A 71,300-nucleotide genomic window follows, 5' to 3' on the forward strand; every position below is an offset into this window, starting at 1 on the left:
CATGTAGTCTACATGCGTCCAGAGTCGTAGGTCTCCACGTCGTTTACTACCATTGGTATTTTTCTACTCTACATGTCTTAATGCGTTCAATTCATACGAGGAAACCTCCGATTTCTTTTTTATGGAACAAAATCGGTATATTTCTAGCTAGACTTGTCGCCCTCAATCTCGTTATCGTGTTGGAACCAGCAAACATCACGCGCACTTGAACCACCGCTGCGATCCATAGTTCACCGTTATCTGGGCGCCTGCTTTCACGTCTTTTGTCATCGTCACTAACGCCTTTACGTGTGATCTGTTCTGCATTTCGACGAAGGCAGTATTGGGCTCACGCACGTGACTTATAAACCTGGTTATCGAACCATATTGTAGTGCCTCCACGTACACGTATTTGCCGGTAGATGACAGGTTGTTGTACAACATGGTGTAGCCACCGTTTGGTTTCAGCGCTTAATTTGGTTGCCCTTTTCTTAGGCCTTCGTATTCGTACAGCATGCCAACGTACTCACCAACTACATCCACAACGTCTAGCTCGGTGGTCGTGAACACACCAAGGCCTACACGGCCAGTGTCGTACAATTTCAGGGTGCATCGAGTTTTAGGTGAGTTGCTACAAATTGTGTTCAACTTGCACGAATCAGGTGTACAGTACACTGCCGCGAATACATTTGTGCAACTGTCCATGAAGTAATCCCCCATACAACCACAGAGGCCGCAATCGCATATATCCTTGAACGTTATCCCTGTTGGGCTCAAACATTCGTTGATTTTTCCAACTCCCTCGGGCCATTGGACTTCTGACGGGGTGTGGGAGTCGTCTTCAGTAGCCTCGACGTAAATTGGTCGACGAACATGCAAATTGCGCAGCCTAGATTTAACCCCAGGAAGCCGCAACACGGCCTTCGCTTTCTGAGCCTTAAAAGAGTGGGTATGGTAGATCTGGGATCCACTGCGTGTGATTGCGCACTTCGTTTGGTGTCTTCTTTTGCGTGAGCGAGGCACAGACCACGTACCGCTTCTTTTCTTTGCTGGATGGCGGGTCTTCTCACGCATCCAACGTGTAGGAACGAAACTGATGTAGGTATCGGCTGCAAGAAGTTCGGCATCGGCTAAATCCCCGTCAACACTATCTTTAACGCTTTCCGCGTTCTCGATTATTCTCTCACCCGTCTTCTCCAACTCCAGACCTTCTTTACACGTGGTGTGCGAAGCAGGGGAAACCGCTGCATCATCACCGCCGAAGATTTCATCGATTTGGCTATACGTCGGGTCAACCAAGTCCAGCTTGAAATTCCTCGCATACAGTGTGCTCTTCACTACCTTTTGCAGCTGCTCCACATTTCGTTTGCGTATTGATGACAGTTTCCAGAGAGCTGGGGCTGTTTCATGATTAGATAATCGGTTACTACGTGCTAAATTGATTTCGCCGCCTCGTAGGGAGTGTCGATAAGATGTTTCCGCAGACTCGGATCGCAGATCTTCACGCACTGCATCGACTGCAGCACTTAAAGCTTTTCTGAGTGCGCTGGCTTGGGTAGGGTGCCGGACCTTTCTTGGCTTTAGCTTGTACGTTCTCAATTTCCGCCACTTGACTTCCTCGATGCTGAGATCGTTGCCTGCACTGTCCCGTCGACGACGCATAAAGTTTGAAAGGGGCAACGCCTCCCCGGTATCCAGACTCACGGGTAGAAGGTTGTCTGGGCTGTCGTCGACAGCCAAGACGACAGACTCGAGAAGGCCACGAGAATCGCCGCACACAAAACGACAACTGTAGTACTCGATCAGGTCTCCTGCGCATAACTCTTCTGAAGGGGGTTCCTCCAGACTCAAGCCGGGCATCGCGCATCAGCGACTTCTGGACTGCAGAGACGGAGTCCTCGGTGCTGACACCGTTGGAGGATACGAGGAGTAGATATGCAGGTCGTTTGCAAAAAGTAGTACGATCCTAACGTTACTTTAATTATAAGTTTCATTACAGTTCATTTACTCCACTCTTACTTTTTACGATTACTTATGTGGTACTTTTGTGCCGTCCAAGGTACAGTATGCGCCGCGATGAGCCCTGTGGTACAAGCGCTGAGCTACTAAAAAGGCCGTTGATTTCTGTCTTTTTGTGGTCTAATCTTCCCGGCATTGTTGTGTTGGTCGTGTGTTTACTGTATAATGTTTTCTCTTACATTATTTAAGGCCTTCGCCGGGTAATACCTCCCGGCTGCTCTTACAAATGCCAAGTCAAAACAAAGCTGAGGTGCGATCCTGCAAAACAAGGTGTTTTGGATGCGTTGTCATCACAGACCCCCCACCCCATATGGGTTATGCGATTGGACAGTACCAGTGCAGAGCCAGCCCCATTGTAACATGTATTAAGTAAGCTGGTGTTCACAAAAGGATATCAAATAGTATACATGTATTACTGCAATCTACGCAGCATTCCGCTTCATTCATTGTCTACCCCCCCCCCTCCTCCCAGTGCGGCATCGTCTCACACAGGTGCATGGCGAACCGCAAATATGCACTGCTACTGCTGTGCTACAGCCAAGCGAAGCGCGGCTGGTAACGACCTCTTACATAAAATAATGCCTTTCCACAGGAGAGCCGGACAATACCTCCCGGAAATACCAAGTCAAAGCAAAGCTGAGGTGCGATCTTTTTTTTGGATGCGTTGTCATCGCAGATTCCCCAAACTTATTCACAGATCGCCCCCATATGGGTTATGGGATGGGACAGTACAAGTGCAGAGCCAGCCCCATTGTAACATGTATTTTTATAATATTAAGTAAGCTGGTGTTCACAAAAGGATATCCTGTACATTTATCCATATACTGCAAGCTCCACAGCATTCCGCTTCATTCATTATCTACCCCCCCCCTCCCAGTGCGGCATCATCCCACACAGGTGCATGGCGAACTGCAAATATGCACTGCCACTGCTCCTGAAACGCATGCACAACTTCACTTTGAGCAGGAAATAGCTGCGTTTGAAATGAAGCATCTACGACACTAATCCACGAATTGGCTGTCTTAGCCACATTTAAAACTCAGTGTAGCAAGAAAAGTTAAGTAGGATTGATTGCTAACAGCTGATGTGGATTCATAAGACTCACGTTTACTCGCGCGAGTTAAGTTGAGTCGAGGGCTGATTCAGATTTACGCGCGCGAGTTAAGTTGGATCGAGGGTCAATTCGGCTTAACTCGCGCGATTTCGATACCTGGCTCTATCCAGTTGATCTAAAGATTTGCAGTCTCTATACCAAATACCGGTATGGCAAATACATCATGTCTTATACATGTAACAAATTACCGTATTCCATCTGTGATGCACTCTTGATGTGAATGCTGTCTATCGCTAAACAAAAAACATACAATCGAAAATTGATCAGGTGTAATCTTGCACTTACTATGCTGTCAGCAAGCACATGACATGTCCTGATTGGCTATTTCTATTGTCATTAATGAGTAGGCAAAATCCGACAATTAAGAGCTACATAATAGCATGTATTTTGCGATTTCCGGGCTACTAGCTCGCCGAAACATGCAACTTTATTCGGCGACGCTGTTAGCTATAATGGCAGCCCTCCTGTCTTCCGTCGAAAATGCCGCGGTGTGTGGCTTGTCGAAAACAACGACTGCTAATTCACCAGCGAAATTCCGAATGTTGCCTGGTAATCAAGTTGGTATCTCGTCCAGTAGGCTACTAAGAGTCTCTGTTGCAAATGACAAAAGAAGTGAAGACAGAATGATGAATGCTGTTATTGAAAAGCTGAAGAGTGTGGTGATGGCGGGGGCATCAAAGGTCCATGGGGATGTGGACTGGAAGTCCTTACTTGCAGGGGAGCAATCGGCCGACGAAATTCTAAGTGTGTTTCAGCTAAAGGATGGCATAAAATCAGCTCTGTTCAGCCCTAGATTGAAGAGTTTGGAGCGCTACGTGAGAGAAGTGAACACGAGGAACCAAAACAGCCAAATGTCAGTGATTGGAGTATTCACACGACACTACGGAGATGACGAAGTGGCAAAAGCACTCGTGACTGCACAAAAGGATGCTCAGACAAAGGGTGCATTCAATACGATTCGTCAATTACGAAAAGACCAGCTATCGAATTGGTTGGCCAGCGAGAAATCTGTTGATGATGTTTTCACGCTGCTAAGACTTCGCGAGGATGGGTACCAAGCTCTTGCGAGTCCGAAGATGGAGGTACTGGATGACTACTTGAAACTTGTTATCCGCACTTATTCAGGCAAGGAAACGGTACTCCAGACTTTAACGAAGGGTTTTGGTGGAGAAGATAAACTGGCCAAGATACTGCTGATCGCAAAAGACGATGCCAGTACAAGCGAACTGGCGGCAGCGTTGCAAAATGCGCTACTCAACAAGTGGATGGCAAGCAAAATGCAGCCTGAAAGCGTGCTGAAGAGACTTAGTGTGGACAGCAGTTTGGAAGATACCCTATTCGGCCAAACCCTACCCACATTAGCCGCGTTCATCTTGAAGTACAACTCAAGGAACCCAAGTAGCAAGGCATCATTGATTGGGACGATTTCCGCCCATTACGGGGACGATGTGGTGGCGAAGACACTCTTTAAATTTAGGTCTAATGATGCCACGAAAGACCTGGCTTCGAGTATGCAGATTCAGCAGTTCAACCAGTGGCTCACGAGCAAAAAATCAGCCGACGATGTTTTGAAGTTGCTAAAGATTAACTCCAATGAGTTTTTAGAACAACTTAGCCCAAAGTTGGAGGTCTTGAGCGAATACATCACGGCTCTCAAGACTGTGAACCCCCGAGAGAACACTGATGTGTTCACGGTGGTCAGCAACAGCTTCGGTGGAGAAGGCGGACTGGCACGAACGATCGTTGCGATGATGGAGAAGCTCGAAATGTACAATGTGGACACTGCCACCTATCTTGGCACTGTGTATCAAAAGGCGCTGTTTAAGCGCTGGTTCAGAAACGATATCGAGCCAGAAAGCATTTACACGAAGTTCCTCAAGGTGGACGCAGCGTCTGCTGGCGCTCTAGACATTGCTGTTGTTACCCGATACACGTCATACTACAACAAGAAGATGGCTCCTCCTCCTGTCTTCACCTTCAATGATCCGAGGCGCTAGGTCTCCCAGCCGACGGTCTGTCTTATCTGCTACATACTAGTAGTAAGTAATGAAGTCCACAAGAATTACAACTACTTTAGTTTGATGCTTATCCTTAACGGGGATTTTACCAGTAAAAAAAGTCACTAGTTGCTCCGCAAGCGTAGGGTGGTGGTGGGGGGGGGGCATGCAATTGTGTACAGTACGGAGTAGTTTATGAAGGCGTTGAAAAATAAGGTACCTTCAGCTACAAGCTTGACGTGTTTTTATTGTGCTGTACATTGTTAATACCAGTAAAGATGCATTTCCGCAAGGAGAAAAATTTATGTTCTTTAAAAAAACCTTAACGCTAGGCTCAATATTCATCGCATGATCATTTATCGACTCGTCCACTGCAAATGTAGAGCTCGTTGCGAGATAAGGCCCAAATCTCAGGTGTATTCTCGTAGCGAGTTCCGTAGTGGCCAGACTTCAGTTGCACCTGTTGCAACATAGTCGAGCGCTTCTGCAGTAGTGGGGGATCCTTCACCTCAAGTGACGATACACAACGCCCGTCTTGGAGATTAAAGCTGTTGACTGCCAATGGCCGACGTGCATCACCTCCAGCCACCACAACGGACTCGTATTTGTCAATAGCACAGCGAAGATTTGGCAGATATCGTTTCGCTGCACCTGGCATGAGCTCCACCACCGGCTTCGACGTCCGTAGATCCACAACCCGAAGCTCTCCATTTGATCGCTGCACTACAGCTCTACGACAGTCGCTCAGCATGTGAATGTCGAGGACGGCGCCTGCAGGTCGGTCTGGCGTAGCTTCTCCTTCCCATTCGAGCGCTCGGCTAGGTGCACGAAGATCCCAACCCCATAGACCTCCGCTCTTCGTCCCATTCAACACAACATTGCCCTGCATAGTTCAAAAATTAGCAAACTAGTAATTATAAACAGCACAAGCAGATTAAAGCAGCATAACACGAACCGTAGAATAGAAACTCTGAGCGTGCACATCGCTAGTTATAGCCCCAGTCGGCGCACGTTGAAGAATACGGGCTTCGGCTGCTATATCCACGTAGGCAGCCTTCGACGACCTGAAAATCCACAAACTCAGTGAGTATACTCTAGATTTTAAATATTTTCGTTAGTGCTCGTACCCGCCATATCCGACGCTGAACTTGCTAGGGTCGGTGGGATTCCTAGTGACCACAAGTAGCACACAAATGGTTAGAGCAAGTTCAACATAGGACTTTAAGCAGGCTAGCACTCATAACCCCAACCATTTCGCTGTCCATGGATCAGCAAAATCGATTTCCTAGTTATCATAAAAAATAATGTTATAAAATAATAGTAAACACAAGATCCCACTTCGAACTTTACCTTTTTGTGTGCTATTGACACCAATGCGACTCCTCGAGGTTGCTGGGCCCCCATGCGTATAAAGCACACGCTACCAGACGGCGACTGTGTCGTGCTTCTACGATCAGGTCCGAGATGGCACACGAGAATACCGATTTCCTGGACTGGACGCCATTGCAATGACGTAATAACTGCTGGAACATGGAAATTGCAGATGGTAAGAGCACGCTGAGCTGGTGTTGATGTCATCCTCTGCACACCCAAGATCTTCAACGACCCATTGCTCGCTTTACAGTAGAACAGCAAAACCGGGCAAGTTATTTACTATTTTAAACGACCCCAACTCTCCCAAACGTACCTCCAACTGCTCCAAGATCGCTGGCTCGAGGATGGAGTGCCAACGCTGTGAGTCGACCGTTTTGGTTCATGCATTGGGACTCCACCACCTGCGAAGACTGGTAATCCACGTCACAACAATTACTTTTCGGCTAATTTTCAAATAAAAAATAAATATACACCCAAAATACCAGGAACCCTGAAAGCATTTTGGGTATCAATTCCCGACTGTCACGACGCTGGGCACTCCACGCATAGTCCGCTTGTCGCCTGGCCATGTAGTCCACCCAAGAGTGGCCACGAACTCCAAGCCCACGACGTGTTTTCACTGTAACTGTGGGATTCTGCTGTGCGTGTTGCTGATTTTGCAGTCGCTGCAGCTCCATTTCATCGCGGCGTTGGCGCTCAGATGCTGGAGATGCTCGAAAATAGCGCCGTTTGTCCTCGTCGTAATAAAAACCAGGTAGTGAAGGTGCTGGGGTTGGTACACCCCGAGTTTCAGCGGATTTATTGGTCTCTTGGCTCCGAGCATTGGCTCGCTGCGCTTCTAGAGCTTCGAGGAACCTGAGGCGAGCTGCTTCTTCGTCTTGTGGCGTCGGCGCAGTCACGCGACGCTTCTTGCGGCGACCATGGCCGGCCATGGATAGATCTTTTTCACGCAAAGGAAATAATTTTGAAAACCAAATAATTGCTTTTCAGCTCTTTTAAAAAAGATTCTCTTAAAAACAAAGCAAAATATCTGATTATAAAATAAAAATACTACGCGGAAATGAAACAGAATAAAATGTACCATAAATTGGTTTTCGCGTAGTGTTAGTAAACCCAGTTAAGAAACTGGAATCAGATTGCTTCTGTGAGTCGACTTTAGTATTGCTGTAGCTCGTATCGATGACCCAAATAATACTCTCACGATGTCGATGATGCCAACATGCATCGTGCGTGTGGCGTATGAAGAGCTGCATCTAATAGTCGATCAGCAATGAGTCTTATGCCGGATTGGTCGTTTTCTGCTGAGAATTCAGTCCGATGAAAGGGGTGTAACGTGAACATGAGTGTGTCTCGAATCGAGAGCCACGCGTTGTTTGGTTGCAACGGCATAAGTGCATTATCCTTGGTAAAAATACATGTAAAACCTTTTAAAAAAAATAGACAACCTCATTACATCGGCGTACCATAATCCAACGGAATCCTTATTACTAGTATGATTATTGTTGATATTCTGGTGAATGACGAAAGATAGGCAAATGAGTGCACGCCATCTACCGGTATCCCCTTTTTGCTAGCTTGGCATCATCAGCCAAATGTTGATGGCAAGTGCAACCAGTTGTAAATCATTGTCCAAAGTAATCATCGCTGGCTCGCCAATCGCGTACAAGAATAGCACAAGGATTACTATCTGATCATGGACACGTTATACGCTCGTACTTAGTTCTTTTCTCACTGCCTGATTGTTCTCGTCGTCTATGTGTCTCCCTCCAGCCTGGCACATAATGTACGCTGTTGTTGCCTCGTTTTTATGTTAAAAATCATCTCGAATAGCTCATTCTCGAAGTTCCTTGCTTCCGACCAAGACTCGATCAAGATGGCGGAATGCAAGAAACTTGGGTACGACTCAGCAGATGCACTGATGGCTGAAGGCCCTCAAGTCTTGCACGAACATGTTGCTGAGAAAATCGAGAAGGCCCTTGGTCATCAGATGCCGTAAATGGACGTTCGTTTCCACAATTTGTCAGTGTCCGCGGACATTGTCGTGGTGGACAATTCTGGAGCCAAGTACGAACTGCCAACGATCCCCAATACGATAAAGAAGGCCTTTGTCGGGCCCAAGAAACGCGTCGTACGCAAAGAAATCCTCAAGAACATTAGCGGTGTCTTCGCTCCGGGCGAGATCACGCTGCTGCTGGGTCAGCCTGGTTCCGGCAAGTCGTCTCTCATGAAAATACTGAGTGGCAGATTTCCAATTGAGAAAAACATCACGGTGGAAGGCGGCGTGACTTTCAACAACGTTCAACGAGAACAGATCATCCAACCTTTGCCTCAATTCGTTTCGTACGTGAACCAGCGTGACAAGCACTTCCCCATGTTGACAGTGAAGGAGACACTGGAGTTCGCCCACCAATTCTGTGGAAGTACGTTGTTGAAACACAACGCAGACTTGCTCTCGCAAGGCTCTGTCCAGGAAAACCAGGAAGCGATTGAGGCGGCTAAGGCCATGTTTCCACACTACCCGGACGTCATCCTTCAGCAACTTGGACTGAAAAACTGCCAAGACACGATCGTTGGTGACGCCATGACTCGAGGTATCTCTGGCGGAGAGCGCAAGCGCGTTACGACGGGTGAGATGAAATTTGGCATGAAGTATGTGTCGCTCATGGACGAGATCAGTACGGGTCTCGACAGTGCGGCTACGTACGATATCATCAGCACGCAACGTAGTATCGCGCACAAGCTGCACAAGAACATTGTGATAGCACTGCTTCAGCCTTCCCCCGAGGTGTTCTCATTGTTCGACGATGTGATGATTTTGAACGAGGGTGAGCTTATGTACCATGGTCCCTGCAGCCAAGTCGAGGGGTACTTCGAAGGACTGGGCTTCAAATGTCCTCCAGGACGCGATATTGCCAACTATCTCCTGGATCTGGGTACGTAGGAGCAGTATCGCTACCAAGTTCATCAACCTAAGAAGCAACCTCGTGCGGCTGGTGAGTTTGCGGAAGCCTTTCGCTTGACGGCTATTCACCAGGAGATGCTTCGTTTTTTGGAAGCTCCATATGATCAGGAGCTGCTGCGATGTGCTAATGAGAGCATGAAAGCGATGCCGATGTTCAGCCAATCGTTCGTCGAAAGCACCTTGACGTTGCTGAGACGCCAGGCTATGGTTTTGTACCGGAACAAGCCCTTCATTCTTGGACGAGTGCTCATGATCACAGTCATGGGCTTGTTGTACTGCACCATCTTCTACGACTTTGATCCCACGCAGGTCTCTGTGGTGCTGGGTGCTGTGTTATCCTCTGTTATGTTTGTGTCCATGGGCCATTCATCCCAGATCGCAACGTATATGGCTGACCGTGAGATCTTTTACAAACAGCGAGGAGCCAGCTTCTTCCGCACGGCGTCGTACGTTCTTGCCAACTCAGCGAGTCAAATTCCACTAGTTCTATGCGAGACGGTCATCTTCGGAGTGCTCGTCTACTTTCTGTGCGGCTTTGAAGCCGATGCGTCTCTGTTCCTCATCTTTGAGATCGTTCTCTTCTTCACAAACCTGGCAATGGGAATGTGGTTCTTCTTCCTGAGCTCAGTGGGTCCCAACGCGAACATCGTCACGCCTTTGAACATGTGCTCCATCCTCGTGTTCGTGATTTTCGCTGGCTTCATTGTGACGACGGACCAGATCCCGGACTATTTGATCTGGGCCCACTGGATTAGTCCCATGAGCTGGAGTATCAAGGCGTTGTCCATCAACCAATACCGGTCGAGTGGCATGGATGTATGCGTCTACGATGGCGTGGACTACTGTGCGAAGTATGGGATGACAATGGGCAAGTACTACTTGGACTTGTTTGGTCTGGACACGGAGAAATCCTGGGTCACTTACGGTATTATCTACATAACTGCTATCTACGTGGTGTTCATGATCTTGTCGGGTCTTGCACTTGAATTCCTCCGCTACGAGACCCCCGAGAATGTCGACGTGTCCGAGAAGCCCATCGAGGACGAAACCTACACGAGGATGGAGACGCCCAAGAACAACATATCAGCGGCGACGGAGGACTGCGTTGTGGACGTTCAGTCGACCGCTCAGGAGAAGATCTTCGTGCCAGTGACCATGGCTTTCCAAGACCTTCACTACTTCGTGCCGGATCCCCACAACCCCAAGGAATCTCTCGAGCTGCTAAAGGGGATCAACGGGTTTGCTGTGCCCGGGTCCATCACAGCTCTCATGGGCTCGTCGGGTGCAGGCAAGACGACGCTGATGGACGTGATCGCAGGACGTAAGACTGGCGGGAAGATCACCGGCAGAATCCTGTTGAACGGCTACGAAGCGAACGACCTCGCCATCCGTCGGTGCACGGGCTACTGTGAGCAGATGGACGTGCACTCGGAGGCTGCTACGATCCGCGAGGCGTTGACGTTCAGCTCGTTCCTCCGTCAGGATGCCTCGATCTCGGACGACAAGAAGTACGACTCGGTCAACGAGTGTATTGAGCTCTTGGGCTTGGAGGACATCGCGGACCAGATCATCCGCGGCAGCTCAGTCGAACAGATGAAGCGCTTGACTATCGGCGTGGAGCTCGCTGCTCAGCCGAGTGTCATCTTCCTGGACGAACCTTCCAGTGGACTGGACGCTCGCTCGGCGAAGCTCATTATGGACGGTGTTCGGACTCGGGACGTACCATCATTTGCACGATCCACCAGCCGTCAGCCGAAGTGTTCTTCTTGTTCGATAGTCTGCTGCTGCTGAAGCGTGGAGGCGAGACGGTGTTCTACGGAGACTTGGGCCGCGATTGCTGTAACTTGATCGAGTACTTCGAAGGTATCCTGGGGGTGTCTTCCCTCCCTCTTGGCTACACAATCCCGCGACGTGGATGCTGGAATGTATTGGCGCCGGTGTGAACAACGCGGCGGGTAACCAGACGGACTTCGTGAACTACTTCAACGGCAGCGCGCTGAGTGAGGCTCTGCACAACAACCTCGCCAAGGAAGGCATCACCGCGCCCTCCCCGGACCTACCAGAGATGATCTTCGCCGACAAATGTGCAGCCAACTCGGCGACGCAGATGAAGTTCGTCGTGACCCGATTCATCCAGATGTACTGGCGAACTCCGAGCTACAGCCTCACGCGCATGAGCCTCGCTGTGTTCCTCGCACTGGTCATCGGTCTCGTGTTTATCGACGCTGACTACGCGTCGTACACGGGTCTAAACTCGGGTGTCGGAATGGTCTACATGGGTGCTCTCTTCCAAGCGATGATGACGTTCCAGAGTATTCTGCCGCTTGCCTGCTCCGAGCGAGCGTCGTACTACCGGGAACGCGCGTCGCAGACGTACAATGCGCTGTGGTACTTTGTGGGCTCGACCGTGGCTGAGATCCCCTACTGCTTCTGCAGTGGCTTGCTCTTCACGGTTGTGTTCTACCCCATGGTGGGCTTCACGGGCTTCTGGACTGGCGTCGTGTTCTGGCTGACGATCTCGCTGCTGGCTCTCATGCAAGTGTACCAAGGAATGATGTTCGCTTTCTTGTTGCCGTCCGAGGAAACCGCGTCCATCTTCGGACTTCTCTTCAATCCCGTCACGATGATGGGGATGGGCTACAGTCCTCCGTCCTACTCGATCCCGTCCGGTTACACGTGGCTGTACCGAATTTCCCCCTTGCGATTCCCTCTCTCGATTCTGGAGGCGCTGGTGTTTGCGGACTGTGACGACCTTCCAACGTGGAACGAGACGACGCAGTCGTATGAGAACGGGGGCTCCAAGATCGGATGCCAGCCCATGGCCGACTCCCCCGTGACGGTGGGCCACATCACCGTCAAGGAGTACACGGAACAGTACTTTGGCTACGAGCACGAGAGTATCACGCACTTCTTCTTCATCCTGATCGGCTGCATCATTCTCTACAGCGTCGTCGGACTCATTGCGCTGCGCTACATCAACCACCAGAAGCGGTAGATGAGTACGAACTTAAGGCGCAGGAGGCCATTTTTTCATAACCTCAAATGAACGTGCATGTACATTTCTCACTACTTGTGCAAGTTGTTGATCTTGGCTCTCAAAGCGGTCGGTGCTTGGGCTCTTCGTTGAATGCTGCACGGGTGTCGGTGCTGCTTGCTCTGGACGGCGTCGTCGTGGTATGTTTTAGCTCTTAGGCGGAATGACACTGCCAAGTGAGCGGCAAATAAAACACGTGGACACCACCGTCTCCAACCACAGCCACGTAAAGTGTGGTCTCCGTTCGGTTCCCAGCCGAAATGTTGGCTATGCTTGTGTGAGTGTTCCATGCATCAGCTGGTAGAGCTGGAAAGTTGCGTTCTTGACGGCGTACACAGCCTGCTACGAAAAATCTAATCTTATTTTAAGATTGTTTGTCGAAGCCAGTTTGGCTTTAGTACAAACTTTCTTTTCTTTGAAAGATGCTTTGTACACGTTGGCCGCATATCCTGTTGTCTTTGCTTCATTTTAAGCTCCGTGACCACAAAATCCGTTTACGGAATCAAGCTGTTCAGACTATCCATAGCATAAAATCTCCGACCTCCGACAACCTCCGACCGTTACATAAAACGTGGTTTAAACAAAAATACTACATGTACTTGTTAAAATTTATGCATTTATTTTTTAAAATTGCACTTTTCCTAAGTTAAAAAAAGAGGGAGAAAGAGGGAGAGATCGTTCGGACGGCGAGCGAGTGGAGTGGCGACAATGGTGGCGACGGCGGCGAGCTAGAGTGGAAGAGGCGTGAGGGAGCAGAGTGAATGAGGTGGTGAGCAAGGGTGGCGACGTCCGCGAAAGGGCGGCGTGCGGGTGGCGGACACAGCAGCAACGGTAACAGCGGGGCGGCGGCAGCGGGTGGATGATGTGGAGAGCCGGGAAGGTGAGGAAGGCACTGCTGGCGATGGTCGAGCTGGACGTGGACGGCGCGTTGTTTGACAGCGCTGCCGTGTGGTCGGCGTTCTGGTCCGTGGACGCGGAAACTCACGGACGCGCCATTGAGCGGGCCGATGTTCGACATGCGTGAGGGCCAACGTGCAGGTGTGCTGGCAGTAGCGTGGCGAGTGGGATATGGCGCTGATGGTCCGGATTACGGATCTGCAGCACGGTGGGGTTGTTCGGGTGTATTCGTGGTGGGGTTGTTCGGGTGTATTCGTGGTGGCGTCTGGAACGCGGTGGAGCGGTTGGATGTGTTGCGTCAGCCGGATATCTCGTGGCGGTGTCGCGACCTGGACCTGGCCGTGGGGCTGCACACGATGGTCGAAGTGAACGAAACGGGTTCGATGCAGGTGATGTCGCTGCTTTTACTGCGCGTCTGCACCTCGCAAGTATTGCCGAGCTGCCCGCACAGATCGTGATCGTGGCTGCGACGGAGACCGACGCGATTAAAGAGTAGATGGTTTAAGCGGAAGAGGCCAAGATGGAGATCATGGAGGTGGAGGATGCGACTCCCGAGGTCAGGAAGGCTGAGTTGTGGATCAGCGTGGCGCTGCTCCAGCTGGAAGTTCCGCGTAAGACGGAGATACACGTTCGGAACCGGTGCCAACGTGGACGTAGCCATGAGCAGTAGTAGAAAGGTACGCATGCTGAGGGACAGGAGAATGTTGGCGCCGTGTTGCTATTGAGTTGAAGTGCTTAAGTAAATAAATAAATAACGCGTGGGATTGATGAATGCTATCTACTGCTCTGTTCATTTAGTATACTACTACTAGTTTATAATACTTCAGCAGTAATTACTCTTAATACGTCTCCTCCCACAGGCTGTTGCATGTATTGTAATGACGAAGCGAGTTCGCTAGAGCTGCCGCCTGCCAGTTGTCGACGTCTGTAGTGCTCAAGATTTTGTATAACAGTAAGCAAATTGTAGACTGCGAAAATTGAGTCTAGTGTACTGAAATGATTACACCGGTCGGAGAAGTCGGAGAAATCACTTTATGCATGTGATATGTCAACATCTTGAACATTGTATTAGCATATCCATATTTTGCGTGTCACCTCCGACCCGATATGTCGGAGCCAACTCCGATGAGGCCCAACCTAGCCCTTACCATTTGGATTGGCCAAATCATTTTGTCAAGACCGAGCGATTGGTTGTCTAATAAATAAAAATGGATGATTGGTGATTAAAACCAATACTAAAATTAAGTTGGGTCGGAGAATTGATGATATTCATCCATACAAGTGCGTTGTATCTTAAAGTGCGACTGAAAGCTGCAAATGTCTTACATGTACCAGCGCAGCCCACACTACCAATCACAGACTCGCGATCCTTAGTGCGTCGACATAGTGTTCGCAGTAGCAAGCTAGAGGGATAAACAGCTGCCGACAATGGCTATGGCGATTGGAAGTAGGGCATTCTGACTTGCTTAATTAACATGGCATCGTCGAAGTATCAAAGACGGACATTATCTTCTATTATAATCGCTGAAGAGTTTTTTTTTTACTTTGAACGAAGCTTGTCGCTTCACACACAAGTCTGTACACGCTTGCACCCACTGCGCTCCCAACACAATATCACGATGGCCGGTTCGTCGCGCAAACTGCCGCAATTACAGGGGTCTGAATACAAATTTTCAGTATCGCGATAATCAGTTTTTTTAAATAAAAAACGGATTACTACAACTTTCTTAAAAACTTTGAGTATGATATTGCTCCAATATTTCCTGTATCATTTACAAAAGTAGGCTCATAGAAACTTTAGATGCCTTACGAAACAATTGGACGTCTCAGCACCGTATCTTGATGTCTGTATTGTCCACACTAGCTCTTAGTTATGAATCTGATAGCCAATCATTACCTCAGAGTCCACAAACAAGCAACTTACAATGATGAACGATGGGGTTTTTTCAGCTGCAGAAGCTGCAGCGGTCAAGCGATTCGAGGTCTTAAGCAGTGGTAGCAAGAGGAAGGCATGCAAGGAAGATTACGCGACGCATATTCTTCGTGCTGGCCCAAGCAAGCGCGCTAAGCATGGAGGAGACAGTGGTGATATTATCTACAGCGAGTTGTTGAAGCAGCTATCCCCGAAACCAAATGCATGCGAGCGATTATTCTCGCAGTGCAAGCTGGTGCTTACACCTTAGCGGACATGCATGTTGCCTGCCAATTTTGAGCTGATTATATTTTTGCATGCAAACAGGGATTTATTGGATGTGACGAGGTTTGCTTCAGCTGGAAAAGACGCAGAGCTGTAGGCAATACTGCAATACTTACTTCAGTTTGTTATTGATAATTGTGGAATTTCCCTTTTTTATTATTGCGCTGACCCACCGTCAATTCCGTATAATATTGTATTGGAGAACCCCTGCGCAATTAGTACTTGACAATAGCTGAATCAGTTTACTACACACCTTCTTCTCTATTAAAACTCCACCGCCATCATTGAATACGTAATTATTATACATGAGCTAACGCATATCTACCCTAAGCATGGATGAGGTTTGCGGCAGAAAGCACAACAAACTTGTTGTCGCAGCCAGGGAACCCGATAAATATATTTATTGCCAATTACTGTTTATTGTTTCTCTCAATAATTTATTTACGAAAAATGCTTCAGCAAAATATGTATTTACGAAGTTGGTGTACGACGACCCAACATTTATTTTCCCGGACAACAACTACCAACAGTTTGTGGTTGGTTTGGAGCCCCTCGACTTCTCCGAATCGCATATTCTAGCTCATTCTGCAACTTCAGGAACACCCCAACAAAACCTACTATCTTCTTTCACCACCGTGGATGCTTGCATTTAGGCGGCTTCACCCAGGCTTGGTAGTTTATTTCACTAATAATTTACGTTTGCAATGTCCCCGCTCCAATTATTTATTTGCTGAGTTCTTAGGTTGCCGCGCGTTATGTATTTCTCGATGTCCTTTGAAATTGATATAAATTATATTTTCGGGTTCCCTGGTCGCAGCTCACAGCGCTTTTGCGATGACTCTGCAGGGCACATTGTAACCAGATTAAAAATACCTACATGAAACAGGGCTAGAAAGTGTAAGCGGGTGAAGATCACAGCTTCAGGATCGCCTAGGAACACCTATGCATGTGTCGCTAGTCAACGTGAACAAGAAACACCTCACCAAATAGGGACCAGCTCATTCATAACCGTGTTAGCTCAATGATTACTAGGTAAAAGCAGCGTATATTTGCTTCTTTCAATATTCAATTTAAAAACAAAAGCCGCTCGTGGCTTTCTATCGTTTCTTCGTTCAAATTCAACCAGCAAAGCAGGTATAAACTACGTGTGCTTCGACGTACATGTACATTCCATGAAATGGCTGCGAAAAAAATCTATTATAGCCCATTTCAAACTGCAAATCACACACGCAATCTTTCTTGCAGCTAGTTACTGCCAGCAATGTGGCACCAATGATGCTACACTGTACCATGGAGCTGTAAGGACATGGCGGATGTTGTATTTGGGACTGATACAGTGCTGGCGGTTAGTAAACTGCCACCCTTGTTTTTCGATAGATTTTATCCAATGCGAGGTTTTTCTGCACGTTCTTGGGACCAATGAAAAGCGCGCAGTAAACCGAAGCGGACGCCACTCGATTCAGGTAAATCGGCCATTTCCTCCCCTCACCACAGAAAAAAAACGCCTCCCTTGCTTGAGGAGGCTGGCGGTTAGTATACTGCCGGTGCGTACTTTGCAGCCAAGGACGCGTTGTTTTGGCGTGTTCTTCTAATATAACGATGCCCAGCACCATACAAGTGTACTAACATACGTTTGTGCATGTAAAGATACTACTAGCATGCCTAGAGGAACCAAGCTCACCCAAGAAGAGCAGCATCGTATAATAGTATTTCGCGAGGCAGGGCTAAGCGAGCGAGCAATAGCGCAGCGCGTACGTCGCTCTCGACCAGTTGTACACGCACTCCTAACCGATCCAAAAGGCTACACGAAATCTAAAAGACCCGGACAACCCAAGAAGTTGACACCGACAGCTCACCGCCGACTGCTCCGTGAAGCTTCGAAAGGCAAGCTGAGCTCTGCGGAGCTCAAAATGGCCTTAGAGCTACCGGTAAGTACACGGAGGATCCGTGAAATCCTACAAGCCGACCCTAACATGAAATATGAAAAGCGTAAAGCTTCCCCCGTGCTAACAAAGAAGCACAAGGAGGCTCGTCTCAAATGGGCTCGTGACAAGGTGACATGGAGTGAGGAAAAATGGGGAGCCTGCGTCTTTTCAGATGAAAAGAAGTTCAATCTCGATGGACCGGATTGTATGCAGTACTATTGGCACGATTTACGCCGCGAGCCTGAAGTCTACTCTACTCGCCAAAGTGGTGGTGGGAGTGTCATGGTCTGGGCTGCATTTTGTGCTAGTGGTAAGTCTGAACTGGTGATTTTGGAGGGCAATCAAAACAGCGAGCGGTACATTTACACGCTCTCTGAACATTTGCTGCCTTTCATTGACCGAGTGTACGGTCGGGACTGCATTTTTCAGCAGGACAACGCGGTCATTCACTCCTCCTCCGCCACGAAGGCGTTATTGAAGGAGGAAAAGGTCAATGTGATGAACTGGCCAGCCAAGTCACCGGATCTTAATCCCATCGAAAACATGTGGGGAGTACTCGCGCGTGCCGTCTACGCTCAAGGACGGCAGTTTCAGACGAGAGAAGACCTCATTAAAACAATTCAGGCATCTTGGGCGACGATCGGACACGACCTCATTAAAAAGCTGATTCAGTCGATGCCGAGGCGCTGCATCGCTACGCTAGAGCGTCACGGTGCTAAGACGAAGTACTGAACCGAATACTAGCGTCTAACTAGCTGTAGATATCCCTTTAGTCGAATTGGCAGTATAGTAACCGCCAACGAGGCCAACTTCAACTTCACCTTTTTCACGATTGCAGCAAGCCTACTTGGCCGATTGACCTGCGTCGAGTGGCGTCCGCTTCGGTTTACTGCGCGCTTTTCATTAGTCAAATCCATGTACAATAAAGCCTCCTATCGGATAAAATCTGTCAGAAAACAAGGGTGGCAGTTTACTAACCGCCAGCACTGTACGACACCTGCGATGTGTATAATGGAATCCACCCAAATTGCCCGTTTCCACTTCATCAATGTGGATGGGATTCAACGTTTGATAGCGTAAAGGATTCCAATGATGTCGCACGACAAACGAAGCAATTCCTCCGATACGTAGTATAAAGACGGACCAGAGCTCGCAATACCCACACAGCAACGCTAAACTGGTGGAAACCCTCTCACATCCACCTTCAACTCAAAACGTTACTTAAATGTATCTTTCATTAAATGTCGTTTATAACTGCTATCTGTTAAAAGTGGTAGACTAACTTAGCACCGCGCACCGTGGTCGCTCCTTTTACACACGTTCGCTACGCCAACACACGCTCGTACCTCTGCATTAATGGCACTGCAGATGGAGGACACACCCGATCTCCAATATGTTGTATCATGTTTACTTCTAGCAAGATGAGGATAAACGCAGCTTGGTGGGATAGTGCCTTGACACTGGGGCTACGGAGCTACATTTATTTAGCCAACACTGTATTATGAAGTAGTGTAGCCGACGTAGTTATTGATCTCGGACCCACGAGAAGATTTCGATACACTAACAAATGCAAGGCCCTAGTATGTCAAAGACGCCGGATGGCTTTGTGATCGCCCTTTGGTAGTTACCGGTACTTGCAATGGCACCGCAGTAGCTAATATGCCATGATACGCTGTCTTTACCAGACACTGCGCAGCATTTGTCACTGGAAACACCAGCGCAAGCCTTCAAAAGACTCAAAATTGTATAATCTCTGAGGCCTTTCTGGTTTCTGTCAAGATGCACCTTTCGATTACCATTTGCTTCACTGCTTGCTCACAAGAGCACAATAGTCACAATATTGCCAGATGCGTGGACATGATAATGCAAGCGTGACGAGCTGTGAGCGGTCCTTCTCGTCACTTCCAAAGGTCGCTGAATAGACGCACCGTGTGTCCCGGAGCGTCTTACTCGCTGCTACGGGCAGCGCTCGTTTGCCTGATCTTCATCGCTGCTGGCCGTGCTCTGCGTCGCTGCACCGCAGCCCTCGCGGCGAAAATGGCGTTAGCTCGCACCACCTGGTGCCTCAGCGTGAAGCTCGAGTGAACGGAGGCTCTCGTTTCTGTATCCAGTCTATTGCAGCTTACATAACAGCTCAACAAAAGCCAGATGTTACTCGAAGGGGGTGGGGCGGTGTGGAGGAGGTGAACAACAACAAGCAGCAGCGGCAGCTTCGCCGATGGTATCTACATCACAACAACTTCAACCGAACTAACCAATCTGCAAGTACTGATTACAGAGATTCACGGATGTATCCTCACACCCTGAACAAACCAAACCAAGCGTTTCCAAACCAAACCAAAATTTTAACCAAACCTGGTTTGAATCCGTTTTAGTTTGTAACTTTCCAATCCAACATGCCGGTTTCTTCAAACCTCTGGGTTAGTTTGAGCCTGGGGCTCTTGCTGCGGCTTTTACAGATTGGATCAACCTAAGACTTTATGTTGTTATCAAGTACTCGCATCTGAAGAACTACCGCCCGAGGTGCTCCAACCATCTGCAGCAATGGTTGTTCATGGAGACAGCGGGCATGAGCGTCATTCGGAGGGACCACGCGTCATAACCCCTGAACAATAGTCATTTATCGAAGACCCGACCGTAGTCAGTGCAAGCAGTATACAGCGACGTCAGCAGGTTTTTGTTCAAGAAGATGTCATTGTCAGCAGTGTATGCGTAGCTCAGGAGCTAAACAGAGTTTTTCAAGGATCCCAAGTCCGAAATGATGAAAAATTACTAGAACTAGCTTAGTACGCTCACGACCACGTCATCAACACTGCTGTAGAAAGGAAAACGGGTTTAGGGTTGTCACCTTCGCGAGTATCTCGATGGCATTCACACATATTACGACGCTTCAATGAAAAAAAAACAAGACGAGCTTCAATCTGTAGAGCTTGATAGGCGCTAGGTTGCCTGGAACGCAATGTTCATGAGTGTGCGTAAGCGTCAGCTGTTGCTACAGCTAAACCTATGGCTAATAAGTTGGAGAATCATTTTACAGTGCTTTAACGACGATGGAGGCAACATACAATGTACACAACACTACGTATGTATCCGAATGTGAAACGATGCTGCAGTCAGCTTCGAAACAAGTCCAAGACGATTTTGAGTAAGCTACAGATCTGCAATCGACCTGGATCGAGAAAGGCTTCCATGCCAAGCTCGATGCAGCCAAACATGCCGCAGAAATTGAACGACAAGACAACCTGCGATCGTGTCAAACTCGGATTGAGGAGCAAGACAAGAAAATTATCGCGAGGGTAACTGAATTGACGCAGTCATACGCTGATAACATCGAAAAGCGACTCCAAAAGAAGCTCGACGACAACATGGAAGCATTTGAACAGCACACCAAAAGTGATATTGATGCACGCTTGGCAAATACAATGGTACGATTGGAATACACTCATCAGGGTGCTAAAGATGAACTCAAGACCACTATTACGTCGAACACTTTAGCATTAGAAAAGAAGCTTCAATACCAGCTCCAGGCCGCGCAAAACACCACAGCCAAAAGATACACTGTCTAGAACAAGCGTTAAGAGACCTGAAGAATGTGCGCAGGAGACTAAAATCCAAATGGCGAAACAGGGACCGCAACTTACAAATCTGGAGGTGCGTCTTCACAGTTCAGGCAGTTTCCTAAGTACATGCCAAGAATTCAGTGAAGTCCCATCCAACAAACTCCGTCAAATCGGGAACGTATCGTCGCAGATACTATCGTGTCTTCAGTCCCTATTCAACCAGCTTCGTCAAATACGGGCGTGATCGTCGCTGATACTATCGCAGCTTCAGCCCCCACAACAGTCCCCGAATCTACGGAGAACAGTACACTCAAGAATATTGCCAAAGATGTACAATCTATCGAAGTTCATCAAGTTTAAAGCTTGGTAGCTACACCCCACGAAGAATCTGCGGTTTTGACGGCACTTGCTCAGATACGTCGTGGTATTAATCAGCTACTTGTAAAGCCCAGCCTTCATACAATAGCAACAGCAATGCCGTGACTAGAATGAAAGCGCGCCAAGACAAGATTTCGTCATTTCCACGTCGCCAGAAAATCGTGCGTAATCCAAAACTGGGTGCATCTAGCTCAACGCGAGCTGAAAACGAAGGTACTAAACGCGTTGGTCAGCTGGTTCATGCACGGGCTATAGCTAGTAAACTAGTTGTGCAGCGGGTAATACAACGAGAACGAGAAATACGACGTTCATGTATGTTACTTTGTCGCAAAATCGTAACCTACTTGAGGCGTGAAAGTTTGTCAACTACGAGCTAATTCTTGTTTTGTTCTTTCTTGAGACTACTAAAGCGAGCTGATACTAGTTATCGCAAGGGCTTATCTTGCTCCCATTTCACACAATGAATTCGTTTATCACTTTGAATAATGTAATACTTTTGCTGAATCTATAGCGTAAGTGATCTAAGGTTAAGACTTATCGGAATAGAGCGCATTGCATGGCATTGGCAAGATGAATTTAAGCCGATTCAAAGGTACATTCGCTGTGCACCTTTTATTAGCTACATCAATTAGCGTGGCACCCGTGGAAAGTGTGTTCCCCGAGCACAAACAACCATCAAGTATTAGTCTAAGCGGTTTTGTATTTGTCATACAGCGACGTGATCATCTCATCTAGCTAGAACATTATGCGGATTTCACTGCAAGGCAAGACTCAAGAAACATGCAATCGCATATATTGAGTACCCACTAGACTGACGGCTTAATTGAACTCAAATATGCAAGATGCCGTTTCGCTCTCTCACTCCGTGGAAAAAGGTGGGACAAGCTCGTGAGAGATGAGGGGCACCAGGACATTTGCAGGGATAGCTTGCTTCACTTCAGCGTTGGGGAAAAGCTCTTGCAGTTTGCTACGTCAACAAATCCGCGGTTTCTGTTGCGAAATGAGCACATGTCAATGTTGTGCTTTGCGATGCTGGTTCGGTGGCTCGTAACCAGCCTTCCAGTTATTCTGAAATCTCGTTCAATCTGGGCGGCGGAAGATGGATTCACATGCAGAATTTTTCGCTGCGATCGGCATGATCCGGTAGTTGTTCTGCAGTCTACTCGGATCAGGTAACCACCTGTCGAGCTCTTCGTGGGCTCGAGCTTCATGCACATCGCGTTGGGCAAGTACCACCGCTGTTTTTTCGGCAAATTCCTTGAGATCTTCCGAAAAACACCGTTTGCTACTGGAGACTTGGTAAATCTAGCATAGGGCCAAACGTATTAGCTGAACTGGTCGGCTGTTGTGATTGTGTCGATGCCTGCGAGCCAAGAACATTTCCTTTTGAAATTTCAAGCATCAGACCTCGTAGTCGATTCATCACAGCTTTCTTCTCAGACGCTATATTTGGAGCCACGCTAGTTTCGTCTAGGCGATGGTTGGGCCGTTCTGGGTCAATTATCAATTACTCGTTGCAAAGTTTGACAATTGTAGCGAGATTTTTGCTATGGTTCTTGAATAACGGACGCAACAACAATTTCATTTCTGGTATATACGCTGTATTCCGAAAACGCGATGGGTCCGTATAGCGAATGAAGAATTTCTTGTGAAATGCTTGTGCTAGCAGGGCTCGCGTAGTTTTGGCGAGTCGAGTGAGTTTGTGCCTTGTCTTGGATGGGCTGCGTCTCGACCAAAATGGTCGTTCGAAGGCGAAATACCGACAGGAGAACGCTCACTTGGTTTGTGTCTTCTTTCTGGCTTTTAGTATTGAGAGCTGCGACAGGCTTCAGCCGTCCATACAATTGGAGAAGAGTTTCCTTGTCATCTGCGATAGGTAGGCCCTCTGGTGCAGCTTTCCGTTCACGATTTGATTTGTTAATCCTCGTTTGAAACCAGTCTTCGAGCTGGTCCCATTTGCTCAGTAAATGTTTAAAATTTCTCTAAACCCATAAAGCGATGATCTTTATGCTCAAGCAATTGTTTGGACGCGCCAGTGGTTGCCATTCTACAAAGCTCGGCAAAAAAGACCCCGTGGTTGCATTAGAGTGAATTGTATACGTGGTGCGAGCGATGCGTGAAAGCAAATCAGCTCCTTCGGGGTTCTTTGAGCTGCATTGCTGCGGCACGATTCCAAATGCCATCTTTGTTGCACCGTTGGTTATATGCGGCATACACCATTCCCATTTAAGATGAAGTCCTGTCGTCAATATCCATTTAATGTCTGGACAAGCGTCGGTGGTCGAAGCGTACACATCTTTAACGTCACCCCGAAATCCTTCAAAAGCTCGAGGATCCATCGCTTTAATGGCCCGCGACTTCCTTCACTTCACTCGCCATACATGGGCTCATAATGGCGAGTACCAAAATAATCGATTTGAGTTTCCATTCACAGTCGGTAAAATAGAGACGGAGGCCCAAGTATTTGGTGAATTTCTGAGTCTTCGACGTCAACATATCACACACCACTGTAAACGTCGGTACTTCAAGAACTCTGCTGTGATCAATGACATCACAAGCAACGATTCGTGCACTTGAGTACAGCTCGACAATAGAACGCATCACCGTGTGATTGTTGATCGTGACCCGAAAATTATCTCCTAGGGTAAAGTCTGCTAGTAGCTCAGATTCATCGTATTCTCCAATTCGAAAAGCGAGTTTGTTATTAACGCATCGTCTCCAGTAGTAATGCCATTCTTCTGCTGTCGTCGCCATTCACAACCTTGCTTCGGATACGCTCCAGCTGCTCCGCCCGACTTCGTTTTCTGCCGTTCTCTGCTGTCACTTTTGCTGCGGTAAGCAAATGCTCATCGCCGAGGTGTTTTGTGGCTTTCGATGTGGTACCATATAGCTGAATAATCTTGCTCTAACGACGGCATTCATGTCTCCCTTGGCAAATCCAACGTACGTACTCGTTACCGTCAATTGTTACGGAAATGCGAACTCCCCAGACAAGAATAATCGAGCGCCCCGGCATTTTGGCACAACAGAATATGAGAGATACATAATCTCGGACTTTTGACTCACGTGCTTTGGCACAGGGATGTAACGGGGCTACATGGTGTGGAGCACACAGGGGTACGGAGTGCCCGGAGAGTTAACATACTCTCATTATATAAGCTGGAGAGCTAACCGACTATCAGTACATAAGTTGGAGAGTCAACAAGGTCTCTCCGTACGTTGGCTGAAAGCCACACGTTATACATTTGATTAGGTTTAAATATGCTAGATAGTTAAACAGATACATTTACCCCTAGGCGGCTTGGCCGCAATAATAGTAAATTAAACACTTCTGGTTTTGAAGCATAAAAGTTAAGGTATTAACTTTGAGCCCTGGTCTTGGGCTGTAAGTGTCCTTTGGATAAGGAACTTAGTATTAGGGACTCTTTGAGTCGAGCGTCTTCCTCTGACGCTAAAGCTACGGCAGCCCCGCTGCACTTGGTAGCACTTGTAGTCAATCCCGATCCTGATTTAGTTGAGAATAACCTCTGCGAGGATGGAACACCCCTTGTTCGCGAATTTTCCCCCGGCGCCGCAGTACGCGCTTACTAAGCTTATGTCCTTACTTGCCTGGAGGGCGTGGCTCATATTGCATCGCAAGGTCCAGAGGCGGTCACCGCCAGGCTGGAATCGCTCTCCCGCCACGGGAACGCGATCTTGGAGCACGTTCAAGAGAAGATGAGCACCGCAAGCGCGGCGGTGGCAATGACGCGTGAAGCGTCTATGAGACTGAAACCGCTCATGGTGAGCGTAAACACTTTCGAGGGAAAGAATGGAGAAAATCTCCTTCTCTGGACCCGTGAGGTCAAGATGGCCATGGGATCGGCCCTGCTCCAGTCTGAGCATCAGCGCGTGGCGCTGGCTAACTCCAGGATGGAGGTCACGCTCGCGAATGGGCACTAACGTGCGGTGTAATGGGCCCCTCCATTACATAAGTAGGTAGATTCCTTTACAAGAGTAGGTGCATCAGCACACGCTAGTCGTGTGCTGAAATGCTGTCATGCCATTGGCTGATATATGGGGAGCCAGATCCATTAATTGGACTATGACGTGTATTTGAGTGGCCAGGGCTGTGGCCTTGGTCCTAAAATAAAGTCAGAGCTGATTTTTCCTTGAACCTAAGACTCAGTTGTCCTATTGCGAGCTTCCTCATCACTATAGTGTAAGCAAGTACGGAGTAAATACCTTGCCCGTTACACCTGGTAGCACTTCGTAGTCCTTCCAACGACCAAGTTCGACATGCGCCAGGACCTCGACCACGCTGCTTTCCTCCATCTCACTCGGATCGAGTGGGAAGCTCTCCACCGCCTCGCGGCGGTGTCCAGAGAAGCCGTCGTCACGTCGCTGCTGCGCTCAGTGACGTCCGACGAGCAGCGCCTTGCGGCTCAAGAATTCATGGAGCGCGAGCTCGCCGATGCGAATCGGCGAGTGTCAACCTCCTCGCGTATCTCCACGAATGACGTCGTGAAGCTAGAGACGTCCACCTACTCCGGTGCCGGAGAAGACCGACTTCCGCTGAATCGCTAATTTCGAGAGATCAACATCGCCATCGCCTCGAGGTTGATCGAGGTGCCTTCCGCGAAGGCCCACTTCCTCCTTTCGCGGCTGTCTGGGAAAGCCAAGGAATGGACCCTAGGCAAGCTGGTCATCGATTCCAGCGCCTTCCCCACTCTGGATACCTTCCAGAGTGACCTTCGGCTCGCGTTCGAGCCGCCGCAAGATGAATCCCGAATTCGGGCAGACTTCTTCACCCTTTCGGCAAGGCACGATGACTATGCGCGACTACGTCCAGAAGACACGACACCTCGCATCGTGTATTGTGTTTAAGCCCATCGATATGGCCTCTCAGGTTCATGTGTTCGTGTTCGGTATGCGCGAAGGCATGACGCGCTACTGCCTTACAAGATCAGACCCCTCTACACTCGAAGAGGCATTTGCCCTCGCCCTACGCGAGGACTTCGTGGTTGCGGCGTCATACGCTCACGCGCTACCTGCTTCAGCTCGAAAATCTGCGCCCGGCCCATGGACATCGACGCTATCGATGCGACGAGTTATCGCCAGCGTCCTGTAGCGCGTCTGAATGGTGCTCGGAACAGTCGTCCTCTCACCTGCTTCCGTTGCCGAAAGGTTGGTCATCGTGCGGCGGAGTGCCGCGCACCAGCTCCAGTGCTTGCGCATGTCGATGCCGAGCCCGTGCGTTCTGACCAGCCAAAAACCGATCAGGGTCAGTAGGTGCGGGGCGCCCTACTGGCTGGAATGGAGGTCCGGGTCCCCCGGTTGCAACCCAACCTCCTAGCCCTCCTGTGCTGCATGCACACTTTCATGCCACCACCACGCCGAGCGATTCAAGATTGATCATTGTCAATCTTCATGTCGGCGGTGCCCGGCGACACTGCGAGCGCTCCTTGATTCAGGAGCGACCAACAACTTCTTCCGCGCGTCGTGCTTGTCGGAACTCCCGTCGGACAGCACTGTCCGCAAAGGTAGAGGGGAGGCCGCTGTCAAGTTGGCCGATGGGAAATCACACCGCGTCGCGCGGCGCGATATTACACTTCAGTACACGCTCGACGGTTCCCGAAGCAACAACGACTTCCTCATCATTGAGATGAATTATGCGTTTGACTGCATCCTGGGTATGCCGTGGTTGACGCGCTATCAACCAGAGATTGACTGGTTGGCTCGATCGTTCAAGCGTCGCAGTGATTTTGATGTGAGCGAGGTTGATCACGAGGAGGTGCTCACGCACCTCCTGGTCGCCCAGAAGGTTTGGCCTCACGTCACCGTCGTGGACCGGTCATCCACGACGCACGTTGTGCACAGAGTGAGCGATGGCCCTCTCTGCACGGCTCGCGCAGTGCTGTTATCTGACGAGTCCCCGCGGCGACGCGGGGATGAAGACCAACTAACGGTCGCCCGCAAACGAACGAGATGGCGGTCGAGCAGGGGTTCTTGTTAATTGAGCCGGTGGTCGAACAGTTGGCGTTCCCGCTGAGCACTACAGCGGTCGAGCAGGGGCTTCGCTAGAGGGGGGGGGGTATCTCGTCCAGCGAGAGCGGCTCATCATCATTGAGTTCGCACTCGAGGCGGCGAAAGTGGACGTCGAAGCGGCGTCGGCTAACACCTCGCCGAGAGCCCGTACCAAGTGACAGCTCACCGACGGAGTCGGTCTGCGTGCTTGGGTATGTGGAAAGTACCTCCGGTCGCTGACGAGCACTCGAGCTTGCAATCTCACCTCGAGAGGCGGGGTCGATCACTCGACCTCCAGGTCTCTCCCCTTCGCGGCCTCAAGGACGGTGAAATCGAACAGGTCTGCCTGATCACCGACGCCGATTCAGTGTCGCTCGAAGTGAATGCAGTCCGTGAAGACATCGATCCCTCACGCCCAAAGAGTGCTGAACCGAAGTCGGCCCGCGAGGAGCGCTTCGCAGCGCAATCTTGGGAAGCACTACGCGAAACCGGTAATCCAGTCTACGAGTACGCACGCGAATATGAAGATGTCTTTCCGGATGAGATCCCAGCTGAGTTACCAGCTGATCGAGGAATTCGCCACGAGATCGATCTCGTGCCCAGCTCAAAGTATGGTGTGACGCGGCAGTGGTCGCTCCCGCGAGATCAGGTCCAAGATATCGAAGACTTCTTCGAGAGCCGCCGCAAGGCGGGTCATGTGCGTGAGAGCACATCGCCGCACTCCAGTCCGACCTTCTGTGTGAAGAAAGCCACGGGTGGGTGGCGCATCGTCCATGCCTTCAACAAGCCGAACGACGCTACCGTTCCTGCCCAGACGCCGATTCCTCGGAAGGACATGGTGCTCGACGCAATGTCGGGTAGTGAGCCCTTCAGCGCCATCGACTTGACCGATGGGTTCTACCAAATCCTCATGAGGCTGAGCGATATACCGCTCACAGCGGTAAGCACTCCCAGTGGCTTGAAGAATGCTCCGCCACGTTCAACAGCATGGTATCCCATGCGCTGTGCCCGCCCCGCGATTTCGCACCGAGTTACTTCGACGACATCTTCGTACACAGTCGCGCTGAGGGAGGCCTCAGCGCGCTTGAAGTCCACTTGAAGCATCTGAGGCACGTCTTCCAAGTGATACGCGAAAACAAGCTGTATGCCAACTTGAAGAAGTGCATATTTTGCGCGCCGGAGATTCCGGTGCTTTGCTGCTTTGTGAGCAAGAACGGCGTCCGCGCCGACCCCGCGAAAGTGTCGTCGATATGTGCGTGGTCTACGCCACAGAATCCTACTGAATTCCGTCAGTGGCTGGGTCTCGCAAATTATCTCCACAAGTACACGAAGAATTACGCCGGATTGATCCAGCCGCCCTCTTCGTTATTGAAGAAAGATGTGTCGTGGTCGTGGACTTCCGCACATCAAGCCGCCTTCAACTCGGGGAAGAAGAGTCTCGCCGAGGCCCTAATCCTCGCGCTCCCGGATAACTCGAAGCCTTTTCACGTCGTCTGCGACGCGAGCGATTTCGCATCGGCTGTGCGCTGGAACAATTCGATGAAGAAGGTTGAGAGCGTGTCGTAAGCTACCAGTCCAGACAGATGAAGCCGGCGGAGCGCAACTACCCTGTACACGACAAGGAGCTCCTTGCGATGCGCTACGATCTGATCAAGTTCAGAGTGTACTTGTTGGGTGAGGATACCTTCGCGGTGTACACCGACCATACATCGCTAAGGACAGCGATGAAGAGTCCCCATCTATCCCAGCGGATGACCCGCTGGCTTTCACGCTTCTCTGAGTACAGCTTCGTGGTTTATTACAAGCCCGGCAAGAACAGCATTCTCGCCGACGCTTCGTCTCAGCGTTCCGACTACGACCCACGCGGTGCATTGGGTCGACAAGCTTTGCTGGATGAAGACGATGTAGACGAGTGTGCCACGTGCGAGGTATCAGGAGTCAACCTGAGGAGCGTCTCCTCGGTACTGCCACTTCGCGACGAGATCCGAGCTGCTTACGACCATGACTCGATGTGCTCCAGTATCCTGGAGCATCTGCGCTCTCCCAACGCCGATACACTGGGAGCCCTTTCCCGCTCTGTACGAAACAAAATCCACCGATATCGTCTCGAGGACGAGCTGCTGACGTACAGCATCGACAACTTCGATACCCCACGTGTCTTTGCCCCTAACGCGCTCACGGATTATCCATGAGTTTCATGATGCCCCGCTGGGTGCTCATCTCCGTCGCGAGCAGACGTTTGCCGCTGTGTCACGCGACTTTTATTGGCCCCACCTGTACAAATGGGGTACGTAAGTGGGTGCGCACCTGCGAAATCCGCCAGCGCGTGAAACCTTCCTCGTCTTTGCAAGCTGCCCTGCGGCATCTACCGGTGGCCACCGAGGCCTGGCGCTCGGTGTCGATGGACTTCATTTTCGGGCTCCCACCCAATGCTAAAGGACGCTCAGGTGTCTTGGTGTTCGTAGACCACTTCAGCAAGATGGTCCACCTGATTCCGGTGTAGGATTCGATCACCGCGACCAATACCGCGGTGCACTTCATCGATGCGGTCTTCCGCCATCATGGTCTTCCTGAATCCACCGCATCCGACCGCGACCCGCGCATCACGTCGGCCTTCTGGTCGAAGCTCTTCGAGCTACTGGGCACGAAGCTGTTGATGTTCGCAGCAGCCCATCCGGAAACGGCCGGCCGGACGGAGCGCGTAAATCGCGTCCTCGAAGACGTCCTTCGAAGCTACGCGACGTCGTTCTCCAGCTGGAGCTTGTTTCTGCCTCTGGCCGAGCTCGCGCTGAACAACGCGATACACGCGTCGACTGGGCTGACATCCTTCTTCATTAACAACGCGTGACACCCGCGTGTTCCTGCTCTTCTCGCCGTGGGCCATCCCACAGCGCCGTGTGTTTCCGCTCTGGGTGAGGAAGAAGCTGCCGACAAGCCATCTACGCCAGCTCCGATGTCTCCGGCGGCAACACCGGTACTGGGCCAACCGGTACACACAACGGTTGCTAATGATATCTCGAGTGTATCCCCAGTTCCCACGTCGGTCAACGCAGTGACACGTTCCGCATCGAGCCCACTTGCGCCGGCTAACTACGCGCCGAAGCATGCGGCGCGACCAATCGACTCCGCAGTCGTCTCCGACTTTGTACTACCGCGCTAAGCGGTCACCCGCTATGTTCGAGACGCACTGCAGAACGCAGTGGACAAGCAGAAGGAATCGGCTGATAAGACTGACCGCAAAAACACGGCCCAGGCGAACGAGTGCTCCTGTCGACTGAAGGTATCTGAAACTCTGCGATCAAACTCGCGCCGCGCTTTATTGGGCTGTTTGCGGTGATCAAGACCATTGGTGACGCTAATACTCTGGACATTTCGTCCACTCTACGGCTACATCCGACGTTCTACGTCGGACGTTTAAAGAAATACAATCCGTCCGAGATCCCGGACGCTGATTCGTCCTCGGGTGACGCGGCGACTTTCCATCGAGATGGTTCTCCTCCTTTGATAGATTCTTCGGGCGCTCAGCTTTGGACCGTTGAGCGAATCGTCGACCACGATCTTCGCCAGTGTCATGGTACCCGTGACGGTCACACTGAACCGTTTCCACAGGGTAGCGCCCTGTGGGACAAGGAACAACACTATCGCGTGCGTTGGCTGGGGCTCTTCCCAGGTGAAGATACTTGGGAGCAGCGCAGTCGCTTGCTGGAAGACGTTTCCGACATCGTGAACGAATACGAGAAGACACTCACGTTCCGAAGCGTGAGTGAGCTGGGTGTTGATACCCGCGGTGAAGAAGGCGAGCAGCCACCGCGGGTACACGGAGGCGCTCGCCGTGATGATTAAGAGGAAAACTGGAGTCGACGCCGGGATCGAATCGGTGACTAGCTACACGAGAGGTCGGCACTGTACCGCTGAGCCACTCGGTGATTGAGCCGAGTGAACAAGTGAGTGAGTGAGTCAGAGTGAGCGAGTGAGTGCGTGCGTAGGTGACGCGAGGTTACGACGACGAGTGAAACTTAGGCTCGCAGGTCACCTATATTCCAGCGTCGCCGTCGCCTGGGTCTACAGGTTACTTCTCCATACGCTGTGCAGTCGCACATCGTCGCTCAGTCAGCTGAGTGAAGTGGTTGTCGTCCCCGTATTCGCGGTCTCAAGTACCCCGTGCGCTGTCTTCGTGATCCTCGTGTCTGCTAGAACATCGTGGACGTTCCACGATGAGCGTATCCCCAACCACAAGGAAGGCTCAGTCTTTGCGTCTGTGGTGATCATCGTGCCAGCGTTTCCTTGCAAAAACACTTGCTCGTGCACTTGTCGCGGAGTTTGATCTCCGTGGGAATCGAACTCACGCGTACTGCGCGTGAGCATGCTCCATTACCCACTCGGACACGACGTCGCAGAGATATAGGTGCGCCTCAGAACAATTCCAAAGGTCCAAGCTCCACTCCACCAGAACCTCACCTGGGTCCTCGAAGCCCACGTGTGTCGACACCAGCGCCAACGCCGGTGGCCTCCAAGCTGTTGTCAGAGATGGCTTCTCGCGCTGCACGCTCGCTGCGGAGCGTGGTGTCTCTCATTGATACGCCAGTGGCTTGATGTCGCGAGTGTCGCCGCTATCTCCGCTGTTCCAGAAGTCTTCTCCAATGTTCTTAATCAGCGCTTATGTTGCGTAAGTGCAACTTTAAGAGGGGGGTAATGTAATGGGCCCCTCCATTACATAAGTAGCTAGATTTCTTTACATAAGTTGGTGCATCACCACACGACTTTAGCGTGTGCTGAAATGCTGTCATGCCATTGGCTGATATATGAAGAGCCAGACCCATTATTAGCCAATTGGACTATGACGTGTATTTGAGTGGCCAGGGCTGTGGCCTTGGTCCTAAAATAAAGTCAGAGTTGATTTTTCCTTAAACCTAAGACTCAGTCGCTCTATTGCGAGTTTCCTCAACACTATAGTGTAAGCAAGTAACGATGTAAATACCTAGCCGGTTACATGCAGCACGTCTGTTGACGCTGCATTTTCTACTTGGGATCAGCTGAAGCAACCGTTTTCGCCCGTGCTCGCGCCGCCTAATCAGGCGTACCGTATCCGGTCGAAGCTGCTTGCTACCCGCCAGGGTAAGAAGGAGTTAGTGGACTATGTCCAAGAGTTGAGAACTCTTATCGTCGAAATGGCGGCGAACCCGCTTCCGGAACTGGTCAGCGTGACCGTGTTCATGGAGGGACTTCGTGTGAGAGCAGCTGAACGGTACGTGTACACCCTGACTCTTTCGAAGAGGCGGTGGATGTGGCATTGAATGCCGAGCACAACTTCAGGTCGGTTTGACCTGGTTGGAGCGCTGGTAGCGCATACTCTCCGAGCGGTCCAGAGCCGATGGACCTCAGCTATGCGGAAGACGAAGGAGCGGAGCTTTTGGCTGCGGAGCAGCGCGCCGGCATCCGCCGATGCTTTGTGTGCAATAGCACTAAGCACTTGAAGACCTATTGCCCACTTCGCAAAAAGCGCGAGGCTCCGGTGAGCCAACCCTCCGGGTCATCGCCGGGAAACGGCAGCTCCCAGTAGGCGCGGGGCAGCCTACTGAAAAAGAACTGAGTTATGTTGCGCTTCGAGGAGGTAGATGGCAACGGATCTCAGCCCCGAAGAGAGCTGAGCTCTTTATACGAGAAGAGTGTGTGCAAACCGGGCTTGCTGGTCGTTCAAGCGAACGTGAAGGGCTTTGCAAAGCCATAAAGAATCTTGAGTGACCCGGGAGCCTCGGGCAACTACTCCCATCGCTCAGGATGTCAGCTGTTTGCGGAGGCACTGAAAGCGCCCACGAGAGATACGATCTCTGTCCGTCTCGCGACGGGGACTCTAGTAGCTGTGTCGAAGGTCTCTGTCGACCTTGAAGTGACGTTTGAGAACTTCGATAGCGTGGAACGCTGGTTGGTCTTTTTAGACCGGATGCGAGGTATGATCTCATCCTTGGCATGGCATGGCTGGAACGCCATGAGCAAGGGATCGACTGTAAGTCGAAAACGCTGGCTGCGTAGCACTCTGCTCCTAGTGGAGTTTTGGTGAGTCGTGAACCCACCTCTGCTAGGAAGCAGAAGAGCTTTTGGCGCGAGCACGAGGTGTGAGAAGCCGTAGTGCTGGACACTGGTATATTAGACATTGTTAGCAACGAGGTTGCTGTTTGCCTGAGGGCGTCTGTGGTGCGACACGCTATCCGCTGAGCGGTGCAGGTCAGGTCAATGACCAACTGCCGGGTCCTGGTGAGGACGAGCGCGGAGTGGCGCGTAATCCGCTATCGAGCGCACCAGGAACGTTCAATCCGCTTGTGACGCAGTTCCGTACCACTCAGTGGATTACGTTTATTATTATTTGCGCTGCTCCGCAGCAAAAGCTCCGCTCCTTCGTCTTCCGCATAGCTGAGGTCCATCCGGTCTGGACCGCTCGGAGAGTATGCGCTACCAGCGCTCCAACCAGGTCAAGCCGACCTGAAGTTGTGCTCGGCATTCAATGCCACATCCACCGCCTCTTCGATAGCGTCAGGGTGTACACGTACCGTTCAAGCTGCTCTCACACGAAGTCCCTCCATGAACACGGTCACGCTGACCAGTTCCGGAAGCGGGCTCGCCGCCATTCCGACGATAAGAGTTCTCAACTCTTGGACATAGTCCACTAACTCCTTCTTACCCTGGCGGGTAGCAAGCAGCTTCGATTGGATACGGTACGCCTGATTAGGCGGCGCGAACACGCGCGAAAGCTGTTGCTTCAGCTAATCCCAAGTGGAAAATGCAGCGTCAACAGACGTGCCGCATGTTAGTGCCCATTCGCGAGCGCCACCTCCATCCTGGGGTTAGCCAGCGCCACGCGCTGATGCTCAGACTGGAGCAGGGCCGATCCCATAGCCATCTCAACCTCACGGGTCCAGAGAAGGAGATTTTCTCCATCCTTCCCCTCGAAGGTCTTACGCTCCCCATGAGCGGTTTCAGTATCATAGACGCTTCACGCGTCATCGACGCCGCCGCCGTCGCGGCGCTCATCTTCTCTTGGACGTGCTCCAAGAGCGCGTTCTCGTAGCTAGAGACACTTCCAGCCAGGCGGTAATCGCCTCTGGACCCTGCGATGCAAGATGAGCCACGCCCTCCAGGCAAGCAAGGGCATAAGCTTAGTAAGCGCGTACTGCTGCGCCGGGGCAAAATTCGCGAACACGGGGTGTTCCATCTTCGTAGAGGATATAGTCAACTGAATCAGGAGCGGGATTGACTACAAGTGCTACCAAGTGCAGCGGGTCTGCCGTAGCTTTAGCGTTAGAGGAAGACGTTCGACGCAAAGAGTCCCTAATACTAAGTTCCTTATCCAAAGGACACTTACAGCCCAAGACCAGGGCTCAACGTTTATACCTTAACTTTATGCTTCAAAACTAGAAGTGTTTAATTTACTATTATTGCGGCCAAGCCGCCTTAGGGGTAGATGTATCTGCTTAACTATCTAGCAAAGTTAAACCTAATCAATGCATAACGTGTGGCTTTCAGCCAACGTACTGAGATACCTTTTTAGCTCTCCAACTTATGTACTGAGAGTTTGTTAACTCTCCGGGTACTTCGTACCCCTGTGTGTTCCACACCATGTAACCCCGTTACAGAAAGCCAGACGTAGAGAACCACATTGACCACTTGAGAACGGTGCTCGAGTGCATGCGCACAAATAAGTTGTACCGTATTCCTTATGTGATTGGCGACACTTGGTCATTAGCGACAAATCCAGCAGCCAATCAAATTGATTTAAATTTCGTGTCGTCGCGCTTTATGTGCTTTACGACGAATATCATTTTGAACATGTTATATAGTTTTTCTATGAAGGTATCTTTTATGCTGGCAGAAAAGCTGGACCACGTCAAGAATATGAATGTCGCCAACATAAGGAATAAGGTATGCCAGCTTAGACAAGTGCGTCTTTGGCGCGGAGCAGATATCTTTCCTCGGGTGCTTCATTGTGAAGCGTGTCTTACGGGCGGATCCTGCCAAAGTCAAGACAATTGTGGACTGGCCGGTTCCCAAGAGCCAAAAAGACTTACGCAAGTGGCTAGGCTTAGCCGATTACTTGCACAAGTACAGCGCGAACTACGCGGAGATGGTTCGGTCATTATCAGATCTCCTTAAGAAGTACGCATTTTGGTGCTGGAGCGTCGTGCACGACGGGGCCATTGAGGCTATGAAGGAGAGCCTCCTCTAGGCTCCAATTCTTGCGCTACCGGACCCGGATCGTCCGTTTAGCGTCGTCTGTGACGCCACCGATTTTGCGATCGGTTGTGCTTTACTACAAGCAGACGCTGAAGGGCGTGAATGCGTGATTGCGTTTGAGTCTCGCCAGCTCAAAGCTGCAGAGAAGAACTATCTAGTTTATGACAAAGAGGTACTAGCAATGAAGTATGTGTTAGTCAAATTCAGGGCACACCTGCTAGGCTCTAAGCCTTTTGTGATTTTTACTGATCATGCGTCGTTACGCACTCCGACACAGTCGCATCATCTCTCTCAGAGAATGGCAAGATGGGTTTTCATCTTTGCCGAGCATAACTTCGAGGTGAAGTACAAGCCGAAGCGGCTTAATGTAGTGGCCGATGCGCGCTCGCGCAGGCCGGACTACGAGTTAGCTCATGTCACGACAGTGACGTCGACTTGATACGCGGAGCGTTTGCACAAGACGACATGTGCGTAGCGCTGCTACGGGCTCGTGGAAGCGAAGAGTTTAAAGACTCTGACAATGAATTGTCTGGGCGCTTACGTGCGAGGTTGCATTGATACTCGCTCGATGGCCTGCTGTACTACAGCACCGACGCTGAGGATAACCCTCGTGTAGTCGTTCCTTATGATGAGGACCTGAAGTATCGAATGCTCTATGAGGTTCATGACACGCCCGTGAGCGGGCACTTAGGTCGGGAGAAGACCTATGGCTCGGTGCTCGATGTACTGGTTGGACCAAGATGTATAAGTGGGTCGGTACCTATTTACGTACGTGTGAGACGTGTCAAGCACGGCAGTGCCATTGGCGAACTGCCTGTCCCCAAGGGATGTTAGCAGACCATGAGTATGGACTTTGTGTTTGGCCTTCCCAAGGATAAAGCGGGAAACACGGGTATATAGTTCTTTGTAGACCGATTGAGCAAGATGGCTCATTTAGAGGCGGTGCCGGACACCGTGGATGGTGAGGGTACAGCTTTGCTGTTTTTAGCCCGAGTATTTCGCCAACATGGCTTGCCTGAGGCAATTGTCTCGGATCGAGACCGGCGCTTCACCGCGAAGTTCTGGACATCCCTCTTCAGAGTGCTCGGCACTCGTTTGGACATGTCCACAGCGGACCATCCGCAGACCGACGGTCAATCCGAACGCGTGAATCGCGTTGTGGATGATATCCTCAGAAGCGTATTCGTTGAGGCGCCAAAACGCTGGAGCCAGATGCTCCCAATCGCTGAGCTTGCAATAAATAATGCAGTGCACGCCTCGACAGGCTACACTCCGTTATATGTAAACGGCTTGGTGAACCCTCGCGTCTTACTGACGCCGCCACGCAGGCGCTCGGGGCTTGAGGGAGGTGGGATAGCCGAGCGGCTAGCTGATGTCAGCCCTGTTGCGGCTCGTAAGCAAGTCAATAACTTTGTCTCTTGGAGACTGAGCGTAATGCGTCAAGTACGCGACGCTATGGCTGAAAGCCAAGACACGCAAAAAAGAACATGCGGATACCAAGGGCAGACGCAATGAAGAAAGGTTTGAGGCGGAGACCAAGTGCTATTAAACGCAAAAAAACTACCTACTCATGCAGTGTCTGCAGTCTTTAAGGCAAAATTGAGACCACGGCTCATAGGACCGTTCAAGGTCGTGGCCAAGAAGGGCCTAGCGTATACGCTTAACCTTCCGAAGAAGATGCGCACGCATCCAGACTTCTACGTTGGCTTGCTCAAGCCGTATCAGGACCCTGCTCAGATAAGCGCGGAGGCGTTGGCGCCAACGGTGGCTGGGCCACAACAGGCTGCGCAACCGCGGGAGGCCGAACCACGGCAGGCTGAACGACAGCAGGTGGCGGGGCCACAAGACGCAACAGCAGGTCGATCTGACTTCGCAGCTGTTCGACTTGACGCTCTAGGTCCTCGGCTCGGTTCTGAAACGACTGTGGCTGCTCAAACAAGTCCACACGGTGGTTCACCTCATCGCGACCATCTGCAAGGCGACTCTGGGAGTCAGTCGTATCATGCAGATACCGATTCAGAGAGCCCACACGCTCCTCCAGCGCGAACAGGTCGCTGCGACTCGCGACGCGATAGTCCAGCTGAGGCTCAGCCTCCTCCTGCTCTGCGCGGCTAACACGGCGAGCCCCACTTCCATGTGGAACGCCTGGTGACGAGGCGCAGGCGCCAGGGTGGTACGCAGTATCTTGTCAAAATGGAGGGGTTATCCTCACTCACAAAACGCTTGGGAGTTTGAGGTTGTCCTCCGGCAGGACTGTCCTGACGTCGTCGATGCTTTTGATCGGGCACATCCACTGCCCCGCCGCTACGGCGTACGACCGCGTCGTCAGGCGCCGAGCGCTTTCCGCCGCTAGAACGCGGGGATGACAAGTCGGTGGCTGAGCTCAAGCTCCGACCAGTGACTGTAGCAGCCGGCTCGTAGGAATGAGCTGCGCTCGCAGCAAGACTGGGAGGCGGTGACGCCTTCCGGTGATGGGGACGGGATCCCAGGGTTTGCCGGTGTGCTTTCGACTTAGCGAAGTCTAAGCGCAAACGTCTCTCAAGACGAATATCGGTTTCAGAGAGACTTGCTCGAAGAGCATTGTATGAGGGGAGCTGTCGAGATCTCTCTACCACCCAGCTTCGAAATTGTGCTTCATAAGCACGCTGGGATTTCCCATCGCTAAGAACAACCGGAATGGTTCGCATGGAGGGAACTGACTGGCGGTTGAGCAGCATTTGCAGGTGTTCCTATTACTCCCGAGGCGTTGTGACTTGTGGAGTCAAATATCGCTCACGGAACCGGTGCAGGTGCACTTGCTCATCAGCAGTCGAGGCCGCAGGTCCACACGTGTACGTGTTCAGTGGCTACTGCGCCGCGGGGCGGGCCGCTTCGACAGGGTTCCGCGTCTACAAGCCGTAGTCACGGTGTGACGTGGGAACAAGTGGTCGGATCACAGGTCGGAACGACTGTGAGCGCTGCTCGCTCATATGACAGCTGACGGTCTTGGGCCGCGTCCAGGGCATTCGTAATGACGTTGTGATCGTATCGATCTTCCTCGTCGTACCTCGACGATAGCGGTGGCGCAACGCGCAGCGCGTGAATTGGATTCGAGCGTTCAGAGAACGGATGCGGTGTCCGTGGGTCTCGTCCTGTTAAAGATCGCGCCTCCGAGCGATTAGACCTCACAGAGGCTGCTGGAGAGGACGCGGCACCAGTGTGCGACCTCGGAGAGGTTGGGTTGGAGTGGGCCTTGCTACCTATGGGCTCGTCGTAGTCGACGTGGCCCTCTTCAAGTTCCGAGAGCAGAACATCGCTCCCCTCTGGGCGGCACCCGCGGCTCTGACGAGCTTTGAGTTTTGTTCTCTTCATGTTGACGGCGCATGGATCTTTGACCGTGTCGAGTGATACTCTTGGTGGTACTCCTCCACGGAAAGCGACGAAAATGCTCTTGGAGCTGTTGCGGAGCGCAGACGTGAGTCAGGGACCGTCGGGGCAGGGGCGGCGCGACGCGCTGAAGACGTTGGACCGTGAGTCGGAGTCGAAGTGCCAGGCATCAAGGATGCGAAAGCGTTTGTGAGCTCGCGGAACCGTAGAACGCAGAGGTGAGGTCTAGTGACCTCCGTCGTCTTGACAAGACGTGACCTCGATGAGGAAAGTTTCGAGAACGGAATGCTCTCCTTTTAGTGAGGGAAAGTGTAACAGGGTTACATGGTGTGGCACACACAGGAGTACGGAGTGTCTGGAGAGTTAACAAGCTCTCAGTACGTAAGTTGGAGATCTAACAGGCTCTCAGTACATAAGTTGGAGAGCTAAAGAGGTATCTCAGTACGTTGGCTGAAAGCCACACGTTATGCATTGATTACGTTTAGCTATGATATATAGTTAAGCAGATACAAGTACCCCTAGGCGGCTTAGCCGCAATAATAGTAAAAAAAAAAACTTCTGTTTTTGGAGCAAAAAAATTAAGGTATAAACTTTGAGCCCTGGTCTTGAGCTGTAAGTTCCTTTGGATAAGAACTTACTGTTAGAGACTCTTTGAGTCGAACGTCCTCCTCTGATGCTAAAGCTACGATAGCCCCGCTGCCAGGAATCACAACACCTATGTTTGTGTTCGGTGAAGTGTATGGTGCTGTCATGTATTCTCCTCGTCTCACTGCCTCAACATCCTATCTCGATGTCGCTGTACTCTGACCTGTTAACTGAACTCGCACCTCTTCCTGTGCCAGTGTCAAATCACTGTCTCCAAACTCCATACCCTGTTAACCCCGGAAGGTGGCCGTTGCGTTGCAAGAGTTGGAGCTGGCTCGTAACCAAAGTGGCTACAACCTTTAGCACTAATCAATTTTGTTCCTTCTGATGAACAAATCGCCAGTTCAGGTCTATTTGTACAGGTCTGTAGACAAGTCAAATCGGGTTGGCGGAATGACAAGCACGTGAAACACTGATGCTGACAAGGAACTAGAGTGAAGGTTTGAGCATATCGCTGTTTTTAAACCGCGGACACTTATTGAAGCGATGCACAGAAGCGAGTGAGCTGAAGTCGGAGGTGATTAGCTGGCTGCTAGATGAACTGAGCGCTCAGACCCTTTGAAGTATCTTAAAAAAGACGCGGCTTTTGAAGAGGGGGTGCAATCTTCCTGTGCAGGCTTCAAAGGTCTCAGTAGCTCCAGGACCGGTAGCGACTGAAACTTTAAACCCCATTCCAAGGTTCAGATCCGGGGAATAAAAATATCTTACCAAAAACCAATGCGTTTCGTAATTTTGGCACGCAAATCTGGGTAATTTACGACCGAACCAATTTCGTGCACGTTCCATGGTTTGGATTGCTCATGGCGTAAGTATCCTACTATCGACATAGTAAACCAAAGACAGTTACAAAATACGAAGACGAAGCTTAAGCTTTAGCCCGTTCAAAGATTCAAAGAAGAATTTTATTGATTAGATTTTGCATCACTGCTGAGTGATTTTGAGGTTTAAAAAACGAACTTCACACAGGGCATGAAGCGTTTGCACCTTCGGCTTCTTCAAAACGATCCCTGCGCCCAACACCGCATCGTAATGATCGCTTCGTCGCGCAAACCGCCACCACTAGCACTTGGCAATTGCTGGACCAAGATGATCTATAAATTTATCGTGCGAACCAGATTCACGCAAACGTATAAGGACGGAAAGAAGCTGGATACTTCCCCTTCTCCGCTCAAACACCACCGCCGTCATTGGATTCGTAATCGTGTGCTCTAACGCGGCCTGGCTTTCCTAACAATGGCTGAAATTACGGGAGAAGCGCTTGTCGCAGCTCAAAGTGCAAATTGGATTCTTTTACGACGACTCTGCAGTCTGCTACATGGATATAAGCAATTGTCAACCGTGACCTAACGATGCAAAGGCAGGCGTACAGTGCGCTGACCAACTATCATAGCATCTCTGCCCAAAACGGATCGTTGAATGGTACTAGAATGGCCTTGAATGGAGAGTTTGAATAGATCGCTATACTAGAATAGCTAGATATTATCTAAAGGACAATGCCAACGCAGCCACTACAAATGAAAGAGAGACAAGCAGTCACTGATAAACACCTTAGGGGCTGGTTAGGCTAGCTGGTACTGGTTCTCGGTCAAGTTCTTGTTTACAGGTTAGGTTAAAATATCGCTGATTTTCAGATAGGTCGCGGGTAGGTGTGTAAAACCTCGAGAGCCACCAACGGAATGTAGCTCTCGGGTTTTCTTGGTACAGTTCTCAGTACCGTAGAGCTTTCAATTATGCCACCACCTCTAGCTTCTATTCTTTTGGCTGTGAAGACCTAGCAGCACTTCCGCCTCTCCGATGCTGGCGTTGTTTTTTGTGCTGCCAAATTGATGCGATAGCTTGTCATAGCGCTGATGCATCAGATCTTGCACCATCCCCTCGCTCCACTCAAGCACAGCAGTTTCCTTCCCAGTGGAGCGCTTGCGTTTGTTGTGCTTGGGTGGCGAATTTTTGGTGGTATACGTGCCGTCTGGAGATCTTCTAGCAGTTAAATCAATTCTGGCGGAGAGGACCACTTCAAGGAGGGGGGGGGGTAGCGCTGACATTGCTCACTTTGTAAAGGGAACCCTACAGAACCAGTAATTTGGCACCCCTACCCCTATTTGAATTGTGCACTTGCGACCGAGAACTACAACCAGCCAGCCTAACCAGCCCCATAGCGATTTAGCAAAGCCATGATGTATAGTGTGGCTTGCCCAACAAGGCACCTTTGAAGAAAAAAGGTTATCTCTATAAGAAACAGGACCAACTTAAAAGTCTGAGCGGGTGAAGAGAATAACTGCTGGATCGCTTATAAACGTCTGCGCACCTGGAGTAAGATCAAGCTAACAGCGGAACTGTAAGGGGCCTTGAGTGTCCGTTACTAGCTTACACGTAGCAATGAGGAAGCGTGCAAGTTCCACGATAGTGAAACCAAGTGCTTAGTCTGAAGGAAAATCAACTCTGTTTTTATTTAGGTCCAGGGCAGCTTGCCCTGACCACTCAAATACACGTCAGCTCCTTATTGGCTGATAATAGGTATGGCTCCCCATATATCAACCAAATAGGATGACGGCAGTTCAGCACACGCTAGCCGTGTGCTACTGCACCTACTTTTGTAATATAAATCTACCTACTTATGTAATGGTGTGGCCCACTAAATCACCCCGCCCCTCTTAAAGTTGCACTTACGCAACATAAGCGACGGGCGGAGAACAAATCAATCAAAAGAGAAACGAGAAGAAAAACGTGGCCAACAGGAACGAACAAAGCGGAGACGACACAGATCCTGTGCCACGCAGGAGAAGTATAGCACGACTTGCAAGCCGATAACAGGTGCGGACGATGGAACAGCAGCAGCAGCAGATTTCAGCGACGGCGACGTCGCTGAGGAGCGCGACGACAGCGGCACGAGGCACCCACGTGATGGACGAAGCGCTGAGATCCTGGCCGCTGTATGACATCTCCGGAGCGCAAGATCCGGAGCCTCTGGACGAGATGAAGGACCTCTTCCGGCGTTTACGTGCGCCAGTAGCCGGTGGACGGCGTCGACCACAGCGCGCTGCAGGAGTCGTGGTGCGCCTTCATCCGGCGATGAAACCGGACGCGAGAGCAGGAAGAGATTCTCGCCAACTGGATCGCATACCGAGAAGAAATCATCGGGGGGCATTCCTTGAGCGAGCTGCGTGTACGAATCTGCGATAGCGCTTGGAACGCCGACGACCCTATCTGCTACGTGCGAGTTGCTGAAGGCTGCAGGAGGTGCGTGTCGTCTCGCCCGACTACGGACGAGTGGTGAGCCCGTGTCGCCGAGCATCCGCTCAGTGATCGCGAGAACGCCTGGATCCAACGTTACCGTCGCTCGATGTCCGAATGGCCAGCGCCACTAGTCGCGCCGGCTCGCGCCGACACTCATCTCGACGAAGCGCATCTCCGCCGCTCCGTTGGGATTACGAGAACTCGGGTCCTTGCGCGATCGCCAGCAGTGTCGTTCTCGATCGCGTTCGCGTGGTCGCGCAGATTGGAGATCTCGTTCTCGATCGCCGCGTGATTATTCGCGGCGCTATCCGGCGCAGTAAGACTGGAGTCGTACTCTTGGATCACATCCGGGACATCGAGAAGGAGATTCGCGCGAGGCTCCCACGTATCTTGGTCCGCCGGAAAGACAAGCCATCGTACCCTATAGCGGCCCGCGGCGGGAGCCGTGCGACTGGTGGACGCATGGTGCTGCCCCGACCGACGGGGCGGGTCTTCATGATCGACAATCTTCTCGACTATCCAGCGGATCTCGCCAGCTGAGTCGACATTCGGCGGGGGACCATCCCGCTGATACAACTGACGTTCTGGATGGGAGCCGCGAGGAAGTTCTCGCGGGGAGATTCTGGACGGCGTACCAGGAGGCGGAGGAGGCTCAGCACGCTGCTGAAAATGCCGTGAGGACTGCGACTGAGACTCGGCAGTCGAATCGGGAGCTCTTAGCGCGCGCGATGCTTCTTGAACGCGCGGTTCATGGTCGTCGGCAGAGCGGGACGGGGGAGCAGGCGCCTGATGTGAATGGCGCGATGGCTCGGCGCGCACGTCGGGCGAGGCGGCCGCTATATGCGCCGGCGGCTCCGGAGGCTGAGTCGAAGCAGGAATCGTAGCGGACAGGTATATCTTGAGTCGTCCGACGTAGAACGTCGGATGTAGCCGCAGCGACGTAGGGATATCCAGCGTGTAAGCCTTGCCAATAACCTTAGTCACCGTAAATGGCCCAATAAAGCGCGGTGCGAGTTTACTCGCGCCGAGGTTGGTTACGACAGAGTCCCTGATTCCTGAAGTCGACAGGAACACACGATCTCCTGTCGCGAACTTTACTGTGTGTTTGCGGCCGCGCTTGTCCGCGTTTTCCTTCTGCTTGTCGACCGCCGTCTGCAGCGCGTCGCGGACGTAAAGAGTGGCTGCTTGGCGCTGGCGGAGGAAGTCCGAGACAGCGGTGTTGTCAGCCGGGCGTGCCGGTTGCTTTGGCGCGTAGTTCGCTGATGGAGACACCACGTTAGCGGTGCCAGGACTGATCAGGGCACGATTCATCCACGAGGCGAGAGGGGACACCGCGTCGCGGGGTGTCGTCAGGGCCTTCCTGGCCTGTGCGTGTGTCACTCGCTGAAGGTGAGGCTGCACTCGAGGAGGAGTCGGCAACCGGTATGGCAACCGGTTGAGGATCCATTACCGGTGTTGGCGCAGAAGGCTTGTTGGCAACCGGTATGGTAACCGATTGTTGGTTCGAAACCGGGGTCGTCACAAAATGGTTGTCGCCACTTTCACCACCACCCAGAGTGGAGCCACACGGCCGTGGGACGGCCCACGGCGAGGAGAGCTGGAACACGAGGGTGCCGAGCGTTGTTGACGAAGAAAGGAGTCAGGCCAGACGACGCGTGATCCGCGTTGTCAGCGCGAACTCAGCAAGGGGAAGGAACGAGCTCCAGCTCGTGAACGACGTCGCGTAACTGCGAAGTACGTCTTCAAGGACGCGATTAACTCGCTCAGTTTGGCCATCCGTCTCCGGATGAGCAGCCGTCGACATCAGCAGCTTTGTCCCTGATAGCTCGATCTTGCTAAACCTGTCGACGAATACCAGGACATCGGACTGCCCGGCGGAGTCGGGTGGAAGGCTAAAGATGAAGTTCATTGACACCAAGCGCCATGCCTCGATGGCCCCAGGTAAGGGACGCAGGGGAGCCTGCGACGACGCGGACGGTTTCACGCGTTGGCAGATCTCGCAGGTCCTCACCCACTTGCGCACCCGCTTATACATGTGGAACCACAAAAAGTCGCGCGACACCGCGGCGAATGTCTTCTCACGGCCCAAGTGAGCGCCAAGCGGGATATCGTGGAGCTCATAGACGATCCGTGAGCGCAAGTCAGGGTCGTTGGGGACCACTTCACTCGAAGCATCGAAGCGATCGATGCTGTACGTTAACAGCCCGTCTTAAATCCGGTACCTATCGATCTGATGGCGTGTGGAGCTGGCCAAAGCACTCAGTGGCTTCTCACTGGGCGAGAGGAGGTGTTCCTGAATACTCGAATAGACCGGATCGAACTCATACGCAGTCCGGATTTCGTCGCGGAGTGGGTTTTCAGGAGACACGCTCGTCGGGTTCAATCCCGACGCCAAGCACATAACACAGTTGCCTTCGCTGTCTTCATCATGCAGCGGCTGTCGACCCAGCGAATCGCTTTGGTCGTAATCTGGACGACGAGACAGAGCATCCGCAAGGATGTTGTTCTTGCCGGGTTTGTAGTGAACCACGAAGTTATTCTCGGAGAAGAGCGACAATGAGCGAGCCATTCGCTGGAAAAGATGAGGGATCTTCATCGCTGTCCTCAGCGATGCGTGATCGGTATACACTGCGAAGGTTTGCTCGCCGAGTAAGTACACTCTGAGTTTGATCAGAGCGTAGCGCATCGCGAGAAGCTCCTTGTCGTGGACAGGATCATTGCGCTCCGCTGGCTTCATCTGTCGAGACGGATAGCTCACGACTCGTTCACGACCTTCGTAGTCAAACTGCATCAGCGCACAGCCGATAACAAAGTCGCTCGCGTCGCAAACGACGTGATATGGTTGTGAGTCGTCGGAAAGAGCTAGGATCGGCGCCTCAGCAAGGCTCTTCTTCACTGAGTCGAAGGCGGCTTGGTGCTCGGGTGACCAGACCCATGTGGCATCTTTCTTCAGGCGTGATGAGAGGGTCTAGATCAGTCCGGCGTAATCCTTCGTGTACTCGTGGAGATAATTCGCTAGTCCCAACCACTGACGCAACTCAGTGGGGTTCTTTGGTGTCGGTCATGCGCATATATGGGACACCTTCTCCGGGTCGGCGCGAACGCCGTCCTTGCCCACGAAGCAGCCCAGCACCGGAATCTCCGGCGCGCAGAAGATACACTTCTTCAGGCTCGCGTACAACTTGTTCTCGCGCATCACTTGGAAGACCTGTTTTAAGTGCTTCAAGTGGACTTCTATCGCGCTGAGACCACCCATAGTGCGGCTGTGCACGAAGATGTCGTTGAAGTAGCTCGGTGCGAAGTCTCGAAGCGGACGCAGCACATGGGAGACCATGCGATTGAACGTGGCGGGTGCATTTTTCAAGCCTGGTGAAATCACAAGCCACCCCCAGAGCATACCGCTGGGGGTGCTGACCGTTGTCAGCGGAATGTCGCTCGGTCTCATCAAGATCTGATAGAATTCGTCGGTCAAGTCGATGGCGCTGAAGACGACACTGCCCGACATGGTGTCAAGCACCACGTCCTTCCGGGGAATTGAGGTTTGCGCAGGGATGGTCGCATCGTTCAACTTGTTAAAGGCATGAACGATGCGCCATCCGCCTGTGGCCTTCTTCACATAGAACGTTGGGCTCGCGTGTGGAGAGACACTCTCACGAACGTGACCTGCTAAGAAGTCGTCGATGGCCTTGACTTGGTCTCGCGGCAGCGGTCACTGCCACGTTAACGACGGCGCTTCGACTTCTTTGCCCGGCGCCTCGAGTGTGTACTCGAGAAGGAAGAATCGCTCTCGCTGGACGATGTATCACCTTACGCTAGGCACTGGAGCTCACTCTCGACTGTGCCGGTCACATGCGGGGGGCACTGCTCGACCGCGTGATCGTTCGGCGGGAGCTCCAACTGCTCGACCACCGGCTCGGGTGACGGGAGCCTCGACTGCTCGACCGCCGTGTTGCATTGCGGGAGCCCATGCTCGACCGCAGTTGTGCGCTGCGGGAACCCATGCTCGACCGCTTGCTCGTATTGCGGGAGCCCCTGCTCGACCGCCATCGTGTTCTTGTCCTCGCCTCGCCGCGAGGGTCTTCGTGAAATAGCACTGCGCAAGCCGTGCAGAGAGGGCCTTCGCTCACTCTGTGTACAGCCTGCGTCGTAGACGACCGGTCCACGATGGTGACGTGGGGTCAGTCCTTCTAGGCAACCAGGAGGTGGGTGAACACCTCGCTCACGTCGAAACCGCTGCGGTGTTTAGCCGAGCGGTCCAACCAGTCAATCTCTGGTTGACACCGTGACAACCACGGGATACCCAGGATGCAATCAAACGCGTAGTTCATCTCAATCACGAGGAAGTCGTCATTGCTGCGAAAGCCGTCGAGCGTGTACGGCAACGTAATCTCGCGCCGAGCGACGTGGCGCGGCTTCCCGTCAGCAAGCTTGACTACCACCTGTCCGCGACCATTGCGGACAGCGATTTCGCTGGGTAGCGTCGACAAACACGACTCACGGAAGAAGTTGTTTGACGCTCCTGAGTCCACAAGCGCGCGTAGTGGACGTCGGGCGCCGGCGACATGGAGGCTGATGATGATCAGTCTTGAGTCGCCCGACGCTGTGGTGGCATTGAAGTGTGTGTGTAGCACACGAGGGCTAGAAGGTTGGGTTGCCACCGAGGGACCCGGACGTTCATTCCAGACAGTAGGGCGCCCCCCACGTACTGGCCCTGACTGTTTTGTTTGGCTGAGCGGTAGGAGATGCGTCGACAGTATGCGCGAGCCCTGGCGCGGGTGCGCGGCACTCAGCCGCGCGATGTCCAACCTTCCGACAGCGGAAGCAAGTGATGGATCAACTGGGACGACCACCATTCTCACGAGGGGCCGCACGACGGCGGTTGCTCGACGCGTCAATCGCGTCGATCTTCATCGGCTCCGGAGCTGACTCAGGAGCTTCCGCGGACATTTCCCACGGGTACGACGTCGCCACCACGTAGTCTTCACGAAGTGCGAGAGCAAATGCCTCCTCGAGAGAGGAGGGTTCCGCTCGAGTCAGACAGTATCGCGTCATGCCTTCACGCATGCCGAACACGAAGACGTGGACTTGAGATGCCATGTCAATCGGATTGGTGATGATGGAGGAGGCGAGGTGGCGTGTCTTCTGGACGTAGTCGCGCATGGTCATCTTGCCTTGTCGCAGAGCTAAGAACTCTGCGCGCAATCGGAACACGTCTTGTCGAGGCTAGAAGGCGAGACGAAGATCACTATGGAGGGCCTCCAGGGTGGAGAACGCATCGTTGTTGACGACCAGTTTGCCGAGCGCCCCCGCCTTGGCTTTCCCGGCCAGTCGGGAAAGTAAGAAGTTAACTTTCGCTCCTTGCGCCTCGATCATCCTCGAAGCGATAGCGATGTCGATTTCGCGAAACCAGCGATTCAACGGAAGGCGATTCGCTCCTTCACCGGAGTAGGTTGGCGTCTCCAACTTGACGATGTCATTCTTCGAGGAACGTGGGGGAGTTGTCGCTCGCCGATTCGCGTCGGCGAGCTCGCGTTCTATGAACTCTTGGGCTGCTTGACAATGTTGATCGGGAGTCGCTGAGCTTAGCAGCGACGCGACAACAGCCTCATCGGACACCGTTGCAAGGCGGTAAAAGGCTTCCCACTCGACACGAGTGAGATGAGGGAAACTAGCATGCTCCAGGGTTGGCCCTGAAGCTTCAGACGTCTGACCCTGGCTCATTGTGAACTTGGTCATGGGAAGGACTACATAGTGCTACGAGGTGTAATGGGCCTAGAGTGTCCGTTACTAGCTTACACGTAGCAATGAGGAAGCGTACAAGTTCCACGATAGTGAAACCAAGTGCTTAGTCTGAAGGAAAATCAACTCTGTTTTTATTTAGGTCCAGGGCAGCTTGCCCTGACCACTCAAATACACGTCAACTCCTTATTGGTTGATAATAGGTATGGCTCCCCATATATCAACCAAATAGGATGACGGCAGTTCAGCACACGCTAGCCGTGTGCTACTGCACCTACTTTTGTAATATTAATCTACCTACTAACGTAATGGTGTGGCCCACTACAGGAGATCTTGTTACAGCATCAAATATTGTCCACAAGCTTATTCATTTCCGGCTATTTCAAAACTGAAGCGAGCTTATCTATGGATCTTTGCCCTTCAATAAAAACGTTACTGCTTACAATAATTCCTATGTATCCGTTCAAATACAACCACTCCACCGCACGTCAGTAGAGAACTTTAGTTTCTGGAATATATCGTCACCTTGGAATAAAATGTTGCAATAAAATCGTACTTAAAACGTAACTTGCATATGTATATACCAAAAGCTTGTTCCAGTGGAATACAGGAGAGTCGAGATATTCCAGTGCCATAGCTCAGCGGATTCCTGTAAAACCCTATAACCCGATAAACTCGACGTCAGTCTAGGTGATATTGCACCAATTGCGTGCGGCAACCTTGGGCAAAGGGAGTCAACCAACCTGCAAAATCTCGGCGCCAGCCACGACCCCGCGCGACTCCAGGTAAAAGCCGACAGAAGCCCCAGAGCATTGGACAAACGCGCTAATCAGCTCCTTACCTGGATACCTTCAGAGACTACAGTACGTGTTCATTCTGAAGGTGTCACCGGACAACGTGTCGCTAACTACTACGATAATGCAGTCAGACGTCGAGTTGGACGGTGACGAGCCACAAGTCTTGCAAGTTGTGGCAGCGCCACCCGTACGCAGTGGTGGAGGCGAAGACGAGACCCTCTGCTCAAGCGACTGTGTCAAGTAAACAAGAGCGAGAAAGCTCGCAAAAAGCGCATCACGTACTCGGTGAAAGCAGACTGCATGCTCATGAACGAGGTGGTTGGTGATGACGGGATCTTCTAGCTTCATAGCGCCTCGAAGCCGGAGCGGTGGGTCGAAAGTACGGAGCGTCTGGGCTCAGCGCTGAGCAAGGAGCTGTCTGCTGGCGGTGTACGCAAGCACGTTGATAAGTTGAAAAAAAGAGTACCGATCGAAGCGCGCAAAGGAGCGAGCCATGTCAGGTATGACTTATGCTACGGAATTTTGTTCGCTGGTTGTGTGTAGACTATACCTATGTATACCGAAGGCCAAGAACCACATAAGTCTGTCGACGAAAACGAGCTGGAGCGCTTGGTGGAGGTTTACGTTCAGAAGAAGGACGATGGACCCTTGGTACAAAGCAAGCGCACCGAATCCAAGCCCAAAAAGGTTGCCATGACAGGTCCTGGTGATGCATGAACTCTGCTGCGTACAGCGCGGCGGCTTCGGCTTCATATCCCATCGCGTACAGCGCTAAGATGCGGAAGCGCGCTTCCTTCTCGTCGGCATCGCATTTCTCCCCTGTTCAATTTTGTAGTTTCTTACCCTAGCCTCTACGGCTATGGCACAGTGTACGGCAACCTGCCTAAACTTCAAAGTGTACCTTTGGAATATCACTCGAGCAAAAAACTGGTCCCATATTCCAGTAAAGTTTATTCCAGAAACTAAAGTTCTCTAGTACCAATTCAAGTAGTTAAATGTTTGTATTGACGTCTGTTGTACAAGGTCACTTCATTATTTGGCAGCGACAAAAAAGCGAGCAGAATCTAGCCCATATCCTACTGCAATTCGCACACGCGATCTTTTTTGCAGCAACATGGAGTCTTGAGGCTCACCATAGCTTGTATGACCGCGGCCGAGGCCCTTTACGCGGTTGAACGACGATTTCCAGCCTTACGAATGCTGTGGAATCGGAGTGAAACGGGCAATTTGAATGGGTTGCATTGTACAGATCGTAGGTGTTGGCTTAGTGCCAGGACTCTTAACACTGACACAGCATCTGTCATGCCCTCGCGCTAAGCTTAAGGCGAACGAAAGCAATTTATTGATACCAGCCGCCAAGTATTGGTCACGGCCGTGATCGATCGGACAAGATGTGAATCTTAAGTGCTACATTGGCTATCCTAGCGACACCACAAGTATCTGGAGGCATTTGCAAGGCAAGGCAAGACCCTTTTCACGTGTGCGCACGGCGTTAAGCTTTAGTGTATGCCGCCAGCTCGGCGTTGATTCATCCTAGCATTCACAAATATCGAAAAAGCTCGAGATTGAAGTGCGTGAAGCCTGTCAAAGGAGCGCGAGCCACACGAAAAGACTATAAAACAGCAGCGTGAAGCCAAACTCGCGAGTGAAAACCTTGTAGGCAGCCAACCCATATCCGGATATGTGATATTATGCCGAGCAAAAGCTCGCAACACTCACAAGGTAACGCTAAGTTGGTGAGAATCCCCACACCACTCTAAAAACAAAGCTCTACCTCGATATATCTTTCATTATGTGGCATCCGTAACTGCTAATTTTTAAAAATGGTCGACAAACTAAGCACCACCACGCTCACTTGCGGTCGGCCTCCATGTTCGCTCCTTTCACATGCGGTGCAGCACCACTGTGCTAATACCTCTCCATCTATGGCAATGAAGATGAGAAACCACCGGCAGAAATAGATCTTCATTGTGGAGCACAAGGATCATGTTTACTATCAGCCGGATGTGCGTCAACGCTGCTCAGTGGGACAGTGATTTGACACTAGCGCCTCGGAGCTACATGTATTTCAGCAGCACCACTGTATAGTGTAGGTGTTTTAGCGATTGACCTCGGTCTCACTAAAAGGTGTTAATACACTACCAAATGCATCTACCAAGTACGTGGATAGGTGTCGTAAGACTTTGTGGACGGCATTTTGTGGTTACCAATACCTCCCAAGGCGCTACTGTAGCCATCATACCATGGGACATTGTATTTGACAGACGCACCGCAGTGTTTGGCGCCGCTAACACTAGCGCAAGCCTTCAAAAGGCTCCGCGGTCTCTCTGGTTTCGTTCAAGCCTTTCGGGTAACATGTGCCTCACTACAAACTACTCATCAAACACACAATAGTCACAGTATTGGCGCGCACGCGCCGTGCGTGGTAATGATAATGTAATCGTGAAGAGCTGGAAAGGTCCTTCTCGTCAGCTTTTTGCCAAGAAAATGTGTAAGCTTACGCTTTAAAGGCCGCTATGTAGACGCACCGTGTGTCCCGGTGCGTCTTCTCGCTGCTACAAGCAGCGTTTTTTGTGTGTGATCTTCATTGCTGGCGTCCATGCTCTTCGTTGCTGAACCGCAGCCCTCGATGCAAAAATGGCGCTAGCTCGCACCACCTGGTGCCTCAGCGTGAAGCTCGAGTAAACCGGGGCTCTGCGTCCGTCGAATTGTAACTTGTATAGCAGATCAACGCGTACCAGGTGCTGCTCGAATGTAACGGGGTATGTAACCCCAAGTGTACCCCTATTTACATTAAGTGTGACACGTCACACTTTGAGATATCTGGTACATGGTACCAGGGTCGTCCGAGGCCAGCCATTGGCTGATGACATAGCTTTTCTCTAGGTGATGACTTATAGTTTGTATATTTAACTCAGGCTTAGCCTACCTATAAATATGTTCAGGTTAAAGTTTACCTTAAATTGGTCACTTCTCTCCCTTAAGCAAATAGGGACCTGTGAGCTTCTGCTCACTGAGGGTTTGTATACTCTCGGAAGCCAACTTCCTAGGTGCTATGTGACCCCGTCACACTTAGTCGCACTTGTAGTCAATCCACGCTAACGTGGGTAGACTATCGAGTTCTCTATGAAGCTCGTCGCCATGGATAGGAACGACTTCTCCCATCTGAACGACTCATTGTTCGAGTCGGCTCGGAGGATGGCAGGCATCTTCGGGATGGAGGCCCTGCAGAGCCTGGTGGCGTCAACACCGGCCGAGCAGCTCGGGCGTGTCAATGCGTTTGACGCTTACGAGCAAGGACTCATCACACATGTGCGGAAAAACCTGCAGGCTCCGGCGGCGGAAACAAGTCCGCCACACCCGAAGCCTATACGGCTAAAATTGAAGCTGTATGAAGGGAAGGAAGGCGAGAACCTTCACTTCTGGGCCCGAGCAGTAGGGCTCGCGATGGACGCGGCTCTGATCTCGACCGAGCAACTTCGTGTTGCTTTTGCACTCTCCAACCTTAGCGGCCGTGCTAAGATCTGGGTGTACACACGGGAAGCAACATCCCCTGGATGTTTCACATCCTGGGCTCAGCTGTGTGAACAGCTCCGAGCCGCGTTCCTCCCGGCGAACAACGAGTACCGCCGACGTTTGCGCTTCCTCTCGCGTAAACAAGTGAGGCGCGAACTACACGAGTACGTCCAAGAGATACGGATGCTCACGGCGGTTTAATGGGCAGCTCACTCAGCGAACACATCCAGGTGACTGTGGTCATGGACGGCCTTCGAGTGGGCCCGGCGAGCACTCAGTTGTTCCGGGTGCGGTCAAGCACCCGCGATGAGGCTATTCAAGTGACTGCTTAGGAGGAATACAGCTATTGCCAGACGCGCACGCCGGCCTGAGCATGGCCGAGAAATTCTGTGTCGAATCCAGGTCGAGCAAACTTCACCGGACCAGTTCCCAAGGAACTCGGGTCCGCGCGACATTCGCTGCTTCGGCTGCGGAAAGCTGGGCCACTTTAATCGCGACTATCCCGCGGACAGACAACGCAGGCGGACTTCCCCCAAGCCCGTCCCCAAGCATCGCTGGCAGAGACCAGGAGCCGGGGATAGGGGAACGCCGGAGACCAGCAGGGGCGGGGCGCCCTACTGGGGAAGAATTTCCTAGGTGATGTGTGATCCTGTCACGTCTAGGGCGCGGGGCGGAGTGGAGAAGGTGTACAACAAGCTGTAGCAGCAGCCCTACTAACGGGGTTTCTACATCACAGCAATCTAACCATTCTGCACTACGTCACACATTCGTGCTTACCAATTGTATCACTGTACGTAAGAGGTTTTCCTCACTCGATCAGTTTCGTGTCAGTAATTTTGGTCAATTAGAGAGCACAATTTGGGTTTGTTCTTATTTTCTATTAGTATATGTTTTTGTCGATGCGATTTGATCTGCTCCATTGATATGCACTCATTCAAATTTCTAGACGAAAAGAGGCGGCAACTGAGAACATTTTTCAAAGCAAAGCCATTTGCGACCCAGAGTAGGCAGCATAATATAGTTCTCTGATTAAAATTGCCCGAAAAGAGCGCATTTATTGAGATGAAATAAAGCATCTCGATGAAAAGTTATGCTGACTCAAATTTAGGAGTTTCAAAAGTGGCACGTAGCTGGCACAGTACCTTTCCAGAAGCTGGTATCTTCGTTTTACTGGTCCAGTTGGAGCTCGTGAAGCGAACTGGAGCGACCAGGATGCATGCCAATGTATGTAGAAAAATTGGCGTGCACCCTGGCCGCTTCTGCGGAGGCTATCAGACGTACGCAAAAGTATCGACTCGATCCATCGTCCCAGGTGCCCATTTCGTCATCTTCCGTAGAATCCCGGTATTTTCTACAGCTGAAGGCTTCAGCTGGTAGCTATTACACTGTACATGTAGCAGATGAAGCGCTGCCGGGATAACGGGATAACGACATCTCACCTCAAATAATAGTGTCACCGGCAGCTACTACTGTAGTACATAGTATTAATAGTAGCAGATGAAGCACCGCAGTACATGGGCAGCGTTTCATCTGCTACTATTAATAGCTGCGAGTGACACTATCATTTGAGGTCATATATATCTTTAACCCAATGAACGCCGTAATCTGTATAATACGTAATATGACATGATGCAGGTTTAAATGAATCAACAGCTTGGACGCGGCGTCGTTCAGGCTACTACACCGCATATATAAGTTTGTATAGACCACCATGGGAGTTTTTATCATTACCGATCGGCGAGGGGGAGATAGAAAATTATTAAACGAAACACATAGAAAATCCGATATAAACGGCCTAGAGGTTTGAAAATTCTAATGCAAGCCCTTTAGCTCCTCTCTGCCCAAAATCTCCACCACTCAACCAAAAATGCCGGAAACGATCGACAGGAAGGAGTTCAAGCGTCTGTGGGGGTCGCTAAAAAAAGGCTGGTTGGCGGGCAAGACCCCCTTCAGGCCTCCTCTCCGATCATGCGTATCTCAAGCCTGGCGTGAAAGGAAAGCTAGACAACTACAAGGCTAGCACTGATTACTTTATCGGTACGTTGTGTTTAGCAGTAATAACTACTCCCTCTAACCCTGTGTGGTGTAGGTCCCAAGCCTTTGTGGAAGTATGCTCTGCGTGAGGGTCTAGTACCTTTCCCCCTCCGCAGCCACAGACAAGGCTTGGAAAGTTCGGCCCATTCTTCAGGTTCTTGAAAAAACGTTTCGTCGTGGCTATCGGCTAGGGCCTCGCATCAGTTTTGATGAAGGAACATTCCTAACAGAAGCAAGCTCAACCCTGTGCGCGTCTATAATAAGGAGAAGCCTCACAAGTACGGGACTAAAGTGTACATGACGTGCTGCGCGGAGACCGGATACTGTACTCGGTAGGTGGTTTACTGTATTCTGTATCTGGTTACTCTGTATCGTATAGAATAAGAAACCGAGTGCTAACCGTATGCTGTATTGTGTAACATATAGGATGGAAGTGTATCTCGACGCTGTAGAGAACTCGAAAGGTGTGGCACAGAAGGCAGTCATCAGGAACGTGACTAAGGCGCTTGATGGCCAGGCCCATAAAAGGCTTATCATCGCCGACAATTTCTACACGTCGTGTGCTCTATTGCTGGAGTTATTGGACAAGGATCTCTACTACGTCGGTACTCACCGCAACGAGCGGCTTGGGTGGCCCAAGCCGTTTGCTTTTACGCAAAAGAAAAGACCGAAGACTATGCCCCGATGCTTGTATCGAATTGCGCACGCGCGTGATCATCCTGGTCTCGTTGCACTGAGCTGGATGGATAGCAAGCCTGTCGCGCTCCTCGCGACGGGATGCTCTACGGCTCCAACGACTGTAATGCGTAGAGCGAAGGGGGAGACAGAGCGTGTTGCGGTACCGTGCCCGCAGCTTGTGGTTGATTATCACCAAGGTATGGGCGGAGTAGATCGCCATGATCAACTCCGCCTTCAGCGCTATTCAATCCAGCTTACAGTGGCCTTCAAAAACTACTATCGGCAACTCTTCATGGGTTTTGTGGACATGGCGATAGTCAACGGTTTTATTTTACATAAAATTATTCTCAAGCAAAAAGGGCTGCCAGTGCCAACACACGTGCAGTATATGCGCCGACTTCATACCGAGCTTTTGGCCACGAACGAAGCCACACTGCGTACAAACACCAACGCCGAGGACCTCGTTTCTGAGCCTATTCACACGCAACCGCACAGACTGCGAAACAATGAGGAAAAATACAAAGGCAAGAAGCGAAAAAAACCCAGAGATGGATCAACCTCCAGCAACCTCCAGCGTAAAGGGCAGAAGCGTAAGGGCAAGCGCCGCCAGCACTTGTGCAAAGTTTGCTCAGCCTTGGCAACTCCCCAGACAAAGAGCTTTGAAACCAGTTACTACTGCGAGCAGTGCACAACAAACTTCGGAGGCTACGTACCTCTATGTAACAAGGTTCGCCACGAGGAAACCGGCAACACGCTCACATGCGGCCAAATATGGCATGATTTGTGGCGCAACGGCACTGCCATCCCTGCTCACCTCAAGAAGCGTATTCGCTTCCGCAAGCGAAAGAACTTCGAGATTTCGAGCGACAGCGACGACGGCGGCAGCGACGCGAATGAGGATTGCGTGGATATCCAGGATAGCGAGTAGCTAGGCGTAGATAATGCAGCCCGTACACTCACCAATTTTTCGCCCAGTTCTTGCCTAGTTCTTCTTCTACTCTTGCTAGTCTAGAACTGGCCGAAAATTTGGTGAGCGTACGGGTGACGTAGTGGCACGCTTCGCCAGTCATTTAGGCGCAAACGCAGATTGCCCAGACCCATCAGATTCAGCGGGATACTCGAAGTAGAAGGATATGCGACGAAAGTCACGTCACATTTGCCCAATGAAATCATGACAATTTTACCAGCCGGTGGGCACATTGTTGTTTTTCTACGACAGATTGCAGTCTATATGTACCTGGTCGCAGCGTTTTCGCTACATCCCATTGCGGACGGCTTGCAATGCATTAAGTTTGCAAAAGTGGCAGCTATAGTTTAATAAAGATAATCATTTACTCTGTATTATACAGAATATCGTGAAGCGGGCATTGGGTCAAGAAAAGAGTCATTTGTTCTTTACTCACCAAGGAGTTTATTATGCACACTGTTTCTTTTGCGCACGAAAACTATCCACGTAGAGTTGCTCTGAAGCGAGATGCCGAAAAAGTATTGTATTTTTCAGGTAGCGTAAACTCATACCATTTTCGCTGTCGTCCTTGCTTCTAAGGCTAGAAGTGCAAAACCTTAATACTCACTATTAGGTATGAGAGCTAAATAATGCTATTATAAACAAATTCAATGAAGCTATTAGTACATTTTACCCGAGCTGCCGTATTTTAATACAACACAGATAATTTCTACATGTAGATACCGGTAGTTCAATAATAATATTATTGACCACTCGCTGAAGCTACCTTATAGCTCGGGCATCATAAAGATCACTGACACGGTGTTCTGCTGCATGTGCTATCGGTAGTGCGAGCCCAAGCCTGAACACACTACACTTTCAATATTCTTACGAGTACCGGAACTATGAATGAGTAAGATATTATTATTACTTGCCCTGTGCACGCTACTAACATTAAAAACAAGAGGTTATAATAATATGAATGCATAAACAGTATCAAACACCGATAGTCTTTCTATCTATATCTGAGCAACGCCAACGGCAGCTCTATATCGGCTTCTGAACCCACATTTAGCACTGAAATTAGAATCGCATTTGCCAACGGCAATCCTATCGAGCTGCTATATTTAGGATAGACGTCAAATTATGAATTGCCTCCTAAATACAGCAGTGAAAATAGACGCCGCTATTCTGAGAGGCCAAGGCAGTACATGCGTGTTTTTCTACGATACTTCGGCCAGGAGGAAGTGCCGATCAGTATTAGGTCAAAGAAGGCTTTGAAGACACGCTGGGAATATATTTATACAGCATATTGTGCACCTACGGGGATCTAGTCATTTTCTGACGGGGTGTCTTGGAGCTCAATTCTCTCAGACAGGAGCTACCGTGAGTTTGATCGTCGAGCGAGCTATACGACGAAGTGCCGAGCACTTCACACTTCTCAACTAATCTATGATGCGCCATCGACAGAGATAAATTCTCCACCCACAGCACTTTAGCGCAAGCATTTAGCCGCCAATTTTGGAATACCGCTACGGTTTTCAGCCGACTGCTAGCACAACTGGTCCTATTCATAGAATAGAATTTGGGATTACCGTTGGCGTTACTCTAACGTACTTATTCAATAGCCCCAGTTCTATTCGTAAGTCACACGTACTTAAATAAAATAGCGGTACAGAAGTCCCCTCAATAAGCGTAGAGGGCCGTCTGACAAATTCTCATAGGCAAATCATTGCAAACTTTTGATTTTTCCAAGGTACCTTCAATTTTTGTGATCCGATATAACAGGGTATACGAGGTGCAAGCAACGCCTTTCCAGGGGACTCTTCAGTGCTGTATCCGTGTTGTTCGCCGGAGCCAAAACCATGAGCCAGGCCATCGATCAACATAGATCCGGTGGATAGTTAACGGTACTGTATGCTCTGGATTGGTGCATTTTGCAGATTTGAAAATGCAGCACCACGAGAAAATATGTTCAGCACAGTAAGTATTCTGACAAACACAGTAAGATCCATTTTAGCACACGAACAAGGAATGACCTTGGTCTGTCTCGACTCGAGACTCTCGAGCCGCACTGCAAAATGCAAAACGGAACGTTCCAAGAATTGTCTTTGTGATTGGTGGCTTGGGCCTGCAAATTGCCAAACGGCGGAGCAAAATTGGGCACGAAGAAGCTGTCTCTCCGGAGAGACTGTGGCGGAAGGCCAGGGAGGCCAAAGCACTGGAGGCGTGGCTGGCACCACTGCAGACGCCGGGTGTCCGTGCCGCTAGTGCACTTACTGCTGGTCTGCAGCGCTGGTAGTAATATATACGACAAGTTGGTGACGCTAGTGACGCGTCCATAAGTATGTGCAGCTACAAACTGCTATACAGTAGCCAGATACGATGTTGGAAATTGTTTAGGTACCTCAAAAAGTATGTATTTCTGCGCGTCGCTTACTCGCACTACAGAGCATGACCTGCATGCCTCTGACGTCCTACCGTTTGTGCAACAATTTGGTGATCTTCAATATCCAAGCCTCGTTTTCTGCTGCGATTTACCATGAGACGCTCGCCTTCTCCGTCGACGTAATTGCGGCACTGCAGTGCAAATTGAAGATGCACGCAGTCTCTCATCTTGAAGTGGTACCGACATGGACAATGTAGTACATCCAAGCTGACAGGCCATCCTGTGCTCGGCTGTCCCTCTATCTCCATCCTGGCGTAGTTCACAGAGAACTGAGCTGCAACATCGAGCGCTTCTTCAGATCGGTCTCGCGACGGGATGTAGAAGCGCTGTGGAGGCGTAGCAAGCACACGAAGGATGTTACTGCTCCCATTGTCCACCAGAAAACTGATACTGCTCCTGCTGAACGTGTGTTCCGCCAGATAACCACCACGCCGAAGTGCTGTTGTTCGTGCAACCAGGCGCTTGTCCGAGATACGTCTAGGCGCAAATTCTGTCGGTGCCATGGACCGATGACTGCAACAGTACTGCATCTGTTGAAGCAGAACGGCAAGCTTCAGCTTGCGCTTTTGCGTGTAGTCACGTTTGAAAGCTCGGTTAAAGGTTTCGCACGGATTGTTTGTTGATGCGAAGCCTCGTGGTGTAAAATAAACCTGCCACTTACAGAAGTTTCCTCGCAGCCATTGCTTCTCCATGTACACACGAAACGTGTCCAGCTCCGAATGCGTTCTCCAATCCGCCAAGACTTTCATTTTTCGTGCCAAAAAATCTTCCTTATTTGCAGCAAAGTGAAGATCATAAATCCCACGAAACACTTCAGCAACCAGATTTCCATGCAGTCTGTTAGTGCGCCCCTTTAGGGCAAGCCGAACCTTAGCTACGACATGATAATAGCACATAAGAGATATGTACTCACCAGCAGCACCAAAAACGGTTTTAATACCGTTAAATTGGGCTTTGTCTGCGTCGCCCATAATATACTGAGCATTCAGTCGCTTGCCAACTACTTTGGTGTAGATTGTCTGCAACCCTGACAAGGCATCCGTGTAGTGACGTTCTTCCAGCTGCGATGTAATAAAGAGAGCCGTTAAGTGGGACTGTCTCGCGCCACCGCATACAATCACAGGGTAGCTAGTCTGCGCTAGCTGGAACGTCGCGTCGACGTGGAGAACGAATGAGGCCGGATTCGGTCAGCAGAGCGCAACAATGACTATGTCGTCACACCCACAACAAAAGGGTGGGTGTCAGATCCATCACCAACAACGGGCTTGCCGAACCCGTCTGTTCTAGCGGTAAACGTGAAAGCATCATGCTCCGCCTCGCGGCCGCTGTACGCCGCGGCGGCTACACGTGATGAAAGCTCTCCGTAGCGGTCACTTCCACCTAATTCTGTGCGGCGGTAGTGGTTCACAGCATTTTGAACTTTGCGTAGCTCTGGCAGCTCTTGTAGAGTCTTCCCAAACTTCCGTATCATGGCATGCAAGATACGGAGAGGGAAAGGTTTTCTCTGGTTAACTCTTGGATGTATGCCTTTTGCAAACGTGTGACTTTCGGCTTCTGGCGTGGATTCGCCGGTGAAAAATGTTCGCCGAGCTCAAAGAGCGTTACCGCGTTCAACGCTAAACAAGTAACCTTCTTTCCACGCCATTGACACTTTGCAAGCGGCGCCACAGCCTTACACTGCGCGCATTCGCACGACAGGAGCTTGTAGCGCATTGAGTGGGGAGTAGAAGACGCACACAAGGTGCATGGCATCAGCTGGCTCTTCGCTGCTGTGAACGCCTTCATACTCTGCAGCAGCATGTCAGCATCGGCTTCGGTCAAGTCACAGGCGAGTAAGTTCCAGTCGTGGGTGCGTGGCATGGTGTCGGGCCTGGGGGGGGGCTTCTGTTTGAGGGTGAAAGCTGAAGTGATTGAGTGGTGTTGGCAGAGATGTTGATATTGTGCACGCCATGTAGTTTTGTGTGAATTTTCTCAAAGCATTGTGTTTTCCAAATGTGTTTTGTGTTCTTCCACATTATTATGTGCTCTCCGTATGTTTGCTGTGAAAACCTGTACTTGATGTGTTTTTCAATGGTGCTGCTCACGCTTCGTCCAGCACCACGCCTGCTTGACCATGCCGTTCCAAGCCACGAATGGCTGAAATTATTTGTACTTAGTCCATCGTGCTTGCTTTTAGCATTTAATGCTGAAAGCAAGCAGAAAGTGCGCTCACCGCAACGCTCAACAGTTGAGTCAACTTGGTGTCAAGTTTGCGGTGGTAAGGTACGCCAAGAAAGTCGCCTACAGTATTACATGTATACACGAACCAATTGATCGATTTAGAAGCTCTTCTCTGTTCCGACCGCTAATCGGCTTCCCGTCAAATTGGAAGGCTCACTTCCTCTTCTTCGACAGTAGCATTAAAGCCAACCAGCGGCTGCGATTGACTGGAGGGTGTTGACGATGGAGTTGTCCCCGCAAGACCAAGAGTACTGCCGCGACCTAACCATGCAGCTGCTGGATCGAACTCTCTATGACTGTGAGGAGCTCGGTTTGGGAGCGACACACGCTGGAAGACACGCGGACTTAAACGGTGCGCGGTGGAAGAAACTTCAAACCCATCCGGACGTGACACTGTATGCTGACCGAAGCCCGAACTCTGCTTTTCTACCGGGCATGAACCGTGAAGACTGGGAGCAACCGGTTGCGGTGGTGACTGTGGGTCATTTGAGCTACTCGCTGAACAACTTGCTCCTCGCTTTGTTGACGCCAACTGTCGCTTCGATTCGTCTTCGAGGTGTGCTCATGGGTCGACGACCCGAGAAAGACCTGCAGCTCGTTCCTATTGTAAAGTCTACAGAGGCGTCTCCTTTCCAGTTTCTTGGCGTCTTACGCTTCGTGAACACACAGCACTGGCCGTTGACGATGTTTGTGGACCCTCGAGAGATGGTCCTTACGCTTGCCACGGGCGAAGTGGTCACAGCAAACGGGAGACGCTACGGCTACGAGATTTTCTTGTCCGTTCCTGTAGCCCGCGACAATAGACGTCCACTGGCTCGCACTCAGGTTCTAGAAACACGAGTTTTCTGGGAGCAGCCTGATGGATCTGTAGGCATCTACAGCAAGCTCATCGTGGACATCAGAAGCCATTTGCCCGAGTCAATTAAGCAGGGGATGCTTTGTCGTGGAGTGATGCGATTCTGGAAATTTATTCCTCGTTGTATCGAGACGAAAAAGCTGCGCTGGTGTTTAAAGCATAAGAAGGTATTAATCCGCGAGCTTCAGAGTCAGCCTCAGGTCATGGGAGGCCCTGCTAGCTGTGGTGGGTGTGGTGTAATGACGTCAAAACCCGTTTATGGAAAGCCAAGCAAGCGTGATGAGATCCGATGCAGACTTTGCGATGCATGGCTGTGCTGGAAATCGTCCTGCCGTGCGTCTTGTCAAGTCACAGCAGTGGTAAGCGAGAGAAAGAATATATGCGAGAAAGAGATAGCGCTCTGCCCTCGCTGCATTATCTTCGTGCAACACCAAAGGGCTGCCACAATCGCGCGCTCGGATCTGGCGGAAACTCTCCAGACAACTAAATAATTAAAAATATGACAAATTTTTTTATAAAAACAATAATTCGTTTCGTGCTGTTATGCTGATTGCAATTGAACCGGTCATTGAGTCACTTTTTAGTGATTATTGTCTGCGCTTCCTTCAACAGCGCAACAAAACTGACAATGCAGCATGAAAAAAAATCGGGAAAGGGTGATCCTAAAAAACGACAGAACATGCCAAACACATGTATTTACTGTTTCAGCACACAGCAAATCATTTGACTTGACTTCTGTATACTTTTGACCTTCTGAGTGTCGCAATAAGACATAATCGACGATTAGAGGTCACAGCAGAAAAGGGGCCAGCCGCGCTGGGCGCCCCTTCGGCGCACCCGCGGTTCGCTGCCCTCGCAATATGGGAGATAGAATGTTCTGGAAAGTGTAGTGCTCGGCTCGCTGGTGAGCTCAACGCTGGGCCCGCCTCCGCAAATACCGCGCGGCCCTGCTTCGCGGGCTCTCCGCGCGGGCTACGCGCCTCGCACCCGCTCACCTTAGTTGGCGCCGCGGCTATGGCACCCACGTCGCCCAGCCCCGTGTGTGTTACGATGGACGTGTGTTGCTCCTATTTTCTCCTAAAAAACGAGCCAGCCATTTTTTCTAACTGTACAGTATATGGCGCTCAATTTTCTCGAATGCTAAATGGCGTCGTGGCCTCGTACACAGGTACATCTGACAGTCTTCTGAATAGCTACTCAGTCTATTTAAGCTTAAAAGTACCGTAATGTCATCATTTTAAATAATACTTGAAATACTTTAAAAAAAGTACCTCTCATTAAAAATAACCGGTTCTCAAAACGTACTCTTTCACTCTTTCACTCTTTTAGCTATTTTAGCTTGTTTTAAATATTAATACATGTACACCTGCATGAGAGGAAGATTGCATTGCTGCCTGCTGCCTCATCGCACGATTTGCCCTCAACACGCTCGAATTCCAAGTACGTTCCAACTGGGAAAACCCAAAAATGGATGGATAAAGAGAGTTGCGCTGCTCACGAACGTAGCCTTCTATCAGAAGGTGCATCCAACACATGTACAGGTATACTCTTGAGTCAAGAGTCTTGACCAGCTCTGTGCCTTCAAGTTGGTGGTGCCGAGCACATACTGTAGCTTTTTACGAGTCACGACCAAGCGACCCGGAAAAACAAATCGCGTCCAAGCTCCTCAAGCCGAATCTACAGCAGCTTCTGAGGACATTCCTCCTTTTGCGTTGCCACTGAAAGAAGCGATGGAGTTATCCCCAGAAGACTGCGAGCGCTGCCAGGATCTCACCAAGCTGTTGCTTTCGAAAACTCTGCAAGACTGCGAAGAACTGGGATTGGAGACGACATACGGCGGAGCTCATGCAAACTTGGACAAGAAGCGCTGGAAGAAACTCCAGTCTCAACGGGACGTCACGATCTACGCCGATCGCAACGCCCATTCAGCATGGCTTCCCATGATGCGTCAAGAAGACTGGGAATACCCGGTAGCAGTGACTGCCGTGGGCCGAATGGAATGCTCGGTGGACGATGTACTATTCGCCTTGATGACGCCGAACACTGCTTCTCAAAGACTGCGGAGTTTTCTAATGGACCGACGTCCTGAAAAAAATTGTCAGCTCACCCCAATCGTGACTCCCACGCAAGAGGAACCTTTCCAATTTCTCGCAGTCTCGCGGTTTGTGAATGTACATAGCTGGCCATTCACGATGTTCAAAGGTCCAAGACAGATGGTTCTTACAATTGCAACGGGTAAACTTATCGCACTGAATGGAAAGCGGTGCGCTTACGAGATGGCTCAGTCAATTTCACTACGTAGCCAAGGCCAGCACACCCCAATGCCTCAACTACGAGCTGTGCAAGCGCGTATCTTCTGGGAGCAGCCGGACGGATCAATTGCCGTCTACAACAAACTCATCGTCGACGCGAAATATCGCTTATCGGATTCCGTGAAGCAGTTAATGCTGTGTCGAGCAGTTTTGGGCTTCTGGAAATACGTACCACGCAGTCTCGAAACGAAAAAGTTGTGGTGGTGTGTGAAGAACAAAAAAGCGTTAACTCACGAACTCCGCACTTATTCTCGTTCTGAAAAGTATGAGGGATCTGCAAGCTGTGAAATCACGACATTGAAGCCTCAAAGTAAGCAAACTGTCACGAATCAATGCGAGTTTTGTGACACTTGGCTATGCGGAGGATCGAAATCCCGAACTCCCTGCCATCTCAAGATGGTTCTTAGTTGTGAAACAGGATTTCTCGAGCAAACGCTAATGTTGTGTCCGCCCTGTGCCGCATTTGTGCGAAGCCGAAGCTCAGCTGCAATTGCTCGAGCCGCGCTACTAGAGGTGGAGCAGAGCTCGTTTGGTAGTGCCTCATCATTTACCAAAGCGTCATCTCGGGAAGACGACACTTTCTCTACGGCATCGACTGAATCGACATACTGAATCAACTCTATTAAGCTAACCTTTTTCAGCTTATTAGGCAAGAAAGCCGGGATAATAGCTTAGGCTAAAGTTACTAAAATGAGGAGGCCAACTCATTTTAGTGACACCCAACCCTTTCGTCACAGGAAATGCCGTAACCCCAGTACCCGGAGATGTAAATCTGATGTCAGCTAACTTCTCTTGCAGGGCGAAGCTCCCCCCCCCCGTGTCAGGGCAGTACTAGAGTACCATCACAGCCGTAGCATAACGTCCCCGTGACAAGTACAGAATGCAGTCAATCTAGCAATAACAAGAAGGCGTACGCAAACGTACAGTAGCATATTCTAAATAGCTCTCACTGTTATAGTGTGCATTTTGTATGGCAATGTCGAAGGGCTGCTGAACTCGATAGCTCTTTCCATCTACGAAACCCACACACCTCTCACAAGAGACTCTCGAGCTTGCACAGCCGCCGACCATTTAATCTGCATATCCTTCGTAGGATAGCGAATGGCAGCATCAGGTAGGCAATCTAGTGCTAGCTCCAGAGCAACCTCAGCAGTAGCAATAACATATGAAAGAGTCGATGGTGGAATACCAAATATCTCGCACAGAGTTTTCTGCTCTATAGATGCAGTGTAGTAACGTAAGACACAGCCAAGATCTGCAGGTTAGAACCGTAGCTTGGATGAGCGCCCTCGCTGACCAAGACGCTAGTCTTGTAGAACTTGTAGAGCTTGGCAAGAAGCACCTAAACCGAGGCAGGAGACATCGAAACGACTGCCACATAGCTGCCGTAAAGTCCGTCACCATCGATTTTCTGCCATACAGAGTCTTGAGGATCGTGTAGACTCGCCACAGTTAGATATTGTCTTTCTTTAATGCTGCTTCTAAGAAGATGCTGCAACACGAGCTTCCTACATCGATGCCGGTGGCCGCAGCTTTTGCGGTCACCACGGTCTTGACGTTCATTGGCAAAGCTCGAGCAAGCGTGTTAGCAAAAATAAAAATTGTGCCATTTTTTCAGATTTGAAACGGAAAAATTAGCGCACCTCCTCGGACAGATTAGGTTTTGTGCACGCAAATTCATACTGATTAGTGATCTGCGTCATTTTTTTAAGGCCCCAATGCAATTTAAACAGGAACAATCATGCTAACGACAAAACAAAAAAGCAAGAACCCCAGTTTTAGCATTACAAAAGGTAGAAAACATGATCAGTAGCAATAAAACCACAGCATAATAAATCAAACCTGTTGTGCGTTGTTGCTGTCAGAGATTTTCTCCATCGGTAGCACAAGAAGTACATCGCTTCGTACTCTTTTGCCGCCTTAATAACGGGATCCCGACTATCACTTTCGGTTACTGGAAATTAAGGATCTACATTGACAGCTGGCCGAACAGATTTAATCATCGCAAGTCTCGCGATCAATATAGCGCTCTGCCGCCGACGAGGAATCCGATCGGCGGCCTCACTTTGGCTTTCACCACTCAAACACTTATGGTTTTGTAAGAAGCATACCTAATAAATGATGTGACGAATAAGCTAGCCAGTCCAAAACTACGATAGTTTTTGCAGTCTGTGTTGCAACCCTACCAATTCGACGTTCTGCTTCTTTTGATTTCGGTTCCCAAGACTTGACTTGGGTTTTCTTTTCAAGCCTTCGACCCTGTCAAGCGTGGCAGACACATCAGCAACATTTACCGACTTTACAATTTTCGAAGTTATCAAACTGGGATTAGGCCCGTCTTCATACAGCAACAAATAATCGTACTACCTCAGCTCTCCATGCCTTTAATCTAATCTCGGTTTTGACTATCTCAGCAATAAGGGCTAAGAATCGCTCCTCACGCAGTCTTTCTCACTCTTCGCGGCGTTCATCTTGCGCTTGGCGCCGCAACTCATCTTGGCGGCGCTGGGTATCGCGCTCACGGCGGTAATTTAGCTGCCGAGCAGCGTTGTCTTCCTCCATGGCTACAATAGTGATGCACCAATCATCATTGTCGTCTGACTTTAACTTGTCAATCAGGCGGTCAATCTTGCGCCTCTTTCGAGCAGACTCGGACAGTACCTCAGTACTATCGGCTTGGATCTTCTTACAAAGCTGCTCTAGCTCATTATGTGTCTTGCCGGTGCGAGAATTACCAGCAGCAGACACTGCTGTCGATTCCAATCCAAATATTGCTATAAGTTAGGTTATGTGTATGAACAGTGACGCATTAATGGGTAAAATTGTCTACCGTGCTTGACTTGGAGGCATCGTCGGTCGCGGCCCCGCACTCCATTTGGGTGAGGAGCGTCGTTACGATGCTGGGTGTCTCCTTAGGGTGATGCGTCGGATTCTCCCCGTCAGTCGTTCCTAAGGGAGCTTCCTGGGGCCGACGTTACCGTGTCGTCCAGCATCAACATGCTGCACCGACCTTCAATGAGCCGATAAACGCGCTTGGCTGGAGCGACATCTGTTGGGCAGGACGGATCTCCTGTTGATTTGCGCGTGTTCTTCAGAGCGTTAAACTTCCCTAATAGCACCAGCATCACGTGCTGTAAACCTGTCGGAAAACTTGGTATTGTACTCTAGCTGCACCGCACTCCACTGGTTTGATCGAAACGGGACGACTAGCTCAAGCTTGTACAGAGTCTCAGGCGCTGTCCAGCCTCTTCCTCGGACCATCGTGACAAATTTAATAGTGATGGAGGTACTGCTAGTTCGATGTAGAGAGGTGCTTGCTTCCCAACCGTGTTTGGTTGGGCGCGTTTGAGACGTCGCAGTATACAGAGACTTCAAATTGGTCTTTACAAAATGAGAGCGGTTTTGCGATACCGACCTCGTTGTTCTGCAACAGGATCTGTACCGTCAACAATTGCGATTTGCGATATTTTTGAGTAGCCCGATTCGGTGTTGTTATAAGCAGACGGCTGTACCAAAACCACCCCTGAATGCTTTCCGTGGTATTCCCGTACGCATCAAAACTCTCGTGGCCCTGGTTTGCGACAGCGCTCCAGCAGGTTTGGAGGTTGTCCAGCTCGTTTATCGGCAAAGGTCGCTCCAGTTACACTTGAAGGTGGCACCTCTACGTGGGTCGTCAAAGTCTTTAGTAGGGTGAGTGTATCAAACTATACATAAAAGGAGGCTGCACTAACAATCAATTGATCGTTCTAACATTTAATTGCATTGCACTTGCCTAGACGAGGACGCATAACCGCTTTCCAACGCAGCTATTGGGAACACTTATCAAGGGTAAGGCTGCGTTGATAATCGCCCTGATGTTCAAAGTCGGCTAGTGAACATGGTCAGCGTTGGTGGCGCTCTGAAAAAAATCACTCAATTGTTTTCGATAGTCTCGGTAATTTGCGTTATTTTTATTTTATTTTATTATGGTGCATCTTTTGAGGCTCATATAGAACAAACGGTGACACCCCAACAGGCGCAAAAAATATTATGCAGCGGGTTCTTGAGAAGTCATCAGTTGAGCAAAAGCTAAAGGATCGTCTGGACGCTGTAGCCGAGCAAGGCTCCAGCGTTCTCCTTTTGCAGGACCAACTCGATGTCACGTCGGCGATCGTTATACAAACCGCCATTAAAAAACGTATATTCCACGAGTGGGGTGATTGCTTGTTGATGGACTGGACTCACTCTACGAAGAACCTCGGATATCACCTCGATACGGATTATTTATTGATATGCACTAAGTCGCGTATTAAATTTCACCCTCTTTATTTGTAGAAAGTTTCCTTGTGACAATCGAGGAATCCCTATTCTGGACTTTGTGTCTCTCAATCAAAAGTCCACGACAATGGAGCACATTCTTTGTTTTTTCAAGGCCAAATTCAGTGACTGGCAGCCAATTAAGTCAGTCGTTATTGATAAAGACTTCGTAGAATGGCGATCGCTGGGGAATTGTTTTCCTCGGGCCAATGACTTACTATGTCAATTTCATGCCATCTCGTACTGGAAAAATTTACTACGACGTCAGCTATTTGATTTGCGAATTGCGCAGAGAGACCTCAGTCGTTGTTCGTGCAGATGCTAAACATGTAAAAAATTATTAACTTCAACATCTAACAGCATTCTGCTCGATAGCTACAGTAAAACAGCATTTGAAGAGAGCTACGGGGCTTTCATAGACTTCTGTCAGTCGGATAGCCCGAATGTGCTGGCATATTTTGATATGAACTGGAATACGTGTCAAAGCATGTGCGTGGTCGCTATTATAGTACCGCGAAAACACTGGAAGCCAATTGGAACCAGTTAAAAATGCTTCTGGGCTATCGACCAAGATTAGACAAAACAGTCGCGGAGATTTTGTGTCATCAAGTCACTGTTCTGCGTTAATTCACTTCGGATCTGAGTAAATATGCACACAAACTGATTACGAGCTTCTCCAACCCCGCGGCTCTCTTAGCATAAGTAAGGGAAGGTTGGTCCGAAGGGAGAGGCTGCCGAGGTTTATAAACTTCAAGTCACTTGAAAAAGTCCCAAACGTTGTGGGAGAAGTGGGTCTCATCCACCAATAGCAGCAGCGAAGCTGCTTCTCTCACGCACAACTATTTTTATTTTAGCTCCGAATATCCTTGCAAATGCAACGTAAAAGGCTGATGGCGGCAAACAATCGTGAAAAGAACAGATAAATCATGCTATTTTTACGGAGCTCATTTTACAAAATATGCAAGCTATCGTCAAAAAGCCGTCTACCGACAGCAGCACCGACACGAGTTCTATGCTCTGACCTGCGCCTCTCCTCCCTCCCTCCCACTCGAGGTCTCACACCCCGCTACCGGCCTCTCACTTGCCAATTGCTGGCAGCCACTGTTCAGATCTCTTCTCGAGGCGAAGTGCTGCCCAACACTTTGCTCAGAAGAAGTGAGTCGTCAGCGAATTTAAGGCTCGTTTACCACCGCCTGACTGCCTTTCTCTCATCAAGCAGTTGCTGGTCTAACCCACTGTCCACACACACACCTAGCGCTACCAGCTATCCGAGCGCCAGTGTCAACAGCGTAAGCGTCACAGTAGCGACAGCAATCACCACCAACGCGCAACACCTGTTCGGGTGTCACTTCGTCAGAAACAAGACTTATGGACCCACTAAGGGTGCCTACGCGCGATGTCATCGCCACGTACGCGGTAGGTGCTCCCGAGGAACTCTGTACGCCGTCAAAGCCGCGTTATCGTCTAAATCGTGTACATCAAATGAACACAGTCGCCTTGGCGATTATGGGTTGATCGCGAATCAGCTCATTTGCATCGGAATCAGCGACAACAGCACTAGCGGTCTACGGTGCATGTCGTGCTACACGTGACCCCGCCCAACCCGAGTCACAAGAAGGTGTACTCCCTTCCACAGTGCCAGACCACTTGATCCTGGGAGCCACCGACCATTAGGACATCGATTTGGGCGACTGATCCGCAAAATTCCTGACAGTCTGGTGTGTCGCTGGGTACCGCCAGTTCGGTTTCACCAATCCCTACGTTAGCGACCACCGTTTAGTAGCTCACCGTGTGCCACACTGTCCTCGTCACCGCGAAACGTCGACATTAGCAGTACAGCAAAGCAGCCATCGAAGCGAAGGTGCTCGAGCTCGACACCAACAAGATACTGTATCAAGCTGCTCGAATGCAACTTGCACCTCGCTAGCCAATATATACCTCCGGCTACATGCTCCCCTGCGGGCGCACAGTGCGTGCACCCCAGCTCCACCAACAACATTCACGTTTCGGAGCACAGACAGTGTGCAAGTATTGCTGCGGTCATGGTTGCAGCATAGACAGACGCAAGAAACGCTTGACACTTCAGTCTCGCTCTGATACTCAGTGAAGAAGAATCGCTCCCATTCATTGATCATTGTTCCAGCCTTCATCCCTGCCGAACAGTATACGGAGTGTTGCCTGCTGTGGATACAAAGAGAAGATTTTACCCCCTGTATAATCAATGTGTCGCTGCTTATGAGGACTGACAAGCTCGAAGGAAACATAGATAGCTAAAACCTCAGCTGGAACCAACATAACACGGAGGTCGACAAAAAGGTTCTTAGGTTAAGCAGCTTTATCTATGTAGACTGGATACACTTGTGCTCAGCACACGCGTTGTGCTGTCTAAATCACCGATTTCAGGGTTTAACATCGCGAAGACTGAAGCTTTTAGCGAGACCTCGTGGATTAACTCTACGTAAACGTTTTGGCATTTCCTCATAGTAGTGTTTTCTGGTGCATGGCGGCGTCTGGGAGCTTAGGAATGTCACTTTTTGTGCCGAC

The 71,300-nt window shown here is 50.6% G+C and overlaps 6 protein-coding genes across 6 annotated transcripts; 5 read left to right on the plus strand and 1 right to left on the minus strand.

Moving 5' to 3' along the window:
* Positions 1 to 3,531: 3,531 nt before the first annotated feature.
* On the plus strand, positions 3,532 to 5,109 carry PITG_06246 (secreted RxLR effector peptide protein, putative; the record flags this gene model as incomplete). The annotated part of the gene is made up of 1 exon (XM_002998359.1): positions 3,532 to 5,109. One exon carries the CDS (start codon positions 3,532 to 3,534, stop codon positions 5,107 to 5,109), a length of 1,578 nt encoding a protein of 525 aa, XP_002998405.1.
* Positions 5,110 to 5,461: 352 nt separating this feature from the next.
* On the minus strand, positions 5,462 to 5,998 carry PITG_06247 (uncharacterized protein; the record flags this gene model as incomplete). Its single annotated transcript, XM_002998360.1, has 3 exons — positions 5,462 to 5,569; positions 5,618 to 5,892; positions 5,938 to 5,998. The coding sequence occupies 3 exons, from the start codon at positions 5,996 to 5,998 to the stop codon at positions 5,462 to 5,464; spliced, it is 444 nt and encodes a 147-aa protein (XP_002998406.1).
* A 2,481-nt stretch (positions 5,999 to 8,479) lies between these two features.
* Positions 8,480 to 12,440, plus strand: PITG_06248 (ATP-binding Cassette (ABC) Superfamily; the record flags this gene model as incomplete). The annotated part of the gene is made up of 4 exons (XM_002998361.1): positions 8,480 to 9,416; positions 9,492 to 11,149; positions 11,191 to 11,384; positions 11,438 to 12,440. 4 exons carry the CDS (start codon positions 8,480 to 8,482, stop codon positions 12,438 to 12,440), a joined length of 3,792 nt encoding a protein of 1,263 aa, XP_002998407.1.
* Positions 12,441 to 13,486: 1,046 nt separating this feature from the next.
* PITG_06249 (uncharacterized protein) lies at positions 13,487 to 14,046 on the plus strand (the record flags this gene model as incomplete). Its single annotated transcript, XM_002998362.1, has 2 exons — positions 13,487 to 13,754; positions 13,883 to 14,046. 2 exons carry the CDS (start codon positions 13,487 to 13,489, stop codon positions 14,044 to 14,046), a joined length of 432 nt encoding a protein of 143 aa, XP_002998408.1.
* Positions 14,047 to 49,105: 35,059 nt separating this feature from the next.
* Positions 49,106 to 50,166, plus strand: PITG_06250 (uncharacterized protein; the record flags this gene model as incomplete). The annotated part of the gene is made up of 4 exons (XM_002998363.1): positions 49,106 to 49,143; positions 49,577 to 49,771; positions 49,800 to 49,878; positions 49,993 to 50,166. The coding sequence occupies 4 exons, from the start codon at positions 49,106 to 49,108 to the stop codon at positions 50,164 to 50,166; spliced, it is 486 nt and encodes a 161-aa protein (XP_002998409.1).
* Positions 50,167 to 61,514: 11,348 nt separating this feature from the next.
* PITG_06251 (uncharacterized protein) lies at positions 61,515 to 62,639 on the plus strand (the record flags this gene model as incomplete). The annotated part of the gene is made up of 2 exons (XM_002998364.1): positions 61,515 to 62,072; positions 62,118 to 62,639. The coding sequence occupies 2 exons, from the start codon at positions 61,515 to 61,517 to the stop codon at positions 62,637 to 62,639; spliced, it is 1,080 nt and encodes a 359-aa protein (XP_002998410.1).
* Between the last annotated feature and the right edge of the window lie 8,661 nt (positions 62,640 to 71,300).

Source organism: Phytophthora infestans, genomic scaffold, assembly GCF_000142945.1.
Source record: "Phytophthora infestans T30-4 supercont1.8 genomic scaffold, whole genome shotgun sequence".
Lineage (NCBI taxonomy): Eukaryota > Oomycota > Peronosporomycetes > Peronosporales > Peronosporaceae > Phytophthora > Phytophthora infestans.